This window comes from Hippocampus guttulatus, chromosome 9, assembly GCF_054856545.1.
Source record: "Hippocampus guttulatus isolate MCC_2025c chromosome 9, RoL_Hgut_1.0, whole genome shotgun sequence".
NCBI classification, from domain to species: domain Eukaryota; kingdom Metazoa; phylum Chordata; class Actinopteri; order Syngnathiformes; family Syngnathidae; genus Hippocampus; species Hippocampus guttulatus.
Window position 1 is genome coordinate 11,137,226 of NC_141269.1, and position 57,980 is coordinate 11,195,205.

Below are 57,980 nucleotides of genomic sequence, written 5' to 3' on the forward strand. Positions count from 1 at the left end.
AGGAAGCTTGGAGTGAACTATATTCCAGCACATTCATTGAATTATGAAAAAAAAGCCCTGATTGAAAAAAAATAATAATAATTTGGAAAAAGATGAATTCTGTTACACCTTGTGGGAATAAAGCAACTGAATAACATTAGCAATTGTGTCGTCCTTTGAACATACACAAAACGTTACCATATATCTCGGTAGGAGATTGTCCCTCCCATGAAAATGATTTTTGTTTCAATTGTTTCATACACCTATTGGATACCGATGCTGAATTAAAAAAAATGAAGTTGCATTATAATATATATATACTGTATATATACTGTATATATTGACAGATAATTTACCAGTATTCATTCATGTACTGAAGACTGTAGGCGTCTAGAACTGGTCTTGCATTATACTAAAATCAGTTTCCTATTGGCCCATAATTATCAATACTTCATCGACAGTGTCAGCCAAATCTGAGGATTACTATCTTTGTAAAGATCTGTACCTCATGTTGATGCGGTCAATACATGTACCTAACAACTTGGCAGCAAATGTCCTTGAACACTTGGTATCCATCCTGCTTTTCATTCACATCTGAACAAGACTTTTTGAAATTAAATGAATGTAGAATAACTCTAATTGTGTTCCCTCTTCCATCAGCACTGTGCCAGTGGACAGTGCAGACAAGAAGGGAGGGAGACAGCTGTCTGGCAGTGTGCAATTGGGTGCCCAGCAGCAGAACCAGCAACTCCTCCTGAGTCCGGCCAGCCTCCAGCTTGCTCAGCTCCAGGCCCAGCTCACCCTCCATCGCCTGAAGCTGGCTCACGGAGGCAATACAGCCACCGCGGCCAGTGCTCTCAATCAGGTTCTTTCCAATGTTGCCATGGCCCAGCCCCTCTTCAATCAACTGCGGAACCCCCAAATTTGCTTTCCCACAGGGGTGCTTGGTTTCCCCACTTCAAATACTGCCTTGGGGGCTGGAGGATTCAACCAGAACCCAGGGAATGTGAAACTGAACCATCATGGTGGAGCGTCCACCGTAGGCCAACAGGGTGTGGAGTTTGGTAAAAAGTCCGTGCCCACGTACCCCTCCGATATCGACAGGCGTCTTCAGTACAACTTGGGAGGCACATCTGCAGCATCAGTCCCGACTGCTGATGGACATTATTCCGTGGTCGGCGCTCAAACAAAACAACTGAACAATGTTGCCTTCAAACAAGACTTCTATGGACAAGATATGGCCAGCCAACAAGCTGTATTCAATGTTGCTGATCCGAACATAAATCTGTATAACTGTTCCGGACAGACAGAGCAATGGAACGGACCACTGAATAATGTGAGTCACACGGTGAATGTGCCATTGGCCTCTGATGTCGCCACTGTTTGGACAACAGCTGGGCAGACGGTGCAGTCCAGAAATGAACTGTATAACCCAGAGGAGCCCACTTCTGACCACAAGTTCAAGGCCAAGAGTGGCGGTTCGTCTTTTGTCACTGACGGCATGCAGGGCTTTGGGATTTACCAACCCCTGCATGGAAGCGAAGAAACGTTGTGTTCTGGTACCAGAACACTTCAGCCTTACCAAGTTAATGACTACCATGCTGTCACACCCACTCAACTGCCACACCAGTGCAGCATCTGCGACAAGAAAGTCTACAACCTCAAGGTCAGTTGTATGTTAAATTGCAATGACAAAATTAATTACATTATTGCCAAAATGGTGGACAGTTTTCCTCAATGACTATAGGGAAAATGAATGACCTCTTTTAATGGGATGGGACTCATGGGAGGATTCCTTTTTGAATGCTCTGGACCCCTGTTCCACGCAAGTGCCTTATTAAGCAGAATAATGATGCCCATTGCAGTCGTTTGTGTGGTTGTCGCTCATCTTCCACTTTGTTCTCTAGATCAGTGTTTCTAAATGTTTATTGAGCCAAGCCACATATATGACAAAAGCAAAAAAAAAATCTTAAGGTGCACCACCAAACAAAAATGTCACAAAAACTACATTCTATCCATTGTGGAATAATGAGGATCGTGTCTCAATGTACTCAATATGAAATCCAGATCATCTAACATCCTGTTGGAAGACTAGCAACAATTGGATTCACAGGTTGTCCATATATACATTGTCCATTGTGTGAAGTGAGACTAGATTCAAATTTTGCTACCAGTTTAAAAACTGCAAATTTTCCATTTAAGGTACAATCGCAAATCAATTCCACACAATCGATTAAGAATTTTTCTTTATTTTCTGCTCATCCCTCAAGTTATACACAGATACATGCGCAGGAGGGCTCATATGAACATTTCCTGACGTGTAGTCACAAGACAAGACCCCATACTCTGAGCTTTTTAATTGCCCGTAGCTTGTACGCAAGAGGGAAAGCTTCTGGTGTTCGATGTCAAGACTTCATGCCTGTTGACTTGTATTTGTGTATGCACGTGTATTTTCAGGACTGGGACCAGCACGTAAAGGGAAAACTACACCTTCAGAACCGAGTGTTATACACCAATGAAGGGTGAGTGTTGAAATCAGTGTGAATTTTTAAACTACCCCTGTAATAGCATCAAGTACTGTATACTGATGCCAAGAAACAAAGCCAGTGACTAACTCTGGGCTGCCTTGTCAGGAATGGTCCCAACATTGCAAATTTCTCCATTATGAGACAATAAAGGGTTTCTTATCTTATCTTAAAAATATGATGGGCGCATGGAACCTTGGTGATTAAAAATATATATACATTGTTCTAGCACGATATTGGCCTGTTCGGAACTGATGTATCGCTTTGCATATTCATTTCATTTTGTTTGCTGCTACATAGCAAGATAGTTTACAGCTATCTTGATGTTTCCCTGAATATGAGGACTGTCTTAAGGTACGAGGGCAAAGACATGTAAAATGAGCCATGTGCTTGATTGTTCCAGCGCGGCAGTGGTATCAACGGGAGCTGCTCACTTCACTCTTGGTCGGCCCTCAGGTGGCGCTCTCAATGGAGGGGACTCAATGAACTGCACTTCTGCAGGTCAAGGTACGTTACCGGACTCAATAGCATGGGCGACACAAGCAGGCCTGTCAGTGTGCAGTTTTTCACATGATGGCAATATGTAAATGAGAGTAATTGAGGGAGCTGACAGAGTGAGGAAACATGCAATTATAAATATATACAGGGCATTGCTGTGTCTAAATTTAAAAATATGGTCCAATCTCCTCCCACATGCCTCCTATACAGTATAGTAGTGTCTAATTACTCAGTGTGGCAAGACCAATGTTAAACAGTACTGATTCAAAATTAAATTAATAACATTTGTGGTTACAATGGCGTATTATTTTTCTTTAGAATGCTTGGAGGGATTCGTTTTCAACAACATTGTATCGATTTTCTTAAATCCTACCTCAGTGATGTTAACAGAATCTCATACTCAAAATACTGTACATACAACCATGTAACAGTATTGCAATCTTATTACACTGTGTGGCAAAAGTTAGTATTATCAAATCAGTATTTTTTACAATTGCCCATTTTACATGTCGGAAATTGTTTCCACACAGATGTTTCCTCAGGGGTCAACACCTCATACTTGCCAGCTGCAGCCATGAAGAATTACTCTTTGCCCAGCACGGGATTTACGTCACCCCAGACAGAGTCACAGGTCTGACAAATGTGTTTTTTTTTTCCACATTCAAGTACTGATGGGGTCATCCATCCATTTTCCGATCCGCTTTATCTTCACAAGGGTTGTGGGGGTTGCTGTAGCCTATCCCAGCTGACTTTGGGTAGCAGGCAGGAGACACCCTGAACCGGTTGCCAGCCAATCACAGGGCACACAGAGACGAAGAACCATCCGCGCTCACACTCACACCTAGGGACAATTTTGAGTGTTCAATCAGCCTGCCATGCCTGTTTTTGGAATGTGGGAGGAAACCGGAATACCCGGGAAAACCCACACATGCATGGGGAGAACATGCAAACTCCACACAGGAAGGAGCTGGGATCGAACCCACATCCTCTACACTGTGTGGTCAACGTGCTAACCACTTGACCACAGGGGTTGCTACTGTACCCCTATAAATAAAAATATGTTGTTACTGGTTACAACAAAGCATCAGCTGTTATCTTACAACTAATCATGTTTATAGGCAGCCACAGCCACCGGCCAGGTTTCAGTTACATGAATGTAAGTGTATGCTCAAATTTCGTCTCTTAATAGCTGGGTCTTTTTCTTGATATCTTTTTTAGTTCTTAAAGCTTACCCCTTGAAAAAACAAAGTATGATTCTGCAACCTGTGTATTTTGAGTCACAAAGAGGACAAGAATCATTTGATGGCAGCTGATAGATTACACAGATGTAGATTTTCTTTTATCTATTCATTTGTGTATTTTCTGTACATTATTATCAATTACAGATGCATAACAAAAACACAACTAGTTTACAAATCCTGACAATTACCAATTAACTATTTATAGGTAATTCTACATGAGCTAAAGTTAGTGTCTATAAACACACCTGTCTGAGTAGAACAGGTGGAATTTTATGACGTTAAAGCCAAGCCGTTGTTCACTTTTTATACACTGTACATGTCCACGGTGAAAGGCAAAGAAACACGCCGTATCTACAAACAATGGAATCAGAAAGAAATGATGAATAAATGCAAATCACCAATCAGAATGAAGTAACTGCTACTTGAAACATTCGACTAAAACACAGGGTGCTGTACACATACATATGTGCATGCATTGGAAATTTCCCCAGTGTGGGACAAATAAAGGATATCTTATGTGTATAGAAGTCCGCCTTGCACTAAAACGGTAGTTTCAGGGAATGAGAAAACAAAAACAATAAACACAGGATTACAATGAATACTGTTAGCAGTACAGGCCTGACAAACCCCAGGCAGCTGTGTCAGGCTACACATCGAGTAGAGCCCAGTAAGGTGATCCCAGGGATCAGCGTGCATGGGCTGTGGAACGTTGTGACGAGGAGGAACTGTGAAAGTAAGCAGACCAACTCCTTTGGACCGTCAAACATGAATACTGCTTTGTACAAACAAACAGGCATGTCCTATGGATAGATTCCTGTCACTCAGCACCATGTTAAATTGTTGTAAAGGCGACCGGAGTTGAATTTTAATGCATTTAGTTTTTTCTCAGAAAAATGCCAAATGCTGAACTAAAAGATAACACAAGAAGTTAAAATTAAATGGGAAGAGAAACATTGTGGTAGTGTTTGGAATGAGAGTGGCTGGAAAATAAAGCAGCGCAGATCTTCCCTCACTTCCACTTGGCACCTTGAGCCCCGTCCATCGCTCCAGTCCTTTTACGCAAATATTTTCACTAAAGTGAACCCCTGTGTACTACAACATAACACATAAAAACAATAACTCGCTCGATTTTAACTTGAATGACAGTTGACAAAGGCCCGATGCGGTAATTTGGGTTGCCAGTGTGCTGGATTTTGAATTTGAGCCTGTTCACTTAATGCAGCTTCCTGGATAATGTTCTTCTTTGATTGTAAAGTAAAACATTTTGGGTTGTCCTCATTTCTGTAACTTTGATTCTAAGCTTTTTTATTCACAATTTTAAGTCATGTCTTGCTAGTTTGTGGTCTCAGCTACTGTTCATAGCCCGAGTCACCCTCAGCGGGATCTCAGTTCTGCGGTCGAACCGCAGGGGCTTTCACAAGCACACGACATTTGCAGGTCAAAAGCTAGTAAAGTCCATGGAGCAACGACCAAGATTTTTCCTTACTTGAACATTCAGCGACCATTAACAGTCTATAATGGGATCTGTTTATTGAGCCCAGTGTATATTGACCTTTATGTGCTCAGATGGTGGCAGTGGCACTGGCATGGGGCTGTTAATAGAATTATCGCTCTTGTAACTTTCAAACTGCCAAAGTCATCTTGCGGGCCAGAAACCATTAAGTTGTCACCTTAATGAAGACTTTCCACTGTTCGACACTACTTTGTAGAAGTAATGATAAAATGCTGACACTGCACTTATTTTCAAACAGGGTTTGTAAGTTTGTGAGTTTAAAATTATTTTAAAAAAACTTTGAGGACAACAGGTAGAAGCATACACATGGCTTTTAGCTTCTGTGGCCTGTGGAGGCAAAATTAGCTATTAATGGCTGAACAGACAGGTGAGCAAAATGAAAACAGCTTCTGACCAGCCAAACATAGTACCCCGTGTCGTGCACAGACGCCGGCCAGACAGCCAAGAAGCTTTGTGCCCGCTATAGACCGTGTTTGGTTCCGCCGGTCGGACAGCCAGGAGCACCGTGTTAGTATATTCCGGTATACAGATAAACTAAATCTACATCAGGAATTTATGAATACATATTTTTTTGTGGTCTATTAAGTATCAAATTCACCAAATGAATGTGACCATGATAAGCATTGCAATAAAAATAGTGCCAAATATACAACACCCCGAAGCATTACATTTGCTGCTATGTTTATTGAAGTCCGACCCGTGTCTCATAATGAAAAGGGATGTTCAAAATGCAATTAAATGTGGGTCAGTATACTTTGTACGATCAAATGTTTGACAAGTGTGTAAATCTAAATGCTAAAAACCTTCTTCCTGCCACGGTTCTACGGCTGCTATTAATAGAAGCAGCTGGATCAAAGACACGCTGTGTGATAGTGTTGCACTGATGATGGGCAGAATCGTTTTCTGCCGCAACCTCCACCACACCGCTACATAGATTATTCCGACATATCATTCTATGATATGTTTCATCAGCTGTCATTTTTATGATTCCTTTTTTTTTCCTGGTGATTGACAAGGACTAATCACATGGTTGTGCGTGTAAGGTCAGTTTGGAACACCTGCTTACGTTACCAATGATGGTAACTTCACACTCTCTGGAGGCCCTTCGGGAAATTCTCATTACACACTGAAGAGAAATGTCAGAGTCAGGCTGCCGTGCAACTATATCACACCCCCAAGCAGTTGGGGTTTCATGACCCTGCTCAAGGGCGCCCTGCTCCAATTGCCAAATCAAAGAGCAAGCCGTTGCTGCCAATTCTTTGTTTTCTCAGATGCTGATGTTCTCCTTGTAATATTTGCAGCCATTTCCGCCAAGAAAGGCCACGGCGGGCCGTGTTGTTCACATCTGCAACCTCCCTGAAGGCAGTTGTACCGAGAATGATGTCATCAATCTGGGACTGCCCTTTGGCAAAGTTACCAATTACATCTTGATGCGCTCAACTCATCAGGTATCAGAACAGATTTTTTAAATTTTATTTTTCGCCACTGATACATTTTGATTGGTCTCTGCTTAGTAATGTTATTGCACGTGCTATTAGAAATTTATTTTCGACAAGATGTTGAAGTGTTACAAGTAGGAATGCGCATCCAGAACATCATTTGCGCAGTCCACAGCAAAACCTATCTGCAACAAAACGTCGCTCACTGTGGCATAGTCATGTGGGAACACAAAAGTTCCTGAAGAAAAGATTAAAAGAAATAAAACTCAGGTGGAATGAAGCGGTGTTGTTCTACGTTTGACTAATGAAGCAGTAAATTTTCTCCACAAAGAGGAGACCCTATTTTTATACTGAACAAAAATGTGAATGCAACACTTTTTTAGCTCCCATCTTTCATGGTTCGAACTCAAACATACAGGTGTTTTTTGGTGAACATAAAATACCTTTTTCTCACAAGGGGCTAAAAAACAAAACAGTATCTGGTGTGACCATCATTTGCCTCGCGCAGTGTAACACATTTATTACACACTTGTGCCTTTGGCAGGCCACAATAAAAGGCCACTCTAAAATATTTCTAGACTGAGGGGGTTGGAAAGCCAGTCAGTACCTGGTGTGACCGCAATTGTTTCACACATTGCAATACATCTCCTTGGAATAGACACGGTCAGGTTTGTCGGTTGTGGCCTATGGATTGTTGGTTAACTCATCTTCAATGGCTGTGTTAAGTTGCTGGATATTGGCAAGAACTGGAACACGTTGTGGCATGCACGGCTCCAGAATGATCCCAAACTGGTGAATGCTCTCCATGCAAGACCTGGCATGTGTTCAAGATGGGCTTGTGCACTACATGCTGCAGCATGAGGCGATGGTCAAGGATGAATGGCACATGTGTTCAGTTCAAACAAAGATTTGTTGCACCGAGTGAGGCAAATGGTGGTTACTGACTAGTTTCCTATCTTAAAACTGCCACCAAAATTCAAATGCAAGCTTCCTTGTTAATATTAATGAAATATGTCATTTTAAAATTCAACTGCTGAGTGAATTGTTTTTATAAAAAGATAATCCGCTGTCTTCGGGCGAGAGGCAGAGTACACCGTGAACTGGTCTGGACATACAACCTTTCACACTTGCAGACAATTTAAAGTCACAACATGAACCTACCGTTCATGTTTTGGGAATGTGGGAGGAAACAGGACTGCATTTGAATATGATATAGAAAATTACACAACAGTTGAGTTTGAGATTTGTTTTTATGCTCTCCCCAATCAGGCCTTTCTGGAGATGGCCTATGTGGAGGCAGCTAAAGCCATGGTTCAGTATTATCAACTGACTCCAGCCATGATAAACAACCAGAAACTTCTCATTCGAATGTCCAAAAGATACCAGGAGCTACAACTTAAGGTAAGATTTGAGAAAAACCTGTATGCATCGTGTTCAAATTTACCCCCCAAAAAATGTGATTTACTAAATTCAAATCTCTTATTTATATAGAAACCGGGTAAAGATGTTCAGGCAATCATCCAAGATATTGCATCCCATTGGGAAAGAGATGAAATGCAAGAACCTCAGCAGTAAGAAAACGTTTTATCTTTCCGCAACATGAAAAACATGTCAGATTATTGAAATGTAACTTCATCCCTGTTTTCAACAGTTTGTTAGTCTGTTTGGCCCAAAATTTCCCCGTACCTGACAGCGGCAAGGTTATACATAAAGTACATAATGTCTGAGGTCAAAAAAGCGTCCCCCCCCCTCCCCCTTCCCCACCCCAAATAAAAAAAAGTTATTCTTTAGAGTGGAACCTCTGTGGAATGTCACAACACAGATTTAGATTTAATTTAATTTACCTATCACCTTCCTCCAGCTACATGACAGACAGAGCTCGCTCCCGCAGCCCCGTCAGAAGCTCCCTCAGCCCTCACTCACACAGTCCCAGTTTCACATCATGTAGCTCAGCCCACAGCCCCCAGGCGGCCCCCTGCATGGCTCAGGAGAGAGGCACCAATGGTCTGGGCCTACGCCGAGGTTCTTGGGACTGGTCTTCACACCATAGACGAGGTGAGGGTGACATGGAGAGGGATGAACCCTCCCGGCGGAATGGCTGCAGCACGGACGGCGACCGCCCCAACGAACGACCATCAGACCGGCGGAAAGCCTATGGGAAAACCTCGGATTATGTCATCTCCAGGTCGGCAGACGAGAGAGGATTTGATAAAGGGATGCCTGGAAACAGAGACTTCCCACAAGGCAGTCCTCAAGGCAAGTCCTTCAACTCCTACCGGAGCATTGAGGAAAGCTTTTACATGAAGTCAGACAAAGTGTGCAGATCTCCATACCAAAGACACGACAGCAAGTCAAGGAGGAGGAATGGCAGTGACCACAGCAGGCATTCGAGGCATGTGGAGAGCAAGATGATCGATGACCCACACCGCAGAACTCCAGAAGATAAGAAGCCGCGTTCACCCAGCAGGGGGAGAAGTAGGAAGCCAAACAAGAGGTGCATCCCTACAGAGAAACATGACAGCCCCACTAGAAATACTGTGAGTAGCAAATACGCCTAGATTACAGTCAACCACGGTGTATCTTGGGGGATGAGTTCCAGACCCGCAATATGTGAAACTAAACACACACTTTTTGAAGTATCCCTTCACCCTCGTTCTCACTCTCTCATCACCACTTTGCCAAAATAAGAGGCAGAGCTAACTTGCTTCAAGCTGTTTGTCGCTCCTAGTTGAAGTTTACTAAAAAATTGACACACAAACCAAAAAAGAATTAAGTATTGTATCTTTTGAGTTAGCAACACCAAAATGTTATACCGTACCACATAACTTTGTTCCATGAAACTGCTAGCTTAATATTGTACTAACATACGATGTAATGCAAAACGTCAAAACTAACCAAAATGGGCATAATTTTTACAGTGCGTATAAACTTTCAAACAACTGCTACAATGAAACTGCTAGCATAATACTAACATAGAATGCAATGCAAAAACACCAAAACTAACCAAAATGCGGATACGTTTTACATTAAGTATAAACTTTCAAGCAACTGCTACCTTAACACACACGGATACGCAACACATACAAGATATGATGGCATACAATAATATTAACAAGCATACGCGTTTTTTTGACCCAATCCACTTGCTGGGTAGCTGCGGATTTTGAGCAGATTTGGTTACTTTTACCCAACGTTGGGCTGATTATTTTGACCCAACAGATCGAGTTGAAAATTGGATTTGTGTGGCTGAAGAGCTGAAGCTGGTCGTCATTTGGGACAGTGTTGAAGTCAATTCAAAATAACATTTTTAGAGAATGTTGCATGGCAACCCGGTGGCTCAGTGGGTGACATTGCTGAATTCAGGGACAAGTTGCTGCTTCTTCTTCGAAAATATTAGTAATAAAATTAATATTATTTTGAACCACAGCTGTACTGATAACCTGGTAACCTATTCATTAGTATGAACAGTTTTTACCCCTTGTTGGGCCTAAGACCTGACCATAAAAATCTAATCAGATTAGTTAGGGACCTTCTCTGCCTCTCGGCTTGCTGTTAATTATACCCCATATCCCTTCCAGTAACCCTGAGTGCTGCCCGGTATGTTGCGGCACAACGTCATACTACAATGAAGGCACGCATCTCTTAATCAGGACTTGCCTTTATACTGCACTGTAAAAAACAATTGCTCGAAAATCTGAAGTGTAGCAAGGGCGCGAACAATAAACTACAGTACAGCGGGAAACACTGTAATTGAATTACATTCACCATATTTTTGTAGATACTAATTCACTTTCCTTTGTAGGATGGCCAATCTAAAGAACATGTCTCACCTCCGGGCAACAACAAGTCAAAAGATGCTGCTGAATGTTTTGAGAAAAAGGACATTGTAAGTAACAAGAAGAAGACAAAATAGAAGGCAACATCTGCAAACGTGCTTAGCTGTGTATTAAAATGTTTTTTTCTTGATTACTTTGCAAGGAGAAGGGGTTGGAAAGTGGAGAAAACACGGATGACGAGTGTTGTTATCCCAAGAACATGGAGGAATTTCTTACAGTTGATGAAGTGGGAGAAGACGACGATTTCATTATCGAGCCGGACCTTCCTGAGCTGGAAGAGGATGCGATCTGTCCTCAAGTGTCTGCAGAGGAACAAACACAAACAATGGCGGAGACTTTACCATCACCGTCAGTCCTTCTGGAAGAGCAGGCGACGTCTATTAACAAATCTGTGTCGGAAGTGAAATGGGAGGGCGCTGAAGTTCCACAAACATCTGGAACTGAGAAAGCAGTTTTGACTGAGACAAGTGTGGAGGAACAAAAGAAGAGTCCTGTGACTTCTGAGTCACCCACGATGAACCTAAGTGAATTTCCCAATGAGGAATTTAAGGCAGCGTTGGAGGAGACGAGTACAGAAGACAAAGTTCCTGACACTGGGCCCTTAGAAGAAGAGCCAGTCAAGAATCACATTCAAATATCAGAGTACAGCAAGGTCCAGGATGTAGTACAGATCACCGATGCCAGCTCTAATGTCACTCAACACAAGGACAGCATTCTTAAAAAAGGTACTTTACACCAGAGGTATTTTCAATGTTCCATTTTCTTTCTTTTTTTCCCCAGATCATACTAGCAACTTTGCTTGAAAGTTCCACCTGCCCTCGTTTTTTTTCCACCAACACATTATGTTTTCATACTGATAATAACAATTATAATATTATACCATATGCAATATATTTAGTACTATGTAGGAACTAAGAATTGAGCAACAGGTGTAATCTTATAATATCGCACAACCTTTTTATAGATCAAATTTACAAACAAACAAACACAAAGAAAATATCTCAAAGCCTGATGTGTTTTTGAAATCGGCAAATAAATTTAGGGACACACAAAGCCCTCTCTGATTTAAAATGTGTTGGTTGATCGGTGATACCAACCCATCATAAAATTGTCAAAGACTGTAGAAACAAAGTTGCACATAAACTAACCTATAGTGAGGAAAACATAAATTTAGTGCCACCAAGAAATTCATGTTAATCGTTATTGTAAAATATTTTGTATCTATTTACCTTTTTCCTAATTTCCTTTTGGCAGATATTGAAGTGCCCTCATCATCTATTGAACAAGAGAAAGTCGTTATTGAACATATCATCCCTTTAGGTAAGCTCGATACATTTTCTTGCACTTCTGTTGCAGTGAGATGGAAATTGAAAAAAAAATCGTTAAGGTTCTCCAGTTGTATCCAAAAGAGAAAATATCCATCTGTCCCTTCCACAGTTCATCATTCTTCTAGCAGCATTGAGATCTCAAACATTAGCGTCTGCTGTCTTGGTGTGAACGTTAAAGCGTTATCGTGTACACAGCTAATAATGGCACCGACAACCTATTGCATTAGCACTCTAATTGACGGGAATTGGCTGGCCACTTGCTGACCTATTTCTGTGATCTGTTTGTGAACTGCACCCCCGAGACATGAGTATTTATATTATTATTAGCACTGGAATGGCATGGCCCAGCACATGCTGCATGGGGACTTACATAAGCCGCTGCTGCGTGGTAACAATAGATCACAGACACGAGAGCTGTCTGCCATGAGTAATGGGGTTATTTTGGTTGTCTGATGCCTCGACAATCTGTGTTTCTCTCCGGAACAAACTCAGCACAACTGAAATTGGCCAGTTTTCATACGAAAGGCAACGTCATATGTCACTGTGTAGGTTTTGTTGCTTGTCTCCAACAACGTATTTTAGTGTTCCAATCATTGCCACACAGACTAAGACTTAAAAAGCAGCGTAGCCTTTTCAATATCTAAATTGTCACTAGGTGTTAATGTGAGTCGGAATGATTGCATCTGCGCTCTGTGATTGATGGACAACCGATCAGCTGAGATGGGCCCCAGCTCATTCACAACCCGACTGAGGAAAAGCACTATCAACATTGGATGGATGGATCTGCCAGCTTCCTCCAGTATTCCAAACAGATGAAAGATTAAATTGTGCGAGTGTGAATTATTATTTATATGTGCCCTTTGACCAAGTGACAGCCACCCGCTCTAAAGTCATTGTGACAGAGTATCAAGGGGTCTTGGAATACTGCATCCATCTGAAAATGGCGGAGAAGTCACAGGTATCCAAATCTTCCCCCAAATGTAGGTAGGCGTGGCCAGAGAGTGGCATGAGCCTGACCACCCTTGGCCACCTCATAGCTCCACCCCTAAATGTTTGTCAATAGTTCCCTTTAAAATGGTAACCTACATGTTGTTTATTGCTTTGCAGGGGTGGAGTTCATTGAGCCAAGGACTGGTTTCTACTGTAAACTTTGTGAGCTGTTCTACACTAGCGAGGAAACTGCAAAGATGAGCCACTGTCGCAGCACTGTGCACTACAGGAACCTACAGGTGTGTGCTGCCAATGTCCTCGATCTCATTACCGTCATATTTGTGTGAGCGTGTATGCACACAAACATTATATTCCTGTTTGTGTGCATTTGTATTAAGCGTCATTACCGCTACTGTTTAAATTCTGCTTGTTTTGTGCTTCTCCGTTGGAAAATGATCTTGATGAAACAAGTGCAACACAAATGAAAGCCAAACATTTCATCACATGATGAAGGATGCAAATGCGATGATTTCTCACATAAACATAAGCAAAATCAAGTATCATACAGTGTAATAAACAATATCACACACACATAAAATAGAGTCCCTATAAATTTCTCAAAATACACAAATAATGGTTCAAGGCACACAAAAAAAGACCAGTTAGGATCGTGTGAGGATGAGTCAAAAATTTTTAATTGAACCGTTTTTTAATATTCTATACAGTTCAATATCAAATGTAGACATTATCACTGTTCACACTTATTTGCCCCAGCGGCATTTCTTTTCTTTAAAATGAATGGGACAAAATGATACTAAAAGTTAACAAGTGTCTCTTTTCATATTTTCCAATTCGGTGAGATACAATATTTGTATATACACACCCAATGTACGCATAAACACAAATATTTCTTGTTGCCTTGATCCATAACCGTTGTGTGTTACATTATTGTCCATTCAACAGCAAGCCGTGTCACATTTCTCTGTTGGCGGGCAGCACAGCTGACGCAAGAAATTCAATGTGTGACATTCCGTGAAAAAAAAAAGTTCTTCACACTTGTGCTGTCCGTCAAAGCTGCATGTGGTCCCTGTGTTATGTATATAGATATTTAATGGTTTACATTTATTCCAATATTATTACCCATGAGTTGAAATGAGGTTTCATAGCAGGGTTGTCTTATTTCTGTTTCGTAAAAGAAGTCCAGTGAATCAAAATAATATTTCAAACATTCTGAATCGGAATTTGACAGAACGTTATTTGTAATCTTTTTTTGTTACTTTTTCCTCCGCTAATGCAGAAATACCTGTCCCAGCTGGCACATGAGAGCCTAAACCTTGCTGAATTTTCAAGCACCCAGTGACATCTTGTCCTCTTACCTCTTTACAGCAACCGCCCTAGTAGGATTTCTGGAGGCATTAAAAAAAATAAAAATATGGATATCTGCTCTTGTCATAGGCTACTGGAATAATAATTGGCTATCTGGAATGGTGATGAGAATTTGGTTCAAATTTGTACATACTCTAATGTATAGCAGTGGTATTTATTAGTTTTATTCTTGTACTTAAAGCTATGTATTATTTAATTTCAATGTTGGCACACTTGACAAGTTGAACTGCTATGAAGACAGAATTTGTCTTCCAGGTTGGTCTTTGAATTGTCCGAATAACAATCATGGATTACATTATTATGACAACTATGTAGTGGTTTAAATGATGCCAATTAATGTTTTTTCTCAGTTAATGCTGAGACGGATTATCAGGTTCATTGTATTTGTTGAGTTTCCAACTCAGTGTGTATTACTTGCAATTTATTGACAACTGGAGTCTATAAAGTTTTTCTTTAACTTGGGTCTCGTGTGCACTACAGTTGTCTTTCAGGTAAAAATCACTTTATGTGTAAGAATAATGATGCAATGGCTTTGCAAACCATCTCTGCTGTGTATAAATGTCCCTTAAAATGTCAACCCCTCACAGTGCCAGCCTCATGGGCTTAATTTAATGCCTTGACATTTTAAATATGATATGTTAAACTGGACCATGTACAGTAGTAAAATTTCCAACATACATAACTATTGCTTGTTTCAAAGCCAAATGTATTTTCTACACAATGAAACCTTATCCTTGATCTTAATGTTGTTTTGGCAAATCTAATGTTCATGTGAATAAATACTTAATTGATGTTTTTTTTTTTTGCTGTTGTTGTTTTTGAATCTTCCTTCACGTACAAACCTGGTATGTTGTAATTGTTAAGCGTGGCTACCTTACCTGCTACATTATGTCATTACAGGATACATCCGACACATGAGCCCATTCATCAGCTTCACCTATTTTTAGAACCTGCTCATGAACGTTATTGTTGTAAAAGTGCGCCCCCAGGTGTTGAGGTACAATAATTCAAAGTTGGGTGAAAACTCATTTGGGTTGTACGATACAAAATTGAATTGAGCATTGGTGTCTTTTATCACAATATACGACTGCTTTATTAGACGAAATAAACACATCGTTTTCATCAACAAAACAGTGACTGTTGCGGCAGACGATCAAAATATTGAGTGGCAATGAAGAAGACCATTTATACGATCACAAGCTGCTACACTACAACTGATTAACACTTGAACGACATCTTTTAGGTCACCATCCTTTTTGAAATTGACAGCTTCTTCTTGGTGCTGATACATGCGACGGCTACCAGTTTGATACACTTTTGTAAATATTCATTCGCTCAAATTACCTTTGAGTATATATTCATTCATTTTCCGAACCGCTTTATCCTCACGAGGGTCGCGGGGGGCGCTGGAGCCTATCCCAGCTGTCTTCGGGCAGTAGGCAGAGGACACCCTGAACCGGTTGCCAGCCAATCACAGGGCACACAGAGACGAACAACCATCCGCGCTCACACTCACACCTAGGGACAATTTGGAGTGTTTAATTAGCCTGCTATGCATGTTTTTGGAATGTGGGAGGAAACCGGAGCACCCGGAGAAAACCCATGCAGGCCCGGGGCGTATATTGTAGCTGATAATTATTATTTATCAATGAATAATATTAATCTATGTGAAGGTCGTGTTAATGATTGCGCACAATAACGACCACGGACCAACAAAGATAGAAAGGAAATATCAATCTGCAAAACTTGATCGTCTCTGCAAGTGTTTTCCAGGAATTTGCAGGCGGGGTTTTGGGTGATCTGGCACCTGCTGCGCTTCCCCTTCCATTTTCTGGCATATGCATAGGTGTGAAAACCTCTCTGTGTTCTTTCAACGATAAAATATAAGTCAGCCAAAAAATAAAAGAGTTTGGATAAGACGAATTTATGAAAAAAGAGCGTTTGACTTCGCAAGTGTGTGAATGAGCGAGAGAGGGGAGGGCAATTTGAGCCGAACACAATTTATGGCGCGTACATTGGGTGGACACTGTTTATAATGATGATGGGACCCTGCTGACTTTGAAGATCGAAAAAAGGTATTTGGGCAATCGGCACGCTTGGCAAAATCCTGACAACGATCCTGATTATTTGAATCTGGTGTATTAGAGGAGGGAAACATCTAAAACATGCAGAATAGGTGCCCTCGAGGACCGGAGTTGGCGACTTTTGTGCTAGACAAAGTAACACCACTTTTTCCAGATTGTAATACAGTAATGCAGTTTGATTAACAGTTGACAATTGAGGGATGGTTTCTGGGCATTCAGATGACAGGACCACAAGAATTTGAAGCCTCACGTTATAAACTTGCCAATTTTTCCAGTCACTTTAATTTGCCAGGGTTGTCAACACTTTTCTCTGCGGTGTGTCAAATTTAAAATATATATTTAGTTTTACTTTACAGGGACTTTGTTTCTGTAATTACATTTTTACAATTAAAATATGTAATTTCGTGTATATTTGTACTTAGTTTAAGATACTAATGCTTTATATACTGTATATATTTCACTTGAACCAACGATATGGGCAGCTGGACCGAGAAAAAGGAATAACATACCGTATACATTTTCATTGGCTGAGGTGTTTTTAAAACCACGCCTCCATCAACCAATCAGAGCCCAAAACAATGAGGTTACGTGTTGGAGTTGCTGGGTAGACAACTTGAAAACGACGTAGTTGAAGTCATCACAAGACGAAGCTTGAGGACCGCAGACGACCATTGATTAATTTGTGAGTTATTCAAAAATTGTACAAGTCATAAGGTGCTGGTAAATGTAGTATATTCTGATGCATTTTTGCATTTAAAAACCCCGATACATTATATGCACATATTGACGCCTTATTTGCGTCTCTTGTCTTTTTAAACGACGTGGCTGCGAAGCCGACGGCAAACTTCACATCTACGTATCTAGCATTATCATCGATTTCTACTTTCCCCCTGTCAGTGAGCGGTCATGCTATATGCTACCGCTAGCCATTGTTTATCAACAGTGGGACTTTGAATGAAGGGGAACCGTGGGGGTGGGCCTCTGTTGCGTTGGTTCGTGTCTGGGCATGATTTTTTCGTCCGACAACTGCATTCTGCTCTGGACATTACAGGTTTCCACTAAATCTTCTTTTGCGGTTGCAACATCTATTTCCTGTTGTCGGATATGGCAGCTGACTGTGAGGCCTGGCTGAACTCGAACCCCGTCGGTGAGTGTGAGCCATTCCAAGCCATTTTATCAGCTGTGTTCGAATGGGGAGAAATGGCTCTGCTCTGTACGTGGAAGTGGTCTTATTTTGGCACTCCTTCGCAATTCATCAATCGTGCAGGCAGGTAGAATGGGGATAATGCAGGGTTTGGTGTTGATTTTATTATTTTTTACTTTTTTGTAAGTGGCGGTTTAATGGACATGCAGACATGTCACTGTAATGTATTTCTATGTTATTGCATATATGTTGATAGCCTATTTAAAATATATGCAAACGTCACTCCTCATATAGTGTATGATGTCGTGTGATGTAATGACATAATGACGTACTAAAACATGACATGCAATGTAACAAATGGATTAATTAAAGATTGATGTCATGTTTTGCATTTTGGTCTATTGGTAAACAAGTCAAGCCTCACAGTTAGTTTTGGGATCCTAACTTCCTGTGCAGTAGACTTTGTATGTTCACCCACTGTTTGCAGAGATGTTCTCTAGATGCCCGTTTATACCCTCACGTTTCAATAACATTCATGTTTGGTGTGGGGGTTTTTTTGGCTTCAGCTTGTCCCATCAGGAGTCACCACACTGAGCTAAGGGCATGATTTGTTTGTCTCGATTTTTACCGATGTTGGCATTCCTGAAACAACCCTTCTATTTTATTTGAATCCAAGCATTTGGTGTTGGGATAGCAGTGACCAGTAATCAAATCCTCACGACATGGAGTACCAGTGCAAACATGTTGGGTTAACCACAGACTCTAAAATGTACATTGATGTGAATGTGTGCGTGAATGTTCATTGACCTCATGTGCCATGCAATCGACTGGCAACCAGTCCAGGGTGTAACCTCACTCTTGCCCAAAGTCAGCTAAAATAGGCTGCATTTTACCCACAATCCCAATGAGGACAGGCAATATAGAAAATGTATGGATCGGTGATATCATGTTATTCTATCGAACTGAATCAACTGTACTGTACCTCCATTGGTTCACACAAATTGGGGCACTCTTTTTTTTGCCTTGATTATTTCACATCACGATTAATCAAATCGTTTTAATCCAACAGAAGTCGACAATGGGAGTGACTCGTTTGTGTCTGAAGACGAACACATCGGCGGTGCACTCACCGCCAACAAGAACATCAGCAACGAGATCAATGGCAACTGGCTGTTGTCGTCGAGCAGCAGCATCCACGAGGCACGTCTCAAGGCCAAGGCTAAACGAAGGCTCAGGAAGAACTCATCCAGGGATTCTGGCAGAGGGGACTCTCTTAGTGATAATGGCGATTTGGTCAGGGGGACAAGCGTGGCCCCCACCAGCCCCAAGAGTAAGCTGCTGGACAGGAGGTCCAGACTGGGTAAAGGCAGAGGTCTGCCAAAGAAAGGTAAGACAATGTATTAAATAATAAGTAATGACAGTAACTGTTGAGATATGCCAAAAAATATTTGTGGTTAATGGATGATATTGACTCTTGTTTGGGTTGACATAAACTGGTTAGTTTGCAAACATTGTGAGGGGACAGACAAACAGGTTGCTTTGAAGGTCTAATGTGGCATTCTGTAGAGGTACAGTTAGCGTCTCGTGTTTTAACAAGGTATTTTGATGTCCTTTTTATCCCATTTTAAATGGAACCTCTAAAATGACAAAATCTAATCCAGTTACTGGTTGATTTTGTTCTTTGTCTCGTGGGAAATGATGGAAATAGAATTAATCTATGCCAGCATCAGTCGGTCAAAATTAAACCTTTATTAACTGCACAGGCAGTATATGGAGTAACTGTCTTACTTGTTCTGCAACATGCATAAAAATGAAAAGTGGTTAACTTGGAAAACATTTTCATAAAGACACAAGTCAATAAAACAGTGTCGTGTGTATTCGTGTTGCTGATGCCCATCAAGCATCTCACTTTTTAATGATGAGCAAACATAAAAAAAAGTTAACTGCAAACCACATAAACAGCAATAAAGCTAACAACTGGCTTAACTTTGGTAATTGACACAAGACGAAACATATGGGACACCGCTGCAGTCTTTGTGATCTTCAGTTTTGACAGTTTCACCTTACATACACAAGTTTGGGGAATTTACAAAAAAAAAAAGGTCTAGCTACAGTACTACACTCCCACGATGAAACCTAGATCGTATTTCGAGTTTGCATATCCTCATGCTTGCATGCAATGTTCTCTAAGCTGTGTGCATGTGCAATTGTGCACAGCTCTCACACTCTTAGCACACCACAAATGTATTCAGCGCATCCATGAGCCAGGAAGCAAAATGTGTCAAAAAAAGTGAAAGTGTGGGTGCATTGCAGACTAAATTGCGCACCGCGTTGTGTCATCATTGTCGCACGGACTATGCTCTTTGTCAAAGACGCACACTAGGTTCATTTTTCCTCGTCTCGTCGCCTATATGCTTCTTCTTTACGGTGTTGATGTACCTTACTAATTACGGTTGGGTGATCGTATAAAATGGAGATATGAAAATTCAAGAGATTAATATCAAAATGATATCAGTCACGTGACCTTGCCACGCTTGTGCTGCATGTAAATCTCAGTTAAATCAACCACATTCCTCCTCACAAGTCTGGCGTTGATTGGCAGTTCAAACCAGCAGATAGCAATCATCTTACGGAGGGCGAGAGGGAGGAGGGACACATGCAGCTGCAGCTGCCTAGACCGCGCACACACAAGAAATCCACTTCCATGTTCGCTGTCAATTATATATGGACGGATGGTACACATACTGTGTTTTAGAACATTACGTGACCATATTTATAATTTCAAAATGGAGCTTGTTGTACGAGCAGCCCACGCCTCGCTGATCCGTTCTCTGGGAGTTTACACATCACATCTCCATGTAGTGCATCATTGCATACTGCATGCACAACCATCGTCATGAATGTGGGTGAGTGGTTAACTCCCCTCCCCCACAACCCACACAACACATCTAGCCACATTCTGAACCACTTATCCTTATTACGGTCATGCACAGACAGAACAACGCGCACGTTGATGTAGTTAACACACCAAACACTTCTGTTGCAGCATAAAATTATTTATCATTAAAGCACAGTTGCGGTACAATGTGAAGGTAATTATTTTTCATTTATTGTTGACATTAATATTGATGGCCGTCAGAAGTTCTAAAAAAACACTTTCCGCATCCTTTTAGATTTATGTTTTTTTTCTCTTAAAAAGTGAAAATTAATGCTTGTTTTCACTGAACCCATAGTAATGTTGTTATCAGATCGTTATCGAGATGTCTGGCAAAAAGTTTGAGATGTTAAATTTTATCCATATCACACAGCCCTAATATTATTATAACATTACTCCTGCGGGACGGCTTGGTCTCTGTTAATTATAGAACTACTGTTGAGTTGTGGCTTTTTGTATACCATTGTGACATGTGCCAACCATTTCACCTGTAACACTTGTTGCTCCGGTCCTCCGGCTATTTAAAAAAAAAAAAAAAATCATGGGTCAAATTGCTCAAACAGGTTGAAAACGAGAAAAAAAATGTTCTGATGTTATTGACAACACATTGAAAATGGATAGAAGAATTGGGTCATCTGCTCATTAAAACATATACTACAAATATGAAATCAATGGGAATCACAAACACGAACACAGAATCAGCAAAGTTAGTGAAACAAAATCCACGTCACACACAATTACTTTACATTCTTACTCTCGTCTTTTCGTAACCTTGCTGAGGCTGTTCCTCCTTCTGGAATTTTGAATACGTTTTGTAAAAAGAGCTCAAAAAGAGATAAAGACAAATGCAGCAAATGCACAGACTCGGGGTTTTCCTATGTCATGCAGATGTATACCCTTATACTGTATCATTAATCTCCCTGGTAGTTGGAATGAAATGCAATTTCTCTTTCCACAGAATTTAGCAGAACTTGTTGCACTGTATAGTTTGTGTTCGAATAATAGATGAGTCGCACTTGCAATTTTGAGGTCGGGCCTCTTCAGCTTTTAAAGTTTAGAAGCCATAACCTGTCTAAAAATGTACACACACACACACACACACACACACACACACACACACACACACACACACACACACACACACACACACACACACACACACACACACAGACAGACTGAGCCAAATGTGTCCACATCACCAGGTGGTCTAAATATAGTGAGATGTCAAGTAAAGCTTGGCACACAAGCTGCTTTGCTACACTTTTTTTCAAAGTGCCTGCAATCTGTTGCTGCATGTCAGTTCTTCACAACAGAACTCATTCCTGGCCAACGAATGGGTGCGAATCCGACTCCTTCGCAGTAAGGGGGTGATCTTGCTTCTGGGATTTATCTGGAACTGGTCTTGTTTTTGACCCTTGGTGGTTCCCAACTAGCTTTTCATCTTAAGTATAAGAAAATCTTCCTTGAGCTGAGAGACTGCAGATTTAAATCAGCACTCTCCCTCTCTTAATGTTACCGTTTGTTATATGACATCATCCCCCTACAACCGTTTTTATGTTTGTAGGAAAGTATTGGTTTGGTGTTTTTTCAGGGGTCATATTGCAGACCCTTCATTGAGTGTCACTAAAAAGCAGTCACATTCATCTGCTTGTCGTCGTCCCCCCCCCCTTTTTTTTTTTAAATATACATGAGTCTACAAACCACTAAACGTGAGCATATAAATCAGTTCATTGTAGTCATTTACATCTTTGGCTTTGATTGAAAACGTTTGCTTTTGAATTTTGTCCACAGGTGGGGCTGGAGGCAAAGGTGTGTGGGGCAGATCCGGTGAGGTGTATGAACCAGAACATGTAGATGAGAAAGACCCCAACTATGACGAAGCTCAGGTACTGACGGCAAAGTTAATCAACACACTGTCTGTCAATAACAACTGCCCGTTATCTTTATGAGAAGTGTATTTTTGAGAGAACTCTTCTTTTGTACCTCATTAAATGATGCACTTAAGGTGTCTACTATTTCTGTTGCGACATTGTGCTTTAACACTAATGTTCATTTTAACCTTTCTCCAAATAAGGCCATTAATAGCAGTCTCGTTTGTAATACCGACCTGGCTGCAGGCAGCAGTGTAAACCAAAACAGAACAAAAGCAAATGACATAAATCAGTCCGTCTATATATTTGTTGTGAACGTCTGGAATGTTTTGCCAGGAAAACTGCGTGTATGAGACTGTGGTACCTCCGCTGGATGAGGGGGACTTTGAGAAGACGGTCACGCCCATCGTGCAGGAGTACTTCGAACACGGAGACACAAATGAAGTTGCGGTATGCATGAGGGGTGCAATCTATGAATAAGCGTAAAGACTTGAGCTTATAAAAAGTGTTAACATCTCCCTCCTCGTGTAGGAGCTGCTTGCAGATCTGAACCTGGGGCCCATGAGAAGCGAAGTGCCCTCGCTGGCTGTGTCGTTGGCGCTGGAGGCCAAGGCCAGTCATCGGGAGCTGACCTCCAGGCTGCTGGCTGATCTCTGTGGGCCCGTTTTAATTCGCAGTGACATGGAGAAGTCCTTTGACAAACTCCTACGAGAGCTGCCGGATCTGGTGCTGGACACACCTGGAGCCCCGCAGGTGAGTGGTTCTCTCATTAAACCCATCTATCAATTACAAAAATGAAAACCTCCTGTGTAGACATGCACGCCATGTACATTGCAACTGATAGGACTATGAAAAAAGTGTGACTTATAGTTCCAAAAATACTGAAGTTGTAATGCTCATATTTTAGTGAGAGAGACTTTCTATGGTTAGCATCACACATTTGTTCTTAGCAATCTCTGTAATAATTTGTAACATCACAAAAAAAAACAAAGCAAAGTTAATCCTTCAGGTGTTTTGTTTGTTTGAGGCATCCGAATTGGAATCCTTGTGTGGCATTCGAGTTTTTTGGTCCCGCACATAATGTAATATTCAAATCCTTGCAGTTCAAGCAATTCTAGATTTTTTTGAGGGTTTAAACTTGTTTTATTATATATTTCAAACATTTTATTCAAACTTCAAGCATGTTGTTGAGCTCTGTGTGTGTGTGTGTGTGTGTGTGTGTGTGTGTGTGTGTGTGTGTGTGTGTGTGTGTGTGTGTGTGTCCTTTTTCTGTAGACATTAGATCTTTGGTGATTGTCTGGCTGTGCAGTAAAAATGCAAGCTCAGCAGAGCGCTCTGAAAGGCCTATGAGTGGCCCTCTCCCCATAACCCCGCCCTCTCTGTCTCAGTTGGTCTTGCCGGTTCTGTCTCACAGATCTGTGTTTTTATAGGGCCAGTATAAACATCCCTCTGTATCCCTCACTCCTCTAGCTTTCTCAGATTCTCATCCATTTACACGCACACACTGCCTTTTGTTTTTCTTGCGGCAGCCAGTCAAGCCAGCACCAAATTGAGAGTTGAACTGACTCGTCTGTACAGGAACAATAGTCAGAGTGCTGAGTGCCCGCTTTGTGTATGCCAGGGCAACAAAGCCAGCTCTTTCCATTACCGAAAAATCACGCCTGCACAAAAGTAAACAAGCATACACACACATGCCACCACTCTATGTTGTGTGTGATGGTGGGGGTTTTGTCACCAGTTCCAACTAAATCACATTACAGTTCCGTCTTATGACGTTGTCCGCTTTCGATATAACTTGTCCTCCCTCTTTAGTGTTGCGGATAAGCTGGAACCTATCTCAGCAGACTTTGAGCGAGAGGCAGGGTACACTCTGGACCAGTCATCAGCATGACAATTTAGTTCCGAATAGTTTTCATCGTCTGAATAATTGTATTGAAAACAACTATCATCACACAGCAGCCCAACATAAACACAATTGATAATAATTAAATAGCACCCCCATGCAGCCTTTAAACAGGAAAGAAATGCTTAAAAAAGACGACAATCTCAGGTGGTCTTATTGACATTTCATTCCAAAACTCCCCCTAAAGTTTCATCATTTCTTTCATTCTCATTCATTAAGAGAATCTTGTCAGTGGTGGAAATTAATACCTCTGAAAATCATGTGATATTAAAGACAGATGTTTATTCTTGTTCCCTAGCTAATGGGCCAATTCATCGCACGAGCTGTTCGTGACCAAATATTGTCAAAGAGCTACATTGAGGGATACAAAGGCAGAGTTGGCTGTGAATACACAAGGTATGTGATTACATTTAGATCAAATGTTTATTTGGAGGTGGGTACAGTTGCCAAAAAATTTGACTCAATGATTTATACTTTTTTTTAAAAATCAGACCATCAACATCAAATTTCATATACTGCTAAAAAACGAATTAAAGCTGTATACAACAACACAAATGAAAGCAAATTCAGCCCCCCAAAAAATGGTATTAAATTATTCTAAATATTTTTTATAGACAGTAGTCTCACGATCTGGGTTCTCAATGAACACCCGCCAACCCACCAAACGCGGGTTAAAATTCAATTTGGCGAGTGTTGATAAAAACTTATCAGCCATTTTGGCCAATGATGTGTGAGGCAATCGTAAGTCAAATATACCTCGGGTTGGGCATTGAATCTCAAAAGATCAAGATCCTGGAATCGTTCACATTTAAAATTTTGGTGCTCTGTTTGCCTATTGGAAGAACAACTTGCTGAAACTAACGAAGTGCGCGCACGCCTGCGTCACACATGTGCGCCCGGCGCCAATCAGAAGTGTGGATTAACTAAATTCTGAGTCGCCTCAGTGCAATACTTAGAATAAATACTATGTTATAATGCTACATAATGACGTTTAACATACTCTCTGGCAGGCCAAATGCCGGTATTTCACACAAGAGTGCAACCAGTGCAAGAAACTGACAGGACATGACATCACTCCTTTTTCATAGTCTGTAAGGTCAACAAATAGATTGAATATGAGACCAGCGGTGTTGTGCCTCTTGAGACCATGAGTTGCACGCAATTTGTTTGCTCCCGTTGTTCCTGCCATGCTTAGCGTTCATTTGTCACTTAGAAAACGTTGCTTGTGAAAACTGCGTGGGGCCGCCTCAATGTTGTGTGCAGTAAAATGACTGCCTGTCTTGCTTGATTGGTGAAATTGAGTCACTTCGCTAGTGGTTACTTTGGACTGGTGAAAGAGTTGCGTGAAAGCGTTTGTATTGTTTTGTCCTTTTTTTTTTTTAACTTTTCTTTTGATAGCGGCGCGGACACCCGCAGCCGCTCCTCTTGTTTTATGTTGAGAAGGAAGAAATTTCATCTGTGCTGTATGTTACATGTTACAAATACAGTACATTTGACAAAGTTTTATCCAATCCAAAAAGCACCTAAGGTGACAAACCACAACAAATAGATCATGCAAGCAATAATACTAATAGTGAATGGAATGTAGTTCACTGGAACTAAGGAAAAGTGTTCCCTATGCTGAATTTTAAGACATTTTTAATGTTTGTAGTTTTCTTTGCTGTTCCAACAGCACTGCATCATACCAAGATGTATTGTGTTTTGTTGATACTTCACAGACATGGCAATCAAAACTGGGTATTATTATTCTTGTAATGGCAAATGTTTTTTTCCAGAGTTCCTGTATTAGATTGTGGAAGTGTACTTAATGTTTTGACTTGAATACACATGAATCACTGATCTTGCAGGGCGGCCCTAGACCGGGCGGCTGTGCTTTTGAAGATGAGTAAGGGTGGGGTTCGTATAGATAACCAATGGGGCGCAGGCGGCGGCCAGAGACCTGTCACGCAGCTTGTCAAAGAGGTAACAGTCCTTCAGATCATTACATGATTACCTCTTTCCACTTCCTGTCGACTTTTAATGACTGGGAGTCCACTGTTGCCCGGTAAAACAAAAACATCTATTTTTCCCTCTCTCCTCTTTTCAATATTGTCAGATGAACCTGCTGCTAAAGGAATACATCCTATCCGGCGACAGCAAGGAGGCTGAGCGGTGCCTGAAAGATTTAGAGGTTCCTCATTTTCACCATGAGTTTGTCTATGAGGTAAGTCAGTCTGCAGGCGCAGTCAGCCACCATCTGACCTGGCTCAGTATTGCAACTTATTTCTTTAAGGCTATAGTTATGGTCTTGGAGTCCAAGGGAGAGAAGACATTCAAAATGGTTCTGCAGCTTTTTAAGTCCCTCTCTGTGTCCTCCATTATCACTGTGGACCAAATGAGAAGGGTAAGATGCCACCTGCTGGTTTCACTTATGTACTGCATATTATTTCACTTTGGGTACTGAGTTGTTTTTCTTCTTCCTAAGGGCTATGAAAGAGTTTATATGGATATAGCTGAAATTAACATTGATGTTCCTCGTGCGTACTTCATCCTTGAGCAATTTGTTGAAAGGAGCTTTAATATGGCAATCATTGATGTAAAGTTACGAGATCTTTGTCCCTGTAGGTAAGTGCACTCTCTCTTTGCAAAATTATTAAAACATATACGAGTATGAGACTTGTGAACAATATCGGTATCTTTCTCCTCTCAGGGGTCGCAAGAGATTTGTCAGCGAAGGAGATGGGGGTGTCATCAAAACTGAAAGCTAAGGAGAAGTGCTTTTTTCAGCTCCAGTACTTTTTTACTTGCATAGTTTTCCAAACTAGGGGCAAAAAAAATGCACTTTTGAAACTGAAGCTCATTGGATGATTACCTTCCATGTTTCAATATAAACAATAACATAAGTTAACCCTGAAAGTGCCACACCTCTGTGTCAGTCATTCCATGTTATGATGTACAGAATTCAACTGAGTTCACTGCCACACCTTTTGTGTGTTCTACGAGGCAAACGTTTGTACACACGACTGCTTTGTGTTAAGAGCTTTATAAAATGGCGTATGGAAAATAAAGGGGAGAATGTTGTATGCAATACTGGCCCCCCTTTACTAGCTGCTTTTTCTATGCTGTGCTTTTTATGAAGGTCAATTCAGGTTCCAAGAAGTGGTGTGAAAGAGTGCTTATTTTTATATCGATCTCATACTGGTACTCATGATTTGCCAAGTGTTTCTCTTTGTCTGTTCATTAAAACAACTAGAAAGAATAAGACTTCTTGGGTGAGAGGCAACGTATCAATAATTTATACATTATATAATACATCAATAACACTAAAAACAAGACATACGCTAGTTGTAAATAATGAACGTTTCATTTGCTAACATCCCGCCAATCCATCCACTGCTCAATAAAGCATTATAAATGTATTTCATTGCTGGCTGGTTCGTATTTAACAGGCGTGATTCTTCTTTCATTCAAAGCTCTGATGGAGATAATCCACCGCAGGTCTACTGCGACTGCTCCTTCATTGCAACTTCTTGTTGTTTGATAGCCTCTTGAGCCTCCATCTGCATCTTCTCCAGCTTCTCAAGTGTGACCGACTTGAGTGGGAGGAGTTTGGGTTTACAAAGCACCATCGTTGGGACATCTTCCATAGAAAGCTGCCCTGTGACAACAAACAAATCCACCAGCAAAATGCACAACTAATTCAGTTTTAGTGATCATTTTTCTTGCTAACTAAATCAATAGTGGCTTTGTGACGACACGCTAGCTTTTTTCATCTCCCAATTTAACATACACACATACAGTATATATGTTAACATGAACCAAATGTGTACAAACCTTGCTTCGGCAGAACTTCTCTGAAAACGGATTTCACCTCTGGCATTGTGTCCTCTTGTGTGACCTGTTAATGAGTGGTAAGTATTTTATAAGTATTTTACTGGAACCGGAGTACTGAATATACATATATTTTTTTTCGGCGAGTAAAGGCAATAAAAGTCGACATGATTTTACCGTGGTCAACAGCTCTTGCCCTCCGTATGATGCAATGATATTGTTAACTGAATAAATCGCGATTCAATCAACTGAGCATTTTTGTTTTTGTACCAGTAGGATTCTTATATCTAAGTGCGCCATACAATGACTGAAAATAATCACGTTGTAAATCAATGACAACTGGACAGTTGCAAACACTGACTTTAGTATCAAAATTAAAACTTCCAAATAAAATCGTGTCTATAACGTTTTGGCAGACAATAATTGTGAATGCAATAAATGCTGTCCTGAGAAGTGCTTTTACTCAATATTTCACGCGGCTAATGTGGCGTGACCCACACGACCAGTCCGAACTTAAGTATTTTATAGTTGAAGTGCTTTGTCATTTGTAAGCAACATTGCGCTAGCCGACCTGACGCTACGATTAGCATTTAGCTTGACTATCTACACAAACACTACTTCATTCTGTAACGCGGATATTTTTAAGAAACGCGATCACAACTCGGGCTTGCAGTTAAAAATTAAATAGTTGTTGGCTCCTTCTACCAATTATCGTCAAAGGACTACTCACCTTTCACTCGGAATATTACAGTTGTCAGGACAACGTTTTGCTAGATTACGTCACTTTCTTCTGCGCCTTTGCCACCCTAACAGTGTGCTACTGCCATCTACAGGCAACACTTTGACGAACAAAAACAAGCTCTCGCCGACCTTTCCCCTGATTTTGTTTGAATGAGGGAATAAAATTGCATAAGATGCACGATTGTTGATTTCATCACCACAAGCTGTAATATTAAGGACCTCTGGAGTATCACTCTGATTACACTAGTCAACAGCAATTTTTAATCAGCTGGAATTGTGTGGTTAGCGTATTTTTGACGCTCATTTAAAACAAGTCTTTTTGAGCAAATCGTTTTTTTAATCTTTTCATTTTTAAGTCTGACCTGGAAAAGCTTGCGCATTTGGATTTTACCGTGCATTGTAATTTATCGCTATGAAGTTTTAGAGAAAATGTTCACCTTATGTTGTGCATAACCCTTAATTCATAAATATTATATTCATATACAGTATTATTGTTATTATATTATCATTGTTATTATTATTATTAGTGGTAGTAGTAGTAGTAGCATGATGAAAACCTGATGTACTAAATAAAAATTGAGTGTAGATTCAGAATTAGTGCAAAAATATTTATCGAGAAAATTTTAGTTGCAATTCAAAAAAACAATTAACAATTTGTTGACCAGTGTTATTAGTGTTTTAATGATCATGTCCGGAAAAGTAAAAAAAAAAAATAGAACCCCCCCAACAAATCTCATAAATCTATAACTTTATGTAGCATAATAATGTTTTTATACACATTACAGTTTGTCTTTGTTCATTTTCCAGGTTATTCTGCAATTCAGACAATTTTGAGTATTTAGTAAAACGTTGTGGTCCTATATCAATCTTCACTCAACTGAAACTTGTTTGCATGTGTGTTTTTCCCCCTATGAAGTGTGCTGATCATATTTTGCTGTATTAGACTAGCGATAACGTTGAGGTCATTTGAGATAGCTGTGGTCAAAGGTTGCAGATGTGATGAGCCAACATCATAACACTGCAATCCCCATAAAATATAATTAGAAAGTGGCCATGGTTGGAACATCGGTATACAGTGTTTAAAAAAATGTTATTTTCCCTACTTTTTTCACCTCTAATATCTGAAACAAAATATCCAAGCATGAAGGTTTTGGTCAAAGATTGATCTTTTGGAAAGAGAAAAGTACAGGGTGTCCATATAGTCTTTTACATATTAACAAAGCTGTAGACGTTTTAATGTTGGTCAACAAGAGGGGACAAAGAGTGAGTGTTTACCACTGCCTAGAACTGAAAACGATCACAAAATCTAGCTGTGGTCTTTACCACAAAATGTACCCCTAAAGGTTCCGTTTTTTTATCCCTCCTTTTGCCACTGGGAAATACATGTGACGTTATGGTGAAAAAGTGTATTACAAAAGCAAAGGAATAGAAGTGTGGAAATGATTACAAATGAGGAGTCGATAATAAAGTTATTCATTTGTTTCAGTGATGTGCGGTGGGCTTCATGCCTGGTGAGGCAATGACACTCAGATTTACAAATTTACAATATAGGCTTTATAAAATTTGCAAGTTTGTCAATCTTCCTGAATCATTTCTGCTTGTATGCAGGGAAATAGATTGATCCATTTATGACAAAGGGGGATCAGTAGAAACAACCATAAGAGATTAAGCATTTTGATGTGTTTGTAAGCATGTGAATTCAGACTAAAGCAATAACAATTGCTTTGAATCAAATTTTGACTCTGGAGATAATTATTGAGTGTGTGTGTGTAGACATTTATATATATATATATATATATATATTTTTTTTAAAAAGTGGTAATCCTTTTATCTCACCAAGAGTATTCGATTTTGTTGCAGTGAACCGTTAGAAGCCATTTTTAGGAGTTTATATACCAGAACCTCATCAACACTTGAAATGCCAAATACAATGTAAATAAATAGTTGGATCACCATTGGCTACCTAACTAAATCTGATTAACATATATTTTGTTTTTATTATATTGTAAAGCGACTTCGTGGACAGTGGCCATGCACCGTGAATTTCCTCTTCTTGGAAAGCGGCAGAAAAGTTGTTTGCAGCTTGTTGTCGCGTCGTCAACCGTCGGAGCTCACTGCGCATGTCCGCCTTGCAGGAAGGCGTGGCCCGGTTGGTGTCAAATGACGCGATTGGTCCGCACGGAATGACGCATTTAGTGTCAGCGAGGGCGGGGCGGGGCGGGGAGCGGGGCACCAGTGCTGGTTGGAAAAGAGGAGGAAGCGGTGAGGATGGCGGAGTCATACCTCTGAAGGTAAAAACACTATATTATCCGATTTACGCATGCCATTTCGCCTTGTCACGCTAATCCAGATATTATGGACTGACCAGGTTTTTGCTAAAACCTACGTAACGCCCGAGTGTCATTTTAATGTAACGAGTATAAACGCACTCTTGTTCAGCTTCGGAATGGCCGCTGATTTTGGAGTGTTTTCTTTTTTTTCTTTCTTTCTTCGGCTCACATTCAATACAGGAACAGTTTGGATGCTGTAGTAAAGACGAGTCCGCGCCCTCTTTGGCGTCATTGCCTCTTGCGCCAAGATGTCGCTTGCTTCCGTGGCTCTTGGTGGTGGGTGTTTACCGATCGACCGACCTCCGTTAGCCCTGAGCTGGCCTCAGTGAAGGCTTCGCTTCTTGGTCCAAGTCGTGGCTTCGCGTCAGTCAGTCAGCCGCTCTGCTTGGGCCTACGTTGCACTCGGTCCATTTGAGAAAAAATACAATCGCTAGTAGACAGCAGCAAACACAAGACGCTTGCCATCTCACCAAATAAGTGGAAAGAACAAGAGCTTGTCTGGAAGCAGCGAACTGCAGCGGCGTGTTTCGGACTTGTTACATGTCTCGGAATTTAGTTAGCCCGAGTGGCTAACCTGCTGGCTCGCTGACGTTAGCAAGTTAGCAGTCTTCTACACTGACGTTTGCTATTGACGTTTAGCTCACTTTCTTTTATTTCCTGAATTCATGTCAGACACACATTCCATTAGTTTTCCTGAAATTGGGGTACAACTAATGTTTTGTCCTCCTCATCCAAGGAGTCAAAAGTATTCCTCTTACGCGCAACGTTGCTAAACAGTTCGTTAGACCAAGTCCACGTATAACCCCATCTAGGGAGAATTTAGAATTTACAACTCCCTGACGTCGGGTTGTGTGTGCCAGGTTTGAGACAACGTACACAATTTTTGCATTGCATGCACAGGAACTAATGGAGCTAAGGTGTCATGACTTGTGACATGCACGACCTGTGACATGCACGACAGTTTGAACTGTAATCTAACCAACTATCGAATGGTTCATCTATATCAGCAACCCAAGAAATTGATTGCATTTTCTCAGCCCTTACACTTATGCTTTATTTCATTCAAATCCTCACCATCCAGCAAGTTTACTGCATGGTGGCATATCTGATCGTCACACATTTATACGTTTATTAGTGATCATCATGTTAGATAACACTGGTCAACTGCAAATTGTAATCAGAAATGACTTGAGTTGTCTAAAGGCATTTTTGATGGTGATTTTTTTTTTAATGGCCCCAGCCTCCCTGTGTGGAGTTTGCATGTTCTCCCCGTGCCTATTTGGGATTTTCCAGGTACTCCAGTTTCCTCCCACATTCCAAAAACATGCTTGGGAGATTGATTGGGCACTCTAAATTCTCCCGAGATGCGATTGTGAGTGCTAATTGTTGTTCGTCTTTGTGTGGGCCCTGCTATTGGCTGGCAACCAGTTCAGGGTACACCCCGCGCCTACTGCCTGAAGTCAGCTGGGATAGGCTCCAGCACGTCTGAAACCCTCGTGAGGATAAAGCGGTTCAGATAATGAATGAATAATGATAATAATAAATATAATAATAATAGCAATTGTAATAATAATCGTACTACTTAGCATTTTGACAAACTGTAATTTCTGGGAACTCACATTGCTATGTGTCTTTACACTACCATTACTTTTATTAGATATTTTTAAAATCCACAAAAGCCCCATTACACGTTTTTTTTAGCTGTATTTATTAAAAAAAATATATATTTTTTGTTTTTTCTTAACAACATAAACATTTAGCTCAAAGGGTCTATTTTGTCAATGGCTTTTTAGTCAGAGTTAGACACCACATGATATCATTTCAAAATGAATCACCTATAATGATGTTTATTTGTTTGTTTTGTTTTCCAGCAGCAATTACCACTAACTGCAAAGGAGGTGCACATTTGGCATGCTGCTATGAGTTGATCGAAGCTTGAATGTTGTTCACTTGAACTTGAAACAAACCTCATTATCAAATGTGTAAAGAACAAGGGAGGGAACTGCAACAAGTTCTGTGCTGACACTAAAGAAGATAGTCTGGTAAAACACATTGAAAATATGGCATTAATTAGATGAATATTTTGGACGAGAGCAACAGTTCAAGTTAACCAAACTAAAAGAAATGCCTAAACTTAATGTATAAATGCTCAACTGTATGAGAAATACATGCTCGGAATAGACTGGTCCTTTCCATTGCAATTGAATGTCAGCCCTTGAACACCTTTTAAGCTTGGAAAATTTGGAGCTTGACCAAATCTTTCTGGAAAATGTGCTTCGGACTGTCAAATTGTGATGTCAGCATATTATGCAAGCTTTTTGCACACCTCATTGTAGACCTCCTTTCAGCCAGCATCTCAAAGGATTAATCACTCTTGTTTCGTTTTGGGTTTTTTCCAACGTGAAGAATAATGTAAAAAACACGAGATTATGCACCTGAAGTTAACACTCTGGCTCCATCCAAGTACTTTTGAGCAGCGTTATTTCAGTCTCATTTCCCTGAGCTCTGCGAATGTGCAAGTGTTGGGTCCGTTGAGTGCTGCCATTCTTTATTTGGGTAGACTTGTACTGCCTATATTTGTTCCCATTCCCGTTGGTTTGGTAGGATGCTCAGCTGGAGCCGGTATTAACCAGTTTTCTGTAAATTGTTTGTCTATTTGTGCATCCTGATATAGTATTTTTCATGTAATCGAGTGGCCAGTTCCTGTCATAACCAAGTAAATATCACTCAAAATATCTGCGAGTACAACCAATTTTCATGGAATGCACGAAAGTCCAAAGAATCTAAATAAATACATTAAGGATGTTCTTCAAGAAGCATTTAATTTTTTCGCTGATCTATAATTTTGTTAATTTTTAAAGGTCACCGAGCGACAAAATAATCCAGAGGTACAACGATATTGCCAAATGGAACAGCACTATCTTAGTTTTATACGACACAATGTAACATTCCGGGTTCCTGTGGTGGTGGTAGTGCAAAAAAAAAAAAAGATGAGGTAGAATAAGAATCCACTTCCACACAATTACTGGGATCACCCAAAAATGGCCATCATTTATTTCGACAGAAACTTTCAAAGCCTGTTTTTGTCAGCATCCAATTGTTCAAAAGTGTTCCCAAAAAGGAGAACATTAGTTACCTTGTGTTCCAAAAAGAGTTGATTGGCATAATAAAAGAAGCATTACGGGAGTGACTTAAAGGTCCTGCTTGATGACATCACTTTTAGGAGAACACAGTACGGCCAAACGGAAACGGAGATGATGTGTAAAAAAAAAAAATAAAAATACATTTTGAAGTTGTCAGTAGTCATACTCTAGTTCAGGCCAGAGGTGTCAAACTCATTTTTGTCCCGGGCCAAACTATAGTTATGATTTTCCTAATAGGGCCATTTTGACTGTGAAACCATGTAAATGTACCTCCTCAAATTACCCCATACACAAATTGACGGAGAACTAATTTTGAATTCGGCACTCAAGAATAATAGTTCATTCAACTGTTATTCAGGTTCTCATGATAAGGGGTTTGGCCTCAAAAAATGTAAACATTATTTTTTTAACCATGACAATTTGAAATTTTAGTACAGATTATGCATGGTTAGGTTTCGCAGGCCACATAAAATGATGTGGCAGGCCAGATCTGGCCTTTGGGCCTTGAGTTTGAAACCTGTGCTCTAATTAATACCAAAAAAAAGTACAGTAATCCCTCCCTTTCCATCTTGGTGGTTATGTTCCAAGAAGAGAAAATCCCCCAAATGGAAATACTGAATTTTAAACACACTAGATATGTTTTTAGAACATACATGGCACTTATTTATTTTTTATTAACACTTTCAACACATTTAAAACAGTACAAATACATTTAAGCATATATTGTTTTTTTTTAAGAAAGCGCCCCCTGAGCGGCTGCCTCTCCAGCAGCTTATCTTCTTATCTTATTGAGCAAAATCAATGGATAATCAGAACAAAACAGAAACGACAAAAAATTGGGCTATTTATGTATTGCAGATCGCTGTGGTATTATACAGTGTAAACATTCAAGTGAGCAGAATTACAGAAGACAAGGATTGCATAGGTTGGTTTGCAGATTGCAATGTCATTACTTCAGGAGTCAGATGCTGTCTGGCTAGAAGCTGTTTTTATTTTTTTCTGGCTGTGATGCTCCTGTAGTGTGTTTGAATAATGTGTGCTGTCTCCGATAATGTTTTGTGGCCTCTTTGTAGCGCGACTGTTGGGTGCAAGAGGTCTAAAAGAGCTGAATTTCCCGAACGACCATTATATCAACATCAGTTTTCATTGTTACACAATACACATGCAGGAAGCAGCTGCGGTAAACCTAACACAAGTTATAGGAGAAAATTGAGCGACATTAGTTGTAGCGGGCCTTCTGTTTCGAGTGGATAGCAAAAAGGTGAAGCTGGCATCTCAGGGTGGGGATAATGTTAGCGGTTTGGAAATAATTTCATTTGGAATGTGACAACAGTGCAACATTGACTTCTAATGTCTGTAAATGGAGCATTTGTGTTCAACTGAGATTTATTAATTTATATACTAGAGTAGTCGGTCCGTATATTGTACAACACTGAAATCATGACTTCAAATGTGTTCATGCAGCTATCTCCTAAAAGTAGAATTAAGTCGTCTGGTTTTACTTCGACAGCACTGTTTGGAATTGATTTGTTGACCACTGACGAAGGTCTTTAGTTTGCTGCTGCACTAGGTGGAATTTTATTTCCAGTATATTATTTTTTGTTTAGATTTTGTTCATTTTGGACATTATATTTAGTAGCGCTATATGTAATTTGTGTGCATCCTTATTTTGTACAGCATCACTGATGTCGCCTACTTATTTGGTTTGAACATCTGCTTCACTTGACATGGAGCCAGATATAGTGGATGAATCCTGACATGAACAGTAGATGCCTAGTAGCTGTGACACGCCATTTTGAACTGTGTGCCAAAGGTAACTCTAAGGTAGTGGGGGCAAACAGTCAGCATAGTCCATGTTTGTGCTTACAGTGCACACAGTGCACTCGTCTTCAGATCTTTTCGACAGAAACACACTTTAAAGTCCTTCTAGCTTACATTGATGCATTTTATAAGACATAGAATTTCGATTATTTAAGATGTGAATTCACTAGCAAGCATCAATTGGTAATTGTAGCCAAATAAGTCCTTCATTGTGTATCAGTTTGAAGGTCATGCGTAGCTTTTGAAAGTAGCAATTATTTTGTTACATTTTGTAGAAAAACGAAGCTGAATTTCCAAGGGAGTTGGGATGTGTAAAATGTAAGTGAAAAACAGAATAGAGTGATTTGCAAATCCTTTTCAACGTATAGTCACACGATATTGGTGTAGTATAGTTATTGTAATAATTTCTACAGTCGGCACCGCCTGTAAGGTCGGTGGGTCAGGGGGAAAAAAATCAGCCCCAAGCAAAAACCTCTAGGCTTGCAAGGGCCACATTGAAATTCTTTGATTTACAAAGTAAATGTATATGTAAATATACTGTACATATATAATTGTCATATTGAAGTTTTCATAGCCTTTGTGGTCGTCGTCTTCCCGTTTCCCCGGTTTAGAATCGTTGCCAGTATCACAATAGATTTAATTAATGCTGGACCGATGTACTTTTTTCAGGGCTGATTCAGATTATTAGTAGTTAAGGAGGCCCATAACTTATATTTCAAGCCAATATTCACTGGTAGGAAAAAAAACTGGATATTTAGCAAAATAAAAACTCCCAACACTTGATTTTTTTAAATGCCTCTAAGCACATGTTTATTCACCAGCTGTTCTGATTTACGTGTTCACACTTTTTTCTTTCTTTCAGGTCTTAGAGAAAAGACAACTTTGTTTTCAAATTCTAACAAAAAGTGTAGCGAGCTCCCAAGGCCGGCTGTGTATCTTTTAAAGTGAAATGAAAACATGTGACATCTCCTTAAAAGTTGACGAGAGTATAGTTTTCTAAAAATTCAATACAACTGAAATGTTCATCCTTCACTTGTGTTTGTGTTCAACTACCAAAAAGTGCATCTAGCCGCCGATATTAATGTCTCATCCACATGGCTGTTTCTTCTCTCCGCTGCTTTTTGTGGGTGTTGCGTCATTCTTGAGTCTCATATGCAGCCGCTGTCTCGCCATGCTGGCTTTCTGTGACAGCAGAAAAAGTGACATTTACGGCTCTAAATTTTTCAAAGACCGGACTTTCGCTTGTAATGCTTTGCCGTCAATTTTTGCACCGTGTCAATTCAGCACTTTGTATACAGCTGTGTGGTTGTTTTAAAGTACTCTCTATACATGAAAGTTTAATTGAGTTTAACGTGACAAGTTGCGTTCACACAAGACATGCAGACACAGCTACTCACTCACTTGATACTTTTATGACTATTTCCTCATCACTATTATCTGCAATTGTATTTCAAGTGATTAAACTTCTCTTCATCGCCATGTGGTTGATGTAGCACATTAGCTCCGTTTTGTCACAATGGGGGGAGCGGTGAGCTTTTTTGCCTCATGGCAAGGCAGTTTACTGTGGCAATCACAACTGCCCCTTGTGTTCATATGACATTAATGGGCTCAGTAATGTTACAAGTAGTTGTGCGGAAGATGGCCAGCTTTTTTGCTTGTAAGCTGCCGGATGGTCGTTCTTGCCCGGATGGATAGATGGTGCCGTTTTATAAAACGAAAGCACCAAGCACCATGGATGAGTTGACCTTGAATTCTCTCGCAGCTGCTCGAATACTATGGTCCTCCGCTGAACTGATAGCTTGCAGTTTCAACTGTGCCTCGTAAGCATGTCTTTCCGTAGGTACCATTTTCGGGGCATTTACTATTTATTTCCCCAAAAGCTTCTCTTGAACAATGATGAGGATACAGTACAGCCAATGATGGCTTGATGCTTTTTCCTCCTAGGGGGAGAACGGGCATTGGTTGAAAAGAACATTGACATGATTTGTTTATTTCATCTTGTCTCCCAAAAAAAAAGATGAAAAGAATCTAATAGTACTTGTATGCTACGTGTAATGTCAAAGCATGTTCTCATGCAAGGACACGCAACGCACGACCATAAAAGGAAGTTTCGTGTTCAGTTTGGATTAGATGACAATGGAGGGAGGATCTGGCATTTCTCATTTTATGGTCAGAATTCTTTTACACAGCCCACAGTTTATGTTTGTCCTTTGATTTAGGATTTCATGTTTGATTTCGGGAAGGGTCTGTCAAACTCTAGGCCATGTAAGGGGTGCAGTGATTTTTCCCGAAAGGTCATATGACCTTGTTGTGGAGACTCGATGCTTTGAAAGCCACTTCTAAAGACGAGTCTCAGCAGTGCTAACCTTTTCATTTACTTCTGATCCTCATCCAAACACGTCTCTCTTTGCTGTGGCCGAGCATGTGTGAAGCCGCTTTATACACTCACTGAGACTTAACGGACACGGTCGACCACAAACCGCACCACTTTATGTTAAAGATTTAAAGACGCAAGACATAAATAGCCCAATGATTCCTGCAGGTACTGACAATTAGGAACAGCTAAATAGCAGAATGCAAGTCGAGGTGGGGCTGGCGGCATCTGTCATGTCAACACCCGCTGGTCTGCTTATTTAGTCGCAGAAAGTTGGTGTGAGGTTAGGTGCGTTACATTCAACAGATTAGCTGTGATTGGTCAACTTCCCATTTGTGTTCCGTACTCAGGGGTACTCACTGACACCTCACCACACTTGTTTTGAAGTGTTTTTGTTTCATATTTTTATGAAATACAAAACGATTGTCCAAATATAGGCGTCCCAATGCCGTTTGTCAAAGATTGGGGGACTTGAGTTACATGACTTGGACTCGAGTCGACTAATTCATTTCATTGAATGTTTTGCGACTTAGAAAAACCTTTGACTTGAATTCCATGACTCGACCAGCCGATTTTTGTGTTGTGCATGTCACCAATCCTGCAACCGTGGCAACGACAACCAGCAGTCTGCCCCGACCACAGACAAGAGTTGTTGCTGACCGATTGAACAATTCTCACCAAAGATGAATATATTTGGATGTAAGGATTATCGGTTTGACGCAACCCGGGAAAGATAATAGCAACATGCAAGGTTTGAAACTTGAAGATAATCGAGAAAATATCTGTGGCGTTTACTTTCATCTGTCAGACGCAGCTAAGACAGCGGTGTGAACTGTGCAGCTAACCTAGCTCACTGGTTAAACATGAAGTAAACTTGATGTTGCTCGTGCATTGACATGACAACAAAGTAACAAATTAGACACCATGGCGAGTGTAAGCGAAACCTATACAGTAGAAAAATTATTGAACCAGATACATCTATGTAGGGGAGGGTTGCGAAGACGGTGCTTTTTTTGACTGCCGAGCACCCCATCACATCAATTTAAAAAAAATATGTACCTGGGATTGAATGTCTGGATTCATAAAGTTTTTGGCAGTGAGGGAGTTTTAAAAGGAAAAGTGATGTCACACACCGTCTTTGCTTTCAGTCGACTTCAATGTTTTGTGTCTTCTTTAAACTGTCATTCTGTTGCGGTGCACACTGGTTGGGACTATTAATCTGTGCTCTCAAAATTGATTTGGACAAGTAATAACTGTTATGTTTTATCAATAATCCATAAACTATTTGATGCCTAGTTTGAACTGTTGAACAGCGAAAGCTCCAAATCACTGTAAGTTGTTGTATTTAAAACTGTTAAAATGTAAAAAAATTCTTTTTTAAAATTTCTTTCTTCAACAGGGGGATTCTAAAGACTTCGCTGACCCTTTGAGCCTGAAAGAATTCCACAAGGTTTCCCTAAAAGTCCCCATGATTGTATGCAGCTTCAACGCTTAAGAATGTATTCCACGAATGCCACAGTCCAGATTCAACGGATTTTTTACTCACTGGCATTTTAACCAAAAACATTTTTAAAGTATTACAAAAAACTTCTTTTCCCAAGGCAAATCACAAGTGTGCGTGGTCCTGCACAGTGATGTTTTCTTTCAAAGCCCGCTCAGCTGTCCGCATCCCTTTTTCCCTAAATAAGTAACCCGACAAAAACCTCATGAGCAACTCTGGAGGACACCCGATAACGTCGACATGAGTAGTACTTTAGGCAAAGAAAAAGATTCAAAAGAAAAGGACCCTAAAAGTGGTTCGGGAGGCAAAGAAAGGGAAAAGGAGGCTAAGGCTCTGGCAGGTCTAGTTAAGGATGGGGGTAAAGAAACCAAGACCAAAGGGAAAGAAACCAAAGAAGGTAAGAAGGACACTAGCAGCTCGACACCGGGTGTTGCCTTCTCAGTTGACAATACCATAAAGCGGCCAAACCCAGCACCAGGTACGCGCAAGAAATCCAGCAATGCCGAGGTGATTAAGGAGCTTAACAAGTGCCGGGAGGAAAATTCCATGAGACTGGATCTCTCGAAACGGTCTATTCACATGTTGCCCACCTCCATCAAGGAGCTGACACAGCTGGCTGAACTCTACCTATACAGCAACAAACTGCAGAGCCTACCACCCGAAGTGGGTTGCCTCTCAGGCCTGCTCACGTTGGCCTTGAGCGAGAACTCCTTGACCAGTTTGCCCGACTCACTGGACTCCCTTAAGAAGCTCCGCATGCTTGATCTCCGGCACAACAAGCTGAGGGAGATCCCGCCCGTCGTCTACCGACTGACATCGCTGGCCACACTCTACCTACGTTTCAACCGCATCACCACAGTGGAGAAAGACATCCGGAACCTTTCCAAGCTCACAATGCTCAGCATCCGGGAGAACAAGATCAAGCAGCTTCCCGCAGAAATAGGTGGGTGAAACGAGCGAGTGTGTCCCATATGGTAGTGTCATTTAGCAATTTTTTTCCCCCCTCTACTTAAAGCATGGCCGGTGATCCTATTTATGGTTTTCCAGGGGAACTTCGCATCCTCATTACTTTGGATGTCGCCCATAATCAGTTGGAGCACTTACCAAAGGAGATTGGGAATTGCACACAAATTACCAACCTAGATTTGCAGCACAATGAGCTCTTAGACCTCCCGGAGACTATAGGTATGCCATTTACGTTGTGCTTTTTCCATCTCGAAAGCAGCATTGAATTATGTGTATTGTTGATAGGAAATAATTTTGCAAATCTTATATTTCAGGAAACCTTGCCAGCATAAACCGTTTGGGTCTTAGATACAACAGATTGTCAGCCATCCCCAGATCATTAGCCAAATGTCGAGAACTGGAAGAGCTAAATCTTGAAAACAATAACATTTCAGTGTTACCAGAGGTAAGTAAAAACCGTAACTCGGTCAAAAATAATGCTTTGTGCCCCAATATCAATATCTCTATCTTATCTATCGAGTTCACTCTATCGCTAGCGTGCTCACCTGCTCTATCGCAAGTATGCTCGCTCGCTCTATCGCTATCGCGCTTGCTCTATCGTTATCACATTCGCTCTATCGCGATCTCGCTTGCTCTATCGCTATTGCGCTCGCTCTCTTTGAATCGCTTTCTCTCTCGTGCTTTCTATTTCTCTCTCTTGCTCTCATCTCTCTCTCTCTCGTTGGTTAGTTGCCAATTTAAAATAAGAAAAACAATTACGAGATATTGATTAAAGATAAGATAAAACAAAACTATCCACAGGAAAAATAATAGTAAAAGTAATTTGCAAAGAATGTCCACTGTTTGTGTGCACTGTCATGTAGTGTGATATTCAATATTGTTTACGCCCATGTTCCTATAGTAGTGTCGGAAATGCTCATTTTGGGAAGATGCTACCCCAAAGCAGTATCGTTGATGTAGTTACATGAACCTTAATTTATTGTTCATGCAGTGTAAGTGTAGCGAATTCATACTTCAACCATTTTAGGACGACTGCATCTTTTTAGTGGACTCATTATTGCCATTTTAGATTTCTTTCGTTTTTCCTTCGGACTTGCGTGCTTTCTTTTGGACAGCAAAGATATCAAGTATTGCTGCTGGGAAGGCAAAACCTGTTTTTTGCTGAAACACTCAAGGCTCAAGAAGTGTGTTTCAAAGGCTGTCCCGTTAAAATCGAAGCTGACTTTGTTTCCCACAGTTTCTGTCTGATCGTATTTAGCTTCTGTTGTGCCTCTGTTTGTTATTAAACAGGGTCTCCTGTCAAGTTTGGTTAACCTGACCAGCCTGACGCTAGCAAGGAACTGCTTCCAGTCATACCCTGTGGGTGGGCCATCCCAGTTCTCAACCATCTACTCGCTCAACATGGAGCACAACCGCATTAACAAGATCCCTTTTGGAATCTTCATCAGGGCCAAAGTTTTAAGCAAGCTTAACATGAAGGTACATGTTTGGTCTGGAATAAATTGCCTTTCGCTTCATGTACCTTCAGCCCATCGTGCCTGACGCTGTGTTACATCTTCCAGATATAGTAGGGAATGTCTTCTCCAAGATCTATTGCTCTTTTTAGTTTTTTTTTCCATGTTCGAAATTCATAAAACATAATTGATTCATTTGGACCTTAAATAACGAAAGAAAAAAAATCACACTCATAAAGATCATTTTGATATGTTTATGACATAAAATGTGTGAAATCCGAATCTAGTGGAAAATCCCCAGTCTTTCAATATTTTGTGGGCTTGGTTACATGTCAAAACAGCATTACTCTACTGTCACCGCTCATAAATGTCAGTGTAATCACAGTTAATCACAACCAGCGCTAAAGATACTGTATATCGTTAACTCTTCACTCTCTTCAAAGAAGAGTGAGATTTAATTTAAATATCCCATTGTGAAATGTGGTAGCAGTGTGATCTATAAAACGTGCAAACGCAAGGTTTCAATGTATGTTCTGTATAAATTTCCCTCACATTTTTTCTAACTTGTGTGAACAGTAATCCTACTCAAGTCTAAATTGGCCCAAATCTGAAACATTGTTTACAGATCCATCGGCACTGGGTGCCATTTGAGTTTGAATAAATCTGTAAGAATTGATTCTGGATTGAGTTAACACAGTTTGCCCAGTGGGCTGGTTTGCTCAGCTGCCTGAACGGATTCTTTTATTGAGTTGTCTCACATTTGGCTTCTAAATGCATGGCATTGTCTTCCTCAGGACAACCAGCTAAATTCTTTGCCGTTGGACTTTGGCACATGGACCAGCATGGTGGAACTTAATTTAGCCACCAATCAGCTGACAAAGATATCAGAAGATGTCTGCGGTCTGGTGTCTCTCGAGGTGAGCCTTTGATGATTTTCACACAAGATGACATGTACTGGATCTCAGGGCTGTTCGGTTTGTGTAGTTCAAATCTTTGTCATGCGTCCTACTTTCTGTTGGCATGTCAGACATTTTGCATTATGCTATCGGGATTAAGGGAGCTACATTTGTTGTTTAATTCTCATTTGGATTACACATCAATTTTATACTAAACTACAACGAGGGGTTTGTTTGTTTGTTTATTGAACATAAAACATATATACAGTAATAATTTGACAGAAAATAAGGTAGATAAAAAAAGTAAAAAGAAAGAAATCAATCTTCATTCAACACAGTTATTATGTTCAAGGGAGTAGGAAGAAGTAAAAAACTTATCTAGTCCTACCCCGTTATGTGATTGTATCTAATAAATCATTTTTATATCAATCAGAAAAGAAAAAAGTAAGAAGAAAGAAGTCTCCATTAAGGCTCATACTTTACCCTTAACCGTGATATTTTTACAACTTTTGGTTTGTATCGGGATTATATACTTCCACACCCTGACACTCTTGTGTCAATTTTCTCTTGTATTCATAATGGATATTTATATACCTTTCTCTATTTATCAACTTAGTTCTGATTTATCATTATATTTAATGTTTTGAATTTATCATTTTAACTCTGATTGATGTAGGTTGTTTGTACTATTTTTTTGAATTTGTTTTTGAACTCAGCAAGCGATTTACTCATTTTCAGGTCCGTTTCGAGATTATTCCACAGATTAACACCTTTGATAGATACACTTCTTTGCTTGATGTTTGTTCTTGTTTTGAGTTTTTTGAATAAGTTGGTACCTCTTAAATCATAGCTGCTTTCTCGAATTTCGAAAAACTTCTGAATGTTTTGGCAGAGCAGGTTATTGTGTGCTTTGTACATTAATTGGGTGATTTTAAAGTCAACCAGGTCATAAAATTTCATCGTATTTAATTAGATAAATAGTGGATTTGTGGGTTCCGTATATTTTGATCTATTAATAATTCGAATTGCTTTTTTTTGTAGGTTGAGAATAGGGAGTGTGTTTGTTTTGCAGGCATTTCCCCATATTTCCACACAGTAGGTCATATATGGTAATAATAATGAAGTGTATAATGTGTACAAAGATCTCTTATTTAGCACTTCCTTGGTTTTGTAGAGGATCCCTACGGTTTTGGCTATTTGGTGACAAATAAACAGCTTGAAGCAACACAATTTGACTCTTTAGTGAATTGTTTGCAACTGGCGAATTTACTTAGCGACTCTGGGGGGGAAAAAATTTGGTTCCAGCCGGTGTATGCAATAAATTTTGTAGAGTACATTTGACTCTGAAGAGACCATTTTTGGTCAAAGTCTAAACGGAGTAAAATTTACAGCTGGAAGATAGTGAATTTGACTCAAGGTGTAGTGGATTATCTTTTAATTTACAGATGTCAAACTCAAGGCCCGGGGGCCAAACGTGGCCCACCACATCATTTTTTGTGGCCCACAAAAGCAAATCAAACATGTCAACTTCCATGATGCTTACTAAAATCTCTACCAAAATGTACAGTTCTCATATTTAATAAATTAGAGACATTGTAAGCATTTTCTTGTGACCAAACTCCTCATTACAGTGACCTAAACAATAGTTGAATAAACCGTTATTGTTGACTTTTTTGATATGGTTTCAGTCATAACGGCCCTCCAAAGGAAACGGTAACAAATTGTGGCCCACGACAAAAATTTGTTTGACACCCCTGTTTTAGTTGATGAGAACATGAGTTACTCACCCACATTTTACACAGACGAGAACCTCATGCACTCTGATTGAACAGATTTTGATCTACAGTATTCTGAAGATTTACTCCCACACAGGTGGCCGCAGGAGACAATTGTACTCTAAAATACAATACAATACATGCTGATTTATATAGCGCTTTCACAACAGCGGCAGCTGTAACAAAGCGCTTAACAAAACAGTTAACATAAAGTAAAATAATAAACAAAACACATAACATAAAACACGGACAGTCGTGCAGTCCTAAAAATGTATAAATACAACTCAATTGCAAATGTTCTGACTGTTTACCAATTGATCGACCAATTTTTCTGTCTCGCTTCTTTAAAGGGATGTACTGTAGTACTATTTTAGTAAGAGATTAAGATATCCTTTATTTGTCCCGCAATGGGGAAATTTACAGTCAGAGTTCAGAAAGGAAACCACGGGTATACCGTGCAACCTTCTCAGGTACCCTTGAAGTTAAATGAGACCATGTGGCGTTAATCTGCCCTTTCCATGTTTAAATGGCATTTGGCATTTCATTTTTTTTTCTTTGTCTTGTTCACAGGTGTTAATTTTGTCCAATAACCTTCTGAAGAAGTTACCGCATGGTATCGGCAATTTGAGAAAGCTTCGGGAGCTTGACTTGGAGGAAAACAAGTTGGAATGTCTCCCCAATGAAATAGCATATCTCAAGGATTTACAGGCAAGTTTTGCAAACAAGTTCTGTTTGAGTCGCAAAGTCTTGAAAGCTCCAAGACTTTGTCCAGTCTTTTCTACGCTGTGACCTTCTTGCCCTCTGAATTCATTAGAAGTTGGTGTTGACAAATAACCAGCTGACAACATTACCCAGAGGCATCGGCCACCTCACCAACCTGACTCATCTGGGCTTGGGGGAGAACCTGCTGCAACATCTCCCCGAGGAGATTGGTAAATACTTCATTTTCTTACTTGTGTTTACTGGTTGCCGCTCCACCCAACTTTTTTTGCCACGTTGTAGATGTCACTCTTGACAATCTTGTGATCCATGAGGGTTTAAGAGCTTAAGAGTCCCCAATTTATCCCATGTTTGAACCCCACCCCCCACGGGTTGATTGGATGTGGCGAGGCAGGTTACTGCTGAGTATGAGCTAAACAAAGATTTCCAAGGGGGATGAAGCAGCCATAGGTGGTAGTTTTGTAGGCTTATGGTGGGCCTATGAGTGGCTTAAGGTAGACGACTTGGCTAAGAGACATTTCTGTCTATTTGAGGTCAGTGGACTTACTCTGGCCATGTCTGTTTTGTTGTTGTGGATTCATGTTAGTTAGTTAGTTTGTTTGTTTTGTCATTTTTAAATGCAATTTGCATCATCACTCACAGAAACTCTGCTGTCGTGGCCGGGTCTCGGTCTCCATTAACCGCGATAAGTGAGGGAACACTGTCTAATGTTTCGTGTCACTTTCGGAACATAGCATGGGTTTACGCAGGCAGAAGGCAAAGTGCTTGTGGAAACGGAAACGGGGCACTGAATAAACTTGTCTAACTTGGGCAACAATACCTGGACAATAAAAAAATAACAGCAGAATTTATTAATCTGTATTCAGTGGAGGTGGACGGTTTGGCGGGTGTTTTGATTTTGTGGGCATGATTTTCCGTTCGGTTTAGTGCGCGTTAACTGTTTGCAACATCAGTGACATCTTGAAGCAGTCGGACATTTGACCCATTGTGGCAGTCCGAGGTTAAAAGTAGGTTTCATTCCGGCTGCAAGGAAGGAGATGCTACTAGCTCTACCATGCATGAGACAAATGCTAAAAACAAGTCGAGGTGCGTCTGCAAAATGGTCCTTTTCATCTAACTTGATAAGCAAAAATCTTCAGTGTCACTGTCAAGCTGCTTAAAGTGGAGGTCAGCCTAAAAAAATCATTACAATATGTTCTTTGCACCTCCACTAGTCTAAACACCCGTTTTTAGCTATCTCAGGGGGCAGCCATTTTGCCACTTTGTGTTGACTGAAAATGACATCACATTTGCCTCAGGGCTCAGGTAACGGCCAAGCACGACGCACCGGTTTTCTGCAGCTGAGCCATGCTTGACATTATTGTATTTACACCAATCATATGTTTGAGAATTATTTTTATCAGACTAACTAATTTTCCCAGAAGTGTTTGGGAGATTTTAGCTGTGTTTTATTTCCGTTGTAAGGTAAGGCTTCTCTGCTGCTACCCAAAGCCCATACAACATTTTCTGTCGAGAGGCTAAAATTCCAAGGATTTCAGAGAATTTTAAATGAAAAATCAAACTGATTCATCGATTCTCTCAAATAATCCTCGATTAATTCGAGAATTATTTGTCCAGGAATCAATTAATTATTGCACCTCAAAATTAATGCCTTTTAAATTTGAACAATAAAATGACCATGACTTACTGAAAGATGTGATCAGAAAAATGTCACAAAGAGTCTACCAGAACATCTGAAATTTATTTCGGATTAATCAGAGGCATTTTTCAATGGCGACAGGTGTGTGCTGACTTATGTTTACCATGAGTTGAACACAGCCACATCCCCAGAGGGTAAGAGGGTGTCCATATCTTTATGTAACCACATTGTCTGAGTTGTCTTTTTCTTCCCCTCAAAAAAAAAAATAATAAAAAAAATAAATAAAAAATCAATTGAGTTGTACACATTTCGGTCAAATTAATGGTGGGGGGGAAAACCGGCATTTGAAAAGGGATCTTTTTATTTATTTTTTGTTTTTTTAAACATCGACTGAATATGCAGGGGGGAAAAACATGGCTTCTTAGGAACTGCCAGCGTGTAATGACAAGAAGTGGTCCAGAGCCTTTTCACCGTGGAAGTCGATACCTATTTTTATTCCTGTGTGTTAATTATTAGCACCACTCTGTGGTATATTTGTTTCATTTTTCCTGGATCATTGCAGAGAGACGCTCCATGTTCACATGCATGCTTACACTCGTCTCCCTCCTTAGGCACACTGGAGAACCTGGAGGAATTGTACCTCAACGACAACCCCAACCTGCACAGCCTGCCCTTTGAGCTGGCCCTGTGCAGCAAGCTGTCCATTATGAGCATTGAAAACTGTCCCCTCAGCCACCTGCCGCCCCAGATTGTGGCCGGAGGGCCTTCCTTCATCATCCAGTTCCTCAAGATGCAGGGACCATACCGTGCCATGGTCTGAGGACAGAGCCCAACCTCATGCCTGCCTGCCCACCCCATTCCGTGTATCATACACTGTAAAAGAAGTCAGCCGCACCCCAGCATCAGTGTCGGGGACAAAGCGGAGGAGATGGACGCAAAAGAGACTTTCTCTCACCGTCTTTGGGCAGACAAAAGGAGACACATGGGAGACTCTGATTTGCTCCACTTAATTCAAGTCATTCTTGGACCCCGTCACTCACGCTCATCTTCCCATTCCAAATCGTACAGGAGGAAAATATTCCCATCTCTTTGCCAAAACTGAAGATACAGTACATGAATTTCTATATTGAGTAACTGTGAGCTAAGTGGCAAGTCTTTTAACCATATAAAGCGTGCTCCCATTGCCAATGTATTTACAGTAATTCCAAGCATCTTCTATGTGAGCGAGGATGCGGCTATATGCAAATACAAACAAAACAAGTCTTTGGATCGTCACATTTACTGCTGCTGCCATAAGTTAAAGGTGTCCTATTTCTTTTGATATTTTCACTTTCGACATCAACCTCGCTCTCTTGAGATGATTACTTGTGTTACTTCTTGACCACAGAGAACAAAGGTCTAATGATGGTGTGTTTATACTTTTTTTTTGTACTTGCTTTTTCTTGTTTTGTGTTTTGTTTGTTTGGGGTTTTTTTACAACTTTTTTTTTTTAAACTGTGCCTATGTTTAGAGTGATCCAGTGGTTCATTTCTAAACACTATTGTCCATGAGAATACAAAGATGTAAATTATTTCAAAAATGTTCTTTTCATTACTGCTGTTTTTACTTTTGTGTAGCTGTTGGATGAATCGATTGCAGCGTTATCATCAATTATGAAATAGGGCAGTTGGAGTTTTTTTTAAATGTTATTTTAAGAAATAGCAGCAGTAGTTGTCAAATGTATAGCTAGTAATGTATACATATGATAAATACCAATCAAAAAAGCAAGTTGGACTTTTTTTTCGGTGTGGGTGGTGCTGTGTGACTCCACCCCCATCTGTTGTTGTGTGATAAAAAGAAACAGGTGATGGGAAAAATGATGGGAGATGTTTTTATATAATGTATACAAATTCTGATTGTTGCCTTGAGTGCAATTTTAGTTTTGTTTACTTGTTTAATATTCTCTTCAGTGTTGGGCTGCATAGCTATCATCCACTCAATCATTGACCAACATATCAAACATTTTTAAAGGACTTCACTTGGCGAGTGCATCAGAGCCTCAAAAAAAAAAAGTTTGATAAAACATTGGCAGGTTATCCCTTGACATATTTTTTATATTAATATCCTTAATTTGTGTCATAAAAAAAGTTCCCGTCTAATTTAATTCGTTTTTAATATGATATTTTGTCCCACACTGTCCCAGTAATGCTGCTGCTCTTATGCACTTTTTGGAATAAAAACATTGGCATCCTCTGTTTAACACAAAACACAGTAGCCTCTCATCGGTTATTTTTCAATGGGGGCATTTTCTTTCATTAAGAAGTAATTGATCTGTAAGTTTATCTTGTAAGTTTGCATCACCTGGAAAGAATTGAGTTTTGCAGGCTGAGAGTAAGAGTTGACTTTCTTTTGAGGAGGTTTTATCCTGTCAATGTTAAAAGGAACTTACTCTTGTGAACAGTAAAAGTTTGCATATCCTGCTTCTTTCTTCATGGCAAGTGAAATGACCTGTTCTGCTCAGCGTTTTTGTTTTTTTATCATTGAATGTTTTTTTTTTCTAAATGTGTATTCACTTAGTATTATTTCAAGTGACTGTACATTAAAAAAATGCCAACAATGGAAATCAATCTTAATAATTTTGTACATGTATTACATCCTAGCACTGCACGGAATTTTCCACAGCTCTTCAACCAAGTTCAAATGAGTGGTTGGACTCCTCCCGTCTGAAGAACCATCTTGATGTGTTACCTCCAAGGGCACCAACAGAGATGGTCACCACGTCGTGAAGATGATGCACCACTGCCACAAAACTATATCAGCAGATGAGGTGCGGAAGTAATCCTGTAATAATGCACTCTGGCACTTAATTTGACGTCAGGCTGTGTGATTTAGAACTTGCAGCAAAGCAAAACACAGTCAGATCCATAAATATTTGGATATTGGCGCAAGTTTCAGCATCCCAGCTATGTACTACTCTACAATGGATTTGAAATGAAGAAAAAGGCTTTCACAATAGTTAGCCAGATCAAGAACATTTTCTTGGAGGTGGGTGTATCTGTCGAGTCAAGTCAAGTCAACAGTATTTATAGAGCACTTTCAAACAGCCATCGCTGCATACAAAGTGCTGTACATGGAGCAATTTAACATGCACAATAAACAGTAAGACAAATCGGTAATAAAGGCGGTAGAAAGCACCAAACAGTAAAACCAAGAACAAATCTAAGTCATGCTGAGTCGAATGCCAAAGAATACAAGTGAGTTTTGAGGAGGGTTTTGAAGATGGGCAGCGAGGAGGCTTGCCGAATGTTTAGTGGGAGGTCATTCCAGAGAGAGGGACCAGCAACAGAAAAGGCTCGATCCCCTCTGAGCCTCAGTTTAGTTCTTGGTACTTCTAATAAAGTCTGGTCCACAGACCTGAGGCGCCGGGCAGGTGTGTAGGGGCGGATGAGCTCAGAGAGGTAAGGTGGCGCGAGATTATTCAGAGATTTGAAAACAAATAAGAGGATCTTGAAAATAAAGCCAGTGAAGGGATGCCAGAGTAGGAGTTATGTGCTCCCTCTTACGAGTACCAGTCAAGAGTGACACGCTGAGCAGTGTGTCCAAGTCAACAATTAAGAGACACCTTCACCAGAGGAAATACACCATTTGTGTATCCACGATGTGTAGATAATGTGAAAAATGCCCTCAAGTTCTTTTGTGAGACAGCTATTAGATTTGCGGCAAGCTAGCTGCATGTGGCCCAGTTTTACATTCCATCCCTGGTTGTTGCCTGGGTGTGAACGTGCAGAGAAAATGTGTGAAGTGAGAAGACAAAGACATTTGGACCACCGCGTGCCCATCACATCCCCAATTTGTAGTTTCCGTTCAACATATACTGTAATTCCCTTTGAGGACAGCTGTGTTGGAATCCGTCACTGTTTAGGATGCTGAATAATAACGAACATTACAGGCCATTTGTCCTCACCCTGCTATTGAGAATGCAGGAATGCTGGAGATATAACAGATTTTTTATTTTTTTACCGCGTGCATATGAAGCAGGCTTCTCGCACATGGACCACTTTAGTTTTAGCGGCCATCTGTTATGTCTGAAAACGTTCCACTTTTCCATGTCAAATCATTGTGTAATGATACTGCTAATCCTTGTTCTGTACATTGACAGGATGTCTTAATTGTCTTTATTTTGTGATTGGTATGCTGTTCATGGAGGTTACTTGATAAACAACTACCTGTTGTCCATTTACATCCTCTTTCCTTAGTTGGCGTTCCTCCTCTTTAGTGTTTTGCTGTTACTGATCAATCCATCCATCCATCTATTTTTTTTTTCCATAATCCTTGTAAATTGTCCCCAATCAAGGTCGCAATGTCAGCTGGAGCCTGTCAGCTAACACCGACTAAAAGGTATGTGCCACGATGGACTGGTCACAGCCAATCATATACAGACCGACTAACATTCACATCACCTTGTCACCTATGGTCAAGCTAGAGTCTTAAATGAACCTAACATGCATGTTTTTGGAATTTAGGAGAAAGCCAGAGTACGCAGAGAAACCCCACCTGAGCAAGGGGAGAGCATACAAACTCCACACAGAAAGACTAGTGCAAAGATTCTAACCCCATCCCTAAGAGCTGAGGCAGACTAGGTAACAACTTTTCCAAAATTGGGACTAAAAGTCAAAATTGACTACACACAGGGGTGTCAAACTCATTTTTGCTACGGGCCACACTTTGATTCTGGATTGATTGCAAAATTTTAATGTTATTAGAAGTCAAACAGACAATTAGCAAGTTTTGGTATTTTAGCAAATTGATCCACGTAATTTGCGTTGGCGGGCCAGATGTGGCCCCCGGGCCTCGAGTTTCACACCAGTGGACTAGAACGACTTGCACAGATTTTATCATAATAAAAGAAAAAGTGGCCAATGAAATTTCCAACATACGTCACATTTTATGTGTTCTTTTAAACGACTTGATGTGACTTGTAAGAACACTGTCAGTTGCTCATACTGTATGTGTAATGATGCATTTGTGCCCTCCTGTACATACTGACCATACAATGGCCCCTTCCCAATATGTCATTTATCGTTACAGATGGCAGGGGAGAAGCCTGGTGTTCTTGGATCATAACCAGCAAGTGTCAGCAGGCATTACAGAGTGGTGACAAAACTGTCGTTTACAGTAATTTCATTTTAGAAACACAAGAAGAAATACTGGCCCTACTCGTCGTGGTTCTTTGGAGCTGCATTCACTTTTTTCCAGCATGCCTGGAGGTCAGTAGAGGGGAAAAACAACTTCTATTAACGCCCCAGACACACGCACACGAAATCCAAAATAGGAAACCACTATTGCAAATTTAAAACACAAAAATCAAAACTAAAACTAACCTTGAATGTCTGTCTACAACAATTGACATTTAAGATTACTGCATTTAGTTACAAAATGCTCAAGATGGCGGGGAGATAGAAGATTCCATCTGTGCCTTCAAAAATATCTTCAAGAATGAAGATTCAAATAAACAAACGACTGACACATGATTTACGATGTTTCAAGTTAAATTACAGTTCAACGTATTCAGAAAGTCTGTGTCCTGTGAGGTGAATTCATGCCCCTGTACAACGCTACCCCCTGCTGGTCAATTTAAGAACTCATTAAATAATAAAAATACATTTCCCCACAGATTGCTGATGGAGATGACGCTGCCGAGAAGGCACTTGGAGGAGACGACAGATGTCACTGTAGCACTTCATCTCTACCTCCATGCATCAACCAGCGTCACAGCTCCACCGACGTTTAGCCCCAAAAAGGCGAGTACACATCGGTTTGAAGACACTGCAATTAAACTGACATGTGCGTAACAACCCCCACACGCCACCACACACACTCACACACACACACACACACACACACACACACACACACACACACACACACACATACACACACGCACACACCTAAATCCTGGAGCATCTAATTCATTTTCAATAGCGCTTATCATTATTAGGGTCACTCATGGTTGAGTTGTCTTTGGACGAGAGGCAGAGTGCCCCCTGGATTGGTCATCACCCAATTAGGGAACATAAACTACAGTAGTTGTTGACGCTCCCTGGTTCACGGTCCTCCATGTTGCTGCTTACCCTGTTTTCCCCTACCTTATAGGCCATCAGAAAAAGTAATGCTCAAGTGCAATAACAAATTATTTGAACTTCAACACATACCACCAATGGCACTGGAGACCAGGTAAACTCCACACATGGAAACTCCACAATTACGTGAGATATGAACCCAGAGCCTCTTGACTGTGAGACAACTGTGCGAACAATCTGAACCCATGCAAAACGAACTAAATCCACCTATGTCAAATCATATTCGCTGCATTCCATTGAGTGCTCTTAACCCCATCAGGCCTCTTGTCACACAGAACTGTCATGGTCAGATGTATCCTCTGGGCACACACCGCTGAATTGCACACACTAGCGTGTGCGATGATCTACTCCCACCCAAGTCAAACGATGCACCTTTAATTTTCTCAGTGAGCGCGTAAAGGCTTGCTTTCGAAAGAAACGTTTCCCTTGAAAGAGATAACGGCGCTCTATCATGAAGGACGAGAAAACTAACTGGAAATATATTAAACATGCATTAGCTGATCCGCAACCGTCAGTATTTATACGCGTCCTGAAAGAACATGCTGCAATGGGTTTTAGTTCTGTGCCAATTTTTGGAAATGAACACTCTACTCCCAGTTTCCAAATAAATATCCAGCGCAAGACCTGCGAAATGATTGTGTTCGATCTATCACGTTTCACTGTCTGGACTCGACTAACTTCATTTTATCATCCACCAAATATTGAGTGCAGTTTCTTGCAGAAGAGTTGGAGAGAAGCTGACCACATTAATGAGTAATGTAGTTCTCCCTCAGTTTCTCAAAAGGTTTCATTTCCCATCTTATACCCCTTGAGGGGGGGGGGGGGATGTTAAGTGTCTAACTTAGTGGCAATAAGGGCTCCCACTTCCAGTGTGGGGGTTTGTGAAAATAATGGTTGTCTCCATCTGGCTGGCGTGTCCGGTAGTTGAGGAGGGAAGATGTGTCACTTCCAAAATAGCTCACGGGTCAGTTTTTATTTGGTGGGCAAGATTACATGGATATAGGCTGAAGTATTTTATTGATCATCAATCAGGCGCACGCTCTCTTTTCCCTTCATGTTTGATGTATGCTTTTTCTGGTTTTGATGTTATGGCAATACATTATGTATTTATCGATTTTGTGTGTGTTTTAGAACCTTATCAATACTGTACCAAGAATGTTTCTGACTGCAAACTTGGCCGTGTCATTTTTTTTTTTTTGCGTGCATGTGTGCAAAAAACTGTTTTCTTTTTCCCCAGGGATGCGGCTGCTCTTCTTTCGTTTGTTTTTGCTATGGTTGTGTTACCAAGTGCCACATTTTTACTTTCTTGCCGACACAATGTATGCTTGAACCCTAATAGTGATGAGGTTGACTTGTAAAGCAAATACTTTGTTCAGGCTTGCATATTTGCCTCGTCACGGCTCGCTTAGAGTATGTCTTGTCTCCAGCAGATACACAAGAGCAAAACCTGATGGGCCAAAGTCTTAGCGTCAAGGCAACAGCACTCAGGTTTACAGTGTGAGAATGACTGACGGCTTCCGCGTGCTTCCCGGGTGAGTATCGCTCAAGTTTCGTCCGCGATCACACGAGTGAGACGAGCTCAACATTTCTCACGTGTGTTGCACTTGTCACAAATGGAAGGTGTCGAAAGCCTAATGACAACATGCTGGAGGTGATGCATCCACGCATGCACATAAGGTAGCGAGGCTCTGACTGCTGCTAGGCAACCAGCTGCACCGCTGCAAAAAATGGCCGTCCCAGCAGGGTGTTGAGCTTGCTTTAAAAAGTCCGTCTATCCGGCCAGACATTTTCTGTAGGGTCAGAGGTGATCTGGAGCGTATCCCTGGTGTCTCTGGGCAAGAAGCGGGGGCAGTTGGACTGGTCGCCAGTCAATTGCAGGGCACATGAGGAAAAAACACTTTATACTCTGGCATTCGCAATACATGTGTAATTTCTACAACAATCACAGCAACTTCCATTTACAATTTATTTTAGCACTAAGTTAAATTGATTCCTGCTGGAAAGGAAGACATCTGTCTTTTAATTGATTCTTTAGACTTGCTGAATTGTGGCTAGTACAATGGTGTTTTTAGGCATTTTGAATTGCATTTTGTGTCATAGATTCATTTGCGTTACCAAATGTCTTCCACACCGCTCAGCCCGTTCTTCTCTTAAGCGAATCAAATGTTCACAGCTATCTTATTTAGTGCCAAGTAAGTGCTAGTAGTTGTTTTGGGCCTCACAAATGAAAGGTCCAAGATCAGCGCTCAGCTTAACTTCATTGAAAGCTACAAATCAAGGCAGAAATCTAGGTGCAATTATTGACTCAGACATACATTTTAGCAACCACTTAACAGCTATGACGAAATCTGCCTCTTACCACCTGAAAAACGTAGCTCGAATTGAGGGTTTCTTATCTCAACGAGACATAGGAAAACTTGTTCATGCTTCTATTTTCAATCAGCCAGATTACTGCCATGATGTCTACAGGATTTAAGGGAAAAAAAACTCCAATCAGGCTGCTGTAGCTGACCCAAAAGGCTGCCGTCAGAGTCTGTAAAACTATTGCGTGTTCCCTGACCAAACAAAGCTTGCTCGCACTTTGATGTAATGTCAATTCATTTGAACTGGAAAAAAAAGTTGAGAATAATGCAACTTATAATTGTCACTTGTCAAAAGAATAACAAGACATCCTTGACTGGTTATAGCTTGCACCTTTTAGTGACCTCTTCGCAAAGCAAAAACACTCACAGGCAGCCGTGACAATTTCAGTCAATTTCTAGGTTCAATTTCCAGTTTCAACCATCAAAGCTAACCGAAGCTCCTCCCTAAAATACAGAAAGAAATCCTTGGTTTTACACAATCAGGATTTTGGAGTAGATAAGCGAGTTGAAAAAAAAAGTCAAGTAAAAAAAGCCAACCAATATTTAAAAATAAAATCTATAAATACCTGTTAACATGATGATCAATTCCATCGCATTTCACTAATAACGGGGCCGTGACCAAATTTGGGAATCCTGTTGTTCACTTCTGGGGTGTCCTCAATTTGTGGTGACGGTCGGTCACGTAAATTTTTGCCCGTGGACCGCTACAACCGAGGAACAAAAGCGCCATTAAGGCAATTACTTCCACCCACGTTTGCCGTCAGCTTCCGGGCAGCGCTGATAAAAACAAATATTCCCCACACTTGGATCAGCTCGGTTTTTTTTTTTTGGGACGTGTGTGTGTGTGTGTGTGTGTGTGTGGGGGGGGGGGGGATCTCGGTGGCACAAGTCAATGCGCCCGCACGTAGCGCGGAGCTGCGTGGCGGGTCACTTCTTACAGCGTGCGGGCTATAAAGCGAGGGAGTGGCGCTCGGCTAAGCGCACTTGGAGAACAAGAAGCCCACACAACGCACACCGGAGCTCAGCAGCGGCCGCTTAGCGTAACAACGCAATAAGAACATGATTAGCGCTTTATTGGCTCCACAAATGCTGGGCACGAGTACATCCGTACGCCCGTGGAAGGTAGTCCGGGCAGAGATGACTTCGTAGCCGCCTCCTGGATGGATCTTCTTCGCTTCGTCATGATCCGCTTCAAGAAGTTTCACGCCAACAGTTGTTAATGTCACTTGACCACCGGGAGGGTCACTCCTGCCTCAGGTAACGCTGTTTCCACTTTATATGCTCTTTCAAATGGCGCTGACGTCATAGATAAGGAATCGTAGTTTGCATCATATAAATACAGTATATAAAACGTTTTGTGTATGTGTTCCTAATCATGATTTCAATCGCCACACTTTTGAAGTAAATATGTATAGTTAAATATATGTATATATATATATGTATGGAGAGAGAGAGAGAGAGAATTTTTTAAGAAAGACTCATAATGGAATATATTCATCTATTAAGAGACTAGGATATGCTTGATATAGCTTTGCGGAAGCAGCAAATGAAATGCTGATGCTCGTGTGCTTCCTTGGGTGCTGTCAAGATTCCCATGACCAACGCAATGATTCCCCCACAATTCAATTAAAGCCACACACCTTTTCATTATTAGGAAGGGGGAGGAGTGCCCTTGTCTTGATAATTCCCTGCGCATGTGTGGAACAGAACAATAAT

The 57,980-nt window shown here is 40.6% G+C and overlaps 5 protein-coding genes across 6 annotated transcripts in view; 4 read left to right on the plus strand and 1 right to left on the minus strand.

The window, feature by feature from the left end:
• The first annotated feature begins 506 nt into the window (after positions 1 to 506).
• rbm20 (RNA binding motif protein 20) lies at positions 507 to 15,424 on the plus strand. Its single transcript, XM_086119164.1, has 14 exons — positions 507 to 547; positions 640 to 1,645; positions 2,437 to 2,501; positions 2,908 to 3,011; positions 3,533 to 3,633; positions 7,058 to 7,204; positions 8,465 to 8,596; positions 8,687 to 8,766; positions 9,057 to 9,732; positions 10,998 to 11,081; positions 11,174 to 11,756; positions 12,286 to 12,351; positions 13,467 to 13,588; positions 14,587 to 15,424. Exons 1-14 carry the CDS (start codon positions 507 to 509, stop codon positions 14,647 to 14,649), a joined length of 3,270 nt encoding a protein of 1,089 aa, XP_085975290.1. The 3' UTR covers positions 14,650 to 15,424.
• A 1,894-nt stretch (positions 15,425 to 17,318) lies between these two features.
• On the plus strand, positions 17,319 to 27,679 carry pdcd4b (programmed cell death 4b). Of its 2 annotated transcripts, XM_086120454.1 has the most exons (12): positions 17,319 to 17,441; positions 17,811 to 17,906; positions 18,973 to 19,290; positions 22,630 to 22,724; positions 23,046 to 23,159; positions 23,241 to 23,462; positions 24,911 to 25,008; positions 26,460 to 26,574; positions 26,708 to 26,815; positions 26,885 to 26,995; positions 27,077 to 27,216; positions 27,302 to 27,679. In XM_086120454.1, the coding sequence occupies exons 2-12, from the start codon at positions 17,864 to 17,866 to the stop codon at positions 27,357 to 27,359; spliced, it is 1,422 nt and encodes a 473-aa protein (XP_085976580.1). In that variant the 5' UTR covers positions 17,319 to 17,441; positions 17,811 to 17,863; the 3' UTR covers positions 27,360 to 27,679. The 2 variants fall into 2 exon arrangements, with proteins under 2 accessions (XP_085976580.1, XP_085976579.1); XM_086120453.1 differs by lacking the exons at positions 17,319 to 17,441; positions 17,811 to 17,906 and adding an exon at positions 17,913 to 18,026.
• Positions 27,680 to 27,864: 185 nt separating this feature from the next.
• bbip1 (BBSome interacting protein 1) lies at positions 27,865 to 29,282 on the minus strand. The gene is made up of 3 exons (XM_086120455.1): positions 29,153 to 29,282; positions 28,426 to 28,489; positions 27,865 to 28,249 (listed from the first exon to the last, which is right to left on the minus strand). The coding sequence occupies exons 2-3, from the start codon at positions 28,469 to 28,471 to the stop codon at positions 28,092 to 28,094; spliced, it is 204 nt and encodes a 67-aa protein (XP_085976581.1). The 5' UTR covers positions 28,472 to 28,489; positions 29,153 to 29,282; the 3' UTR covers positions 27,865 to 28,091.
• Positions 29,283 to 31,390: 2,108 nt separating this feature from the next.
• Positions 31,391 to 50,384, plus strand: shoc2 (SHOC2 leucine rich repeat scaffold protein). Its single transcript, XM_086120410.1, has 9 exons — positions 31,391 to 31,454; positions 40,231 to 41,275; positions 41,380 to 41,517; positions 41,613 to 41,743; positions 42,589 to 42,777; positions 43,547 to 43,669; positions 45,994 to 46,131; positions 46,238 to 46,355; positions 48,394 to 50,384. The coding sequence occupies exons 2-9, from the start codon at positions 40,573 to 40,575 to the stop codon at positions 48,600 to 48,602; spliced, it is 1,749 nt and encodes a 582-aa protein (XP_085976536.1). The 5' UTR covers positions 31,391 to 31,454; positions 40,231 to 40,572; the 3' UTR covers positions 48,603 to 50,384.
• Positions 50,385 to 57,234: 6,850 nt separating this feature from the next.
• Positions 57,235 to 57,980, plus strand: part of adra2a (adrenoceptor alpha 2A) — a 2,970-nt gene continuing 2,224 nt past the window's right edge. Inside the window, exon 1 of the mRNA XM_086120910.1 lies at positions 57,235 to 57,521. The gene's annotated coding sequence lies outside the window, so the exon portion shown is untranslated. The remainder of the gene's footprint in view (positions 57,522 to 57,980) is intronic.

Coding starts and splice junctions, on each gene's coding strand:
- rbm20 (XM_086119164.1), top strand. CDS start 507: ATGTACCTAACAACTTGGCAGCAAATGTCCTTGAACACTTG. Junction 9,733..10,997: donor ACAGCCCCACTAGAAATACT/GTGAGTAGCAAA, acceptor TTTCCTTTGTAG/GATGGCCAATCTAAAGAACA. Junction 13,589..14,586: donor TGCACTACAGGAACCTACAG/GTGTGTGCTGCC, acceptor CCGCTAATGCAG/AAATACCTGTCCCAGCTGGC.
- pdcd4b (XM_086120453.1), top strand. CDS start 17,960: ATGGCTCTGCTCTGTACGTGGAAGTGGTCTTATTTTGGCACTCCTTCG. Junction 22,725..23,045: donor CCAACTATGACGAAGCTCAG/GTACTGACGGCA, acceptor ATGTTTTGCCAG/GAAAACTGCGTGTATGAGAC. Junction 23,463..24,910: donor ACACACCTGGAGCCCCGCAG/GTGAGTGGTTCT, acceptor CTTGTTCCCTAG/CTAATGGGCCAATTCATCGC.
- bbip1 (XM_086120455.1), bottom strand. CDS start 28,471: ATGCCAGAGGTGAAATCCGTTTTCAGAGAAGTTCTGCCGAAGCAAG. Junction 28,250..28,425: donor AGAAGTTCTGCCGAAGCAAG/GTTTGTACACAT, acceptor TTGTTGTCACAG/GGCAGCTTTCTATGGAAGAT.
- shoc2 (XM_086120410.1), top strand. CDS start 40,573: ATGAGTAGTACTTTAGGCAAAGAAAAAGATTCAAAAGAAAAGGACCCT. Junction 43,670..45,993: donor GCGGTCTGGTGTCTCTCGAG/GTGAGCCTTTGA, acceptor TCTTGTTCACAG/GTGTTAATTTTGTCCAATAA. Junction 46,356..48,393: donor ACATCTCCCCGAGGAGATTG/GTAAATACTTCA, acceptor CTCCCTCCTTAG/GCACACTGGAGAACCTGGAG.